At 44.6% G+C, this 72,089-nt stretch overlaps 1 protein-coding gene across 1 annotated transcript; it reads left to right on the top strand.

The window, feature by feature from the left end:
* Positions 1–13,915: 13,915 nt before the first annotated feature.
* LOC145797902 (uncharacterized) lies at positions 13,916–34,325 on the top strand. The gene is made up of 3 exons (XM_082885340.1): positions 13,916–14,537; positions 17,668–17,766; positions 34,198–34,325. Exons 1-3 carry the CDS (start codon positions 13,916–13,918, stop codon positions 34,323–34,325), a joined length of 849 nt encoding a protein of 282 aa, XP_082741466.1.
* The last annotated feature ends 37,764 nt before the right edge of the window (positions 34,326–72,089 follow it).

The raw sequence follows: 72,089 nt of genomic DNA, 5'->3' as shown, positions 1-72,089 counted from the left end.
AAGTTGCACAAATCAATGTCAATGAATGCACACAAATAACACATAAGGACTTGATGAACCTCTACCTTATCATACATGATCAAAGATATCAGTGACCTAAGGAATGAGGTATGTTTCATCACTTTGAGTATGAAACATCCCTCGTTCCTCGTGTTTGGATTGACGTCCAACCCAAACAAAATGCAACACACAACATGCTAGCAACATGAACATGGCAAGGGCTATGTAAAGCAATACTCAATGGGCCAAACCAAACCTCAAACAAGCCTCATGCATGCTAAGACGATGGCCAAAAACATGCTGAAAATGAAGTCCAAAAAGCAAATACAAACATGTATACACAATGGTTCACAAACAAGGCATGAAGACAACAACTCTCAAACACATTGAAGGAGTGGAAAATGTGAGAGTGTGGCAATGAAATAGGCTCTGAAATCATTTATGGAATGATGTGAAATCATGCAGATAACACAAGTATAGCATGCTAATAGCCTCAAAACTTAAGACTAGCAAAGGGATTTGCACCATGGCCATATCAAGCAAGCCCCAAAGGGCCAAGATGACTCAAAACAGTCCCAAGGCAGGTCAAGACAAGACTAGAAATATGCTTAAACATAGCCAACACAAGCTAGAATTAGAGGCATGAAGCATGGAGCATACAAGGCCAATGAGGAGGATTACACTACACCTACCAAAACCAAGCATGAGATGACTTCACCAACTAAAATCAGAGTTGTAACTTGGCCAAAGAAGACCCAAAACACATTGACATGGCAGCCTAAAAGCTTAGGCAAGATGGCATGCATATTGGCTCATGTTTAAGGCATAAAGCACCAACCCTCCAAAGCATCAAAAGAGTGAAAAATGTGAGTGTATGGCAATGCTATATGCTCTGAAATATCATGTTAAATAATGCCAAATCATGCACATGGCCCAAGCAATGCATACTAGTGGACTAAAAACACAAGGCTAGTGAACAAGAATGCACTATGGCTATACAAAGCAAGGCATGCATGCCCAAAATAACTTAAAATAGAGCTAAGGAATGTCAAAATATGAGCAAAAGCTTGCTGAAGTGGAGCCAAAAGCACGTTAAAATCATGGTCCAAAGCATGATGCATGTTAAGGTTATAGGAAGGATTGCATTACAAGTACATGAAGCATGCAACAAGTGATCAAACCAACCCAAAATAGAGGTATAACATGCTGAAATAAGGTCTAAGACATGCTAAGATGGAGCCAAAACATGCTAGAAAGACATGCTACTTTAATGAGCTTCAAGTAGGATTACACTACACATACAAGAAGCATGCAAGGGGTGACCAAGACAACCAAAAACAAAGTCATGGTAGGTCTAAAAGGTCACAAAAAAGTGCTCAAACAAAGCTTCAAGAAGATAGAGCTTCATGCTTTTTTGATGAGCCATCAACACAAGCACACAAGACACAAGGAGAGGGGATGACCCCTTCCTATTTGGGACCTCAACACACAATTTCCACCACTGAAATTCCTCTGGAATTCAGTGGTGAAGAGGCTAAACATAGGCTAAAACAAAGGCCTAAAGTGATGCCTCAGAAGCCTAGCAAATAAGGCATGCAAGGAAGTAGACCACCCCCAAAGCCAAAGAGGCCTTAAACAAACATGTTAAACACTTCAAAACAAGACTTTTTACAGTTGAAAGTTAAGCCAAAAGAAGGATGCAAATAGGGCCAAATAGGCTATGAAAACAAAGCTTTAAAGAGGTAAGAGACTCACCCTTGAAGAACCTCTTTAGCACAATAACTTCAGAGGCAAAAACCAAGCTTAAACCACCCAAATGCAACATCCAAAAACCTCAGCTCAGTAGTGAAGGTGTTTCACTAGGTGCTTTAGTGCAAAAGTGTGAAGAAAATACATTTTTGAGCACAAACAAGTGCAAATATAGAGAGAGAGGGAGAAATATAGAGAGAGAGATATATATATGTTTTTGTATCTCCAGTTTTAGAACCTCTGGAAAGGGAGAGGGGCCTTCCTCTTACAGAAATCCAAGTCTCAAGCTTGTTGAACAAGCTGGAGGCTTGGTTCAATCCCTCCATACACGTGTACGGAGGATGAGTTATGTGCTCACCAGCTGTCACAGCTAGCGAAGAAATATCTGCAAAAGCAAATAAAAAGGCCTCGGCCAACAAACATGGTCGACAGGCCAAAAAGGGTGCCGACCAGCCAAAAATGGTGCCGACCGGCCACCACTGATGGCCGATGGAAAGAAGGAAAGGCCGATAGGCATGAGGCCTGGCCAATGGGTTGTAAGGCTAGCCAACAAGCCATCCTCTTTCCTCAGAAACAAAACCAAAAGCTCATGGTCCACAACCAAGCACAAAGCAGACAAGTTAAGAGGTTCTAAGGCAAGGCGCGCAGCCGAGACCTTCAGGAAGTCAAAACGAACACGAGCATGGATGATCATCGAGTGTTCAAACGATGACGTCCAAGTCTTGAGGACGGTAAAAAATGGGGTGTCGACAGTTGCCTCTCTTTGACAGAACTTGGAAGTCAAGAAGTGACGAGAATGAATGTCAAAGCCCAGAGATGACCCATTTTTGACAAGGCCAAAGACTTAGACAAACATACAAGATAACAATGAGACGCGCCCGCAGGCAGGGGCAAGATGCAAATGACATGCACAATGTAGAACATAACTTATGATTATGCAAAGGGGGCTATAATGAAGCATTCATGCAAAATAAATACAACATTTTAAGCAAGCGAATAAGAAACAACAGTCTCACGCATTCCAACAGAAAGGATGTAAGAAAATTATAGATCTCACTACGTCTCACGCGGAGAAAGCCAAAAGTGGTTACCAAGAATACTCGGAGTCTCAAACAAAACATTTCTCAGCGTATCACATGCGGGAGAGAGGAAAGCAGCATCTCTCAGCGTATCACATGCGAGAGAGGAAAGGTACGCCTCTCAGCGTATCACACGCGAGAGAGGAAAAGGCAACATCTCTCAACGTATCACACACAAGAGAGGAAAGGTACACCTCTCAGCGTATCACACGCGAGAGAGGAAAGGTAAACATCTCTCAGCGTAACACACGCGAGAGAGAAAAAGGCAACATCTCTCAGCGTATCACATGCAAGACAGGAAAGGTACACCTCTCAGCGTATCACACGCGAGAGAGGAAAGGTAAACATCTCTCGGCGTGTCACACGCAAGAGAGAAAAAGGCAACATCTCTCAGCGTATCACATGCGAGAGAGGAAAGGTACGCTTCTCAGCGTATCACACGTGAGAGAGGAAAGGTACACCTCTCAACATATCACACGCGAGAGAGGAAAGGTACGCCTCTCAATGTATCACACGCGAGAGAGGAAAGGTAAACATCTCTCGGCGTATCACACGCAAGAGAGAAAAAGGCAACATCTCTCAGCGTATCACACGCAAGAGAGGAAAGGTACACCTCTCAGCGTATCATACGCAAGAGAGGAAAAGGCAACATCTCTCAGCGTATCACACGCAAGAGAGGAAAGGTACGCCTCTTAGCGTATCATACGCTAGAGAGGAAAGGTACGCCTCTCAGCGTATCACACGCAAGAGAGGAAAAGGCAACAGTGCAAACACTGAGGAGTTGTATAAACATCGGAGCGCATCCCAATGCTTCTAACAAGAGTATAACATAAACACCGAGCATACCCGGGTGTTTCTAACCAACAAGGTAGTATAAGTGTCGGACACACGTTCCAAACACTTCTAACTAAAGGAGTGGTATAAACGTCGGGCGTACCCGAATGTTTCTAATCGAGACAAGACAAACTCAAAGCATAGGAAAGGTCTTATCTAGAACTCCTCTGAATGAAACGTACATCCAATATCGCCTGGTTACACCAACTTCAAAAGAACCGTACATACAATATCGTGCCTGCGAAGGAAAGAAGCTTCACAGGTACAATGCAATAAGAATGCATGTTCTATGCAAAATCAACAGCATGTCCTATGCTAACTTCCAAACGCACATTCCATGCGAATAGAAAAGGGTGGATATTCTATTCAATTGTGAGAAATACAAATTCTATGCAAACATAACGAATGCATTTTCCATGCCACATCAAGAGGCGTACTTTATGCCAAAATGAGCGATGCATATTCTATGCGAAACAACAAAATGCATGTTCAACACGGCATACATACTCTAGGCAATATAATCATGAATACATATTCAATACAAAAATGCACATGCTGTGTAAGCGCGATGATGCATATTCCATGAGATAATGCAACCTCAAAACGAGTTGATGCGCATTCAATGCGAGAGTAAAAAGTGTATAACAAATGCCAACCTTGCAATCGTGACAAGGACATTGGAACGTAGCATTCTCAAAAGCAATTTTCAAATCTTGCAATAAAAAAAAGGATACGAAAAGGAAAGATTTGTGCATACTGAGTGCCACGTACTGGAGAACACGGTTCGAGGTCACCTCGGGGGCTGCTCAAGCTTCAAAAGTGTATTTTCTTGCACTTTCTTGAGAGATGAGGGAACAAAACAACAAAACAACCCCAGACAAGGGCACTGGAGGTGCATCGGCCACAAGAGGGATCCATCGGCCATCAAACAAGCTTATCGGCCAACAATTTGGCCGGTCGGCCAACAATTTGGCTGGTCTGCCAAAAGTGGCAGATTCGGGGCAGTTTTGTCCATTTGCCTCTGGTCTTTAAGTATAGGGTTCCAAACCCTATACTTTCATTTCTCCCTTGCCGAAAAAAATTCTCTCTCTCTCTCTAGATCATTTTCCTCCTTAGATCCGTGCTCCAGATGCGTTTTTGATCATCCCACAAACCTTTGATTCGCGAAACCCTCGTAGTTTTCAACATTTTGAACCAATTGGTAAGTGACTTTGGTGCTTCTTTCTTGATTTCCTTCACTTGGGGTTTGTTTCCCCCGAGTTAGCCTTAGTTTTCGTGCCTTCTTTCGCACTTCAACCTTTTCTTCTGTTTTTCACCCCTCGGAGTTGACTTTTGGTTGACTTTTGGCATTCTTGCCCATTTTCCATACCTGCGAGCATTTTCTCACTCTTCTTGAGATGGCGAAATGACATTCCACAGGGTGGGGCTCCTCCAGGGATGGAGATGGATCCCGAGTTCGAGCCCTTGCCACTCAGTGTTCGGCCTTTCGACCAGGTGACGTACCAGCCCGAGGTACATGTATTGCCTCTCGATAGTATTCGTCAGTTCAGGAGCTTTGCACGAGGTGCTCCAGAGGGCCTCCTGCTACGCGAGCTGGAGTCGCGCTTATCCTTTGTGGCCGCTGAGGTATACTGTTCCCCTCTACTTTCTGCAATATAGGTCATAGATCATGGATAGCCAATACTTCTTTTTATCTGATCATCCCAAGCACACTTGTACATTACATGCCTAGTTCACCCTACCTGTGTCGACCCGAACATATGCACACACTGCATTTCTATCAATTCTGAACACATGCATACACTGTATTACTGACATTGCTTTGCATCTATTTGTCTTTGAACACAGGGAGATTCCTATGGCTTCAGTGGGTATGGGAACACCACTACACGCGACTGGTATATGGGCTACTCGATGCTGTTTGCTACATTGTCGACGAGGCCGGTTTTGGCATATTCTGCATGGGACTCTCACGCCTTATTGCGAGTTGGCCTCTTCTAGGCGCCTTAGTGGAGAGGTGGTGGGACGTCACCGATTCCTTCCACCTTTCTACAGCAGGGGAGATGACGATGACTCCCTTTGACTTCTCCATGCTCATCGGCATCAGAGTAGGGGGTGATCCGATCCCTTTCAACACTGACATGGACGAGTGGGATGCTGCCCAGATCTTTTTGCTCGGCATTCGCCCACTTCTCTCCCAACCAGGGTTTGTGAGATATTCATGGTTCGAGGACCAGCTCAGGGAGCAGATACCAACGACCTGAGAGGAGGTCGAGCGCTACGCCTGGGGGTTCTTCATGTTCTTGCTGGGCACTACTCTCTTCACTGACCGGGCGAACACCGTTGGCCTCTACCTCTTGAGCGCAGTGGTAGACGTGACTCACATCCGGCGCTGTGATTGGGGCGACGCAGGCCTAGCCACACTGTATCGATATATGAGTTCCTCATCTCACCGGAGCGGGCCCTTGCTAGGAGGCTACTGACGAGCCTGGGAGGTACATCTTTCCCTTCTACTTTACAGTTCTGCTTTACTTTATCTGTACACTGCACACACTGCATAACATGCAATCTACTTTACACTGGCTGTACACTGTACACTCTGCATAATACACTGCACACCATTTTCTGATTTCTGCTTTATCCGCATACTGCTTTACTGATAAACATACTCACTATTGCCCTTTCACATTCTGTAGTTGTGGGTATATGCTTACTTCCCTAGGCTTGCTCCAGAGCCAAAGGTAGAGAGGCCCCCCATGGTTCCATATTCACATCGGTATGATGAGAGATGTGAGCGGAGGCCGCGAGAGTCTTTCTTGTTTTTCCGCAGATATTTTGACACTGTAGCCGCAGCAGAGGTACTTCAAACCTTGCAGTTCATTTGAGCTTTACTTCATATTGCACTTTCGATAGCAGATAACAACCTATATATCCTGTCATTTGCAGATCACCTGGCAGCCCTGGGCGGTGTTGCCTGACACAGTTAGAGACCAGTACATGGGTGCTCGGGAGGCTGCCCGATTCCGGGTTTTGCTTGAGGGTCCGGTCTGCCGAGCGTGGTACTTGGGAGAGCGCTTCTTGTGGCAGAGTCTCTGTGAAGCCCCCGAAATATGTATTCACTTTAAAACCCCTAATGTTAAATTATTTTTTTAAAGCCCCTCGGTTACTTGAATTAATTCGAATCTTGTCGGTTAGCATTACTATTTTTATTTTTATCGAAACAGGAATTTCCCTAACCGAATTAGGATCCCTAACCTAAATTAATTCTACATAAGTGACATGTATTTAACTCCAAGCCCTCACCCTTTAATTAAATTCAAAACTTGTCCCAAAAACTAGTACTTGTACCTTGTACCTTGAAGTACCATTAATCTTGTAATATATATATACACCTTGAGGGATGTGCCCTAGGGCCAAAATTAACAAAAAATTGACCCTTCACCCTTCCCTATGGCCGCCCTTTCTAGGAGGAAGAGGGGAAACAATTTTCAATGTATATCATCATGAAATTCTAGAAAGAAACACAACCTAGTACCCTAGACCTAGGAATGCTAATTCCTAAACTAGTTCCATTTTAACTAAGTATTGCCAAATCCTTGAGTAAGCCTCCCAAATCATCCCAATTTCCTTTAAAACTTCAAACAAATCCTAACCTTTCCACCCATTTCCAACTAATGGGCTTTTAGGACTTTTTACACCAAAATTGCCTATAAATACCAACCTAACCTAAGCTTGGCAAGCACAAACACCACACCCACACACACATTCGGTTAGAGAGAGAGGGAGGAGAGCGAGAAAGAGAAGTCTGGAGAAGAAGGAGGAAGAAGAAGAGGGCCTTCTTGTGCAAAGAAGCAAGTAAGCCACAAACACAACCCTCTCTTTCAATTCCTTTTTCTAATGCATGTTTCTAAAGGTTCTAAATAATGTTTTCAGATCTGTTACTACTAAGTTCTTATGTTAAAAATACTAAGGGTTGAGTATTGATTCTATCTCTCTTGTATTTCCCCCATTTTTGCACAAAACCATCTTCTTTTTGTACCAATCTCTCAACTTTTCAAGGGCACTCCTTCAAATAAATTTTCTGAGTTAAACATATGATAGTTAGCATATTTATTCACAAAAGAAATGAAACTTTCCCTTGGTGGAACCCCTTTCTTATAAATCTTCTTGTTTTGGGTAAAGTACCCTAAAATCTGTTTTTGCAGCCCACTTCCAGAAATTCTAGAAAAATGTAAACAATTATTCTGGACCACTATTTTATGTCAAAAACTTCCTTAAGGTGTTTTCTTTCAACCAAAATTGGTTTCATCGAAAAACATTAAGCGGTTTGCAAGAAAATCAATTTTTCGTAACGGTCGACGGATCTGGACAGAACCTGGACAGCGTTGGAATATTTTCTAAATAACATAAATTCTGAAAAAGCAACCCCATTTCCGAAAAATGTTCTAGAAACTAGATCAAATTCCCTACGAACCATAGTAAGGCCAAGTCCAGTAAAGGATCTAAAATAGACCTTTCATTTTAATCTTTATGCGACGCTAAATTTGGAAATTTTATTATGTGTGGATGTTTTATACCCATGAGTTCATGAGATTTCTTATTAGCTTATGATCATATCTTGGCATGATATTATATGTGTTGTGGCTATATTATTTACCTTTCTCATCTTAAGAATGCATGCTTATATGGATATTGTTGTCTTATAAGTTGGACTAACCTTGTTGTAAAATATTTAACTCAACGGGAAACCTAATTGGGAGGGTATTGGATTTTCGGACACTTGAGAAATAAAAAGATGAGAAATGTGATATATGGATTGTTGGGATGCGTTCCCTATTTGAAAGTTAAAGTCTTGCGCAAGTGGTTTTTGGAACCCTTGAACAGAGCGGTTGTATTCGGACCCTAGGCGATTTGGTGTAAGGTGGGATTCGGGCAAGGCCCTATTTTACCGTCTCTTTTGAGGCCCTGCGGTTGGCGCTACATGGTACATAACCGTTGGTATGCGTCCGAGGTTAGGTCTGCAAGAAAGCAGCAAAAGAGGGGGCATACTGAATATTCTGCGTCCGATTCTTGTGCTTGGGAGGACGAAATCTCTTTGGGGGATTTCTAGTTTGCTAACATCTAACTTAACCCTTCATTTATTTATTGAGGTATCATGCTTTATTACTTGATGTTATAGTTGTGATTGTGTATTGGATTGGAAAAAAGAGGTAGGGTGTGTGTGTTTACTGGGCATTCAAAGCTCACGGCGTATCATGCCTGGTGACGAAGCGGAACTCATAGCTGGGGACGACGAGCCTGAAACTTTTGAAGACTTTTGGCTATCTTAGAAAAAAAATTAGAAGTTTCTTTTTGGATGTTTTGTGAAGACCTGTTTGAAGACTTAAGCTTTCTTCTGGAATTTAGTGTAATTGGAACCATCTTTTGAGTTATATATATATATATATATATTGTGATTGTCATGTATTTATATTCTATGTTTGAACCTTATCGTTACTTATGAGACCTTGTGTCAATACCTTTTAAGATCTATCAAAAGGGTAGTGCGCTGCCTAAGAAAGCTGGACTTAGAAAGGAGACTAATTTGACTCCCCCGATGATCTGGGATCTTACTTGGTTATTGACCATAGGACTCATTAGTGACTCTCCCTTGACTACAACCAATAGTGTAGAATCGGGGCGTCACAACTTGGTATCAGAGCCTAGGTTCAACCCTTAACCCTCGCAACCCTATACGCGACTCTAGAAGCCCTTACCCCTTATCTTATTTTATTCTATAACACTATTATAAGAAGATTGACTAATAAAAATCTTTTCCACCTTAGGATGTCATCGGGAGGCTACGTCAGTACCGACTCGTGGGGTGTTTTCCGTATGCAAGGAAGGAGGGCCATGTTTGTCAGCCCCTACTTTAGCCGCCGACGCTGTGAAATCACCACCAAGGAAATGATTAAAACCGAGATACGTAAGGTGGAGACGGAGTACTCCCACTATACGAGGGCGCAGAAGAGGTCTTTGGTGTGGCGCCGCCTACAATTTCTGAGCCGGGCAGCAAAGAAGGCGATCCGAATGGAGCAAGATGAACAGAGGATGGACTCCTTGATACACCGAGCTTTGACCACCATAGCACCGACTCAGGCTGAAAGCCATGAATCTTGTTATCACGGGCCAGGCGACAATCAACCGATGGATATGGAGCAGCCACCAGAGCAGCAAGGAGCGAACCCAGCCTACCCTATAGAGATATCATCTGAGCACAATCCCCCCTCACCAATATACACCCCCCGCTCTCTGGGACAAGCCACCGACTTCGCTGATGAAGACCCAGAAGAAGACTTGGATTGGTCAGAAAACGAGAACTAAATTGAGGGATAGTAAGACTAGACTTTTGTAAGACCCGCCGATGGGAATCCCTAGAATAAGATAGCCTGAACTTTGTAATGCATAGATGCTCTTTGAATGTAACTCCGACATAGGAGCCCTTTTGTAATGATGCCTATTATAATATATGAATGATGTGTTGATCTATGTTATTGACTGTTACTTGCTTTAGTGCACCCTAAGGAAACTGAACCTTTATTTCAAATCTAAGTAGTAATATTTTCTAAGACGGAAACCAACTCATCACATGCCATGAACAGAATGGTGGACACGTGAGCTAATGGCTATACCGAAACCAGCAACAATATGCGAAACCATCCCAGAAATCAACACGGACCCATCCCCGGAGAAGCTAACATCCCCAATAACCTAGGTCATCAAATTTTGGAGGAACTAGGGCAAATAAGGAACAATCGGCAGAATGAGAGGACTCGACTCTTTTCTGAGTTTCGGAAGCAAAGGCCCCCAAAGTTCACAGGCGTACCAGACCCGAAGGTAGCTGAAAATTGGCTCCGGCAGATAGAGAAAATGCTAGACACCATGGGCATAACCGAAGCCGCTGATAGAATAGCTTTGGCAGTATTCGAGCTGGATGATGAGGCTGACCATTGGTGGGAGCTAATCAAGAATACTCGTGACGTAGCGAGCCTATCATGGAACCAGTTCAGGGAACTATTCCTAAATAAATATTTCCCAAGCACTATCCACCAAGAACGAGTCAAGGAATTCCAAAACCTGGAATAAGGAAATATGACCGTGACCCAGTATGCTGCAAAGTTCGAAGAGCTAGCCCGTTATGCAACCAGATACGTAGCAAATGATGAAGAGAAAGCAAGGATGTTCGAGTGGGGACTGGACCTTACAATCAGGAAAGAGTCCTTTCGCAACGACTCCCCTCATATGCCGAGGTGCTGGAAACGGCATTAGAATCTGAAAGGGGAGTGAACGACGCCAGGAAGGCTTGGAACAAGAGAAAAGGGAGTCTGACGTCTATTGGACCTTAGAGGAACCAGAGAGAAAGCGTGACCTCAAAGCCTTACTCCAGGCCACAACCACAACAGCAATGACAGCAACCGCAGCAACAGATCCAGAGAGGAGGCTACCAACAAAGGCCTGTGGGACAAATCTAGTGCTTCCATTGCCAACAATTAGGGCACAAAAAGAGCGAATGCCCCAACTCCCTCCATCGGGATACCGGTGCATCACATTCTTTCATATCCTCTGCTTGTGCTAAGTCATTAGAACTTGTATGTGAACCCTTAGCAACTACCTTAAGTGTAATGTCACCTATGGGAGGGTGCGTTCGGGTAGGATCAGTGTGCAAGGACTGCAAGATAGGGATGTCGGACCTACGCTTAAGTTGCGACCTTCGTGTCATGGAAATGTCGGACTTCGATATCATCTTGGGCATGGACTTGTTGTCCGCCCACAGAGCGGTGATTGACTGTCGTCAGAAGAAAGTGGTAGCTCATATGCAAGATGGAACACGACAAGACTCCATGGCTTCAAAAAAACATCGAATGTAGTGGCCCAATCAACTTGCGGGTAGGATAGCAAGCCTGATTTTAAATGAGGAAGGCCAAGGGGAAATAAAACTCCCGCGCGTAGTAAGCGTTTATGCAGATGTATTTCCAATGGAATTACCAGGATTGCCGCTAACCCGGGAAGCAGACTTTAACATTGAGCTACAACCTGGAACTACCCCAATATCCATGGCTCCGTATCACATAGCACCAGAAGAACTACGAGAATTGAAGACACAACTACAGGAATTGCTCGAGAAAGGATTCATTAGGCCAAGTACTTCGCCATGGGGAGCACTCGTGTTGTTTGCTAAAAAGAAGGATGGATCGTTGAGGCTATGCATCGATTATCGTCAACTCAATCGAGTCACGATTAAGAACTGATACCCACTCCCGAGGATTGATGACCTTTTTGACCAACATAGACGCTCAAGGTGCTATTCAAAGATCGATCTTAGGTCAGGTTACCATAAACTACGAGTCAAGGAGGAGGAGATACCAAAGACTGCCTTTCGTACTAGATATGGCCCCTATGAGTTTGTAGTAATGCCCTTCGGACTAACCAATGCACTGGCAGCATTCATGAGCCAAATGAATAAGATTTTTAGACCATACCTTGACCAGTTTGTAGTAGCGTTCATTGATGACATCTTGGTATATTCAAGGTCTGAAGAAGAGCATGAGCAACATTTCAGGACTGTCCTTCAAGTTCTTAGGAATAATCGGCTAGATGCCAAGGCGAGTAAATGTGAGTTCTGGTTAAATGAAGTAAAGTTCTTAGGGCATGTGGTATCAGAGAATGGGATTGCGGTGGATCTAACCAAGGTGGAGGCAGTATTAGATTGGAGGCAACCAAAGACCGTGTCAGAAATTCGTAGCATCTTAGGATTGGCCGGTTATTACCGGAGATTCATCCAAGATTTCTCCAAACTAGCTAAACCAATGACTCGTTTGACGCAAACGGGAGTAAAGTACGAGTGGGATGAAGCTTGCAAAAAATCCTTCCAAGAGCTAAAGAAGAGGTTAACTAGTGCGCCAATTTTGACGATCCCAGAATGAGAAGAAGGGTACACTGTGTATTGCGATGCGTCTAAAGAAGGATTAGGTTGCGTACTCATGCAAAATGGAAAGGTAGTCGCGTATGGATCCAGGCAGTTAAAACCTCATGAGCGTAACTACCCCACGCAAGACTTGGAGTTAGCAGCCGTAGTTTTTGCCCTAAAGCAGTGGCGACATTACCTGTACGGGGAACAATTTGAGATTTTCACAGATCACAAGAGCTGAAGTATCTATTCACACAGAAGGACCTTAACTTGAGACAGAGACGATGGATGGAGTATCTTGAGGATTTCCAGTTCACTCTCTCTTATCACCCCGGTAAGGCCAATGTAGTAGCAGATGCTCTAAGTCGCAAGAGTAGAGAGATGATGGCTAAGATCTCCGTTAAGGAATGGGATATGGTTAAGACACTCAATGAGTTCAGGATCCAAGTAGAATCTTAAGATACAAGAGCATATCTTAGTGCGCAAAAGGTGATGCCTAAGTTGATGAATGAGGTCATGGAGGCCCAAAAGCACGATCAAGAGGTAGCCTACATCAAGGGACGTCTGGAATCAGGAGAGCCCATGCCCGATTGGGTAATCCACCCCGATGGGAGTTTAAGATACCAAGGTAGATTATTTATACCAAGTGACGAGTTACTTAGAGAAATGGTACTGAAGGAATGTCATCATTCTGCATTTGCGGTACATCCAGGAGGGACTAAAATGTACCAAGATTTGAAGAGGCTGTACTGGTGGAATGGAATAAAGAAGGAAGTGGCTAAATTTGTAGCCAAAGACCTGCCAACAAGTGAAGGCGGAACATCAGAAATCAGGGGGAATGTCGCAACCTCTACCGATAGCCGAATGGAAGTGGGAGTACATGACAATGGACTTTGTGATAGGGTTGCCTAAGTCACCTAGAGGGCGTGATGCTATATGGGTAATAGTGGACCGCCTCACCAAGTCAGCGCATTTCTTACCCTATAAGTTGACCGACACTTTAGAGTCTATGTGCAGACTCTACATTGGGGAGATCGTTCGACTACATGGAATTCCGGTATCTATTGTGTCAGATCGTGATCCACGATTCACCTCTCGATTTTGGGGAAGCCTGTAGGAAGCTCTTGATACTGAGTTATGTTTTAGCACCGCCTTTCACCCGCAGACAGATGGACAATCTGAGCGCACTATCTAGACACTCGAAGATATGCTAAGAGCTTGTGCAATGGATTTTCAAGGAAGTTGGGAACGACACCTACCCCTAATTGAATTTGCCTACAACAACAGCTTTCAAGCTAGCATCGGTATGGCGCCTTTTGAAGCATTATATGGACGACCTTGCAGATTGCCGATTTGTTGGACGAAAGTGGGTGATGCAAATTTGATAGGACCCGAACTTGTTCTAGAAACTACTGAGAATGTCAAATTGATCCGACAACGGTTAAAGGCTGCCCTAGACCGTCAAAAGAGTTATGCAGACAAGAGGAGAAAGCCATTGATGTTTGAAGTAGGCAGCCACGTGTTCCTAAAGGTGCAACCTAGGCAAGGAGTTGTACGTTTTGGGACAAAGGGGAAGCCGTCGCCACGATATATTGGACCTTTTGAGGTATTGGAAAGAGTGGGCGAAGTAGCATATAGATTAGCTCTACCCCCGCAGTTAGCAGGGATACATAACGTCTTCCATGTATCTATGTTGAGAAAATACATCGCTGACCCGACACATGTCCTCAAATGGGAAGCGATCAGTCCTGACAAAGATGTTACGTTTAAAGAAGGGCCGGTAGCAATACAAGATTGTCGAGAAAAGAACCTTAGAGCCATGATGGTTCACATGGTAAAAGTGCTATGGCGTCATCGGGGAGCTGAGGAATCTACTTGGGAACGCCAGGATTGGGTGAAGGCAAACTACCCCGAGCTTTTCAAAGGCAGTATGTAGTTGAATTTCGAGGACGAAATTGTTTTAAAGGGGATAGGTTGTGAAGCCCCCGAAATATGTATTCACTTTAAAAACCCTAATGTTAAATTATTTTCTTAAAGCCCCTCGGTTACTTGAATTAATTCAAATCTTGTCGGTTAGTATTACTATTTTTATTTTTATCGAAACTGGAATTTCTCTAACCGGATTAGGATCCCTAACCTAATTTAATTCTACATAAGTGACATGTATTTAACTCCAAGCCCTCACCCTTTAATTACATTCAAAACTTGCCCCAAAACTAGTACTTGTACCTTGTACCTTGAAGTACCATCAATCTTGTAATATATATATATATATATATATCCCTTGAGGGAAGTGCCCTAGGGCCAAAATTAATAAAAAAATTGACCCTTCAGCCTTCCCTATGGCCAGCCTTTCTAGGAGGAAGAGAGGAAACAATTTTCAATGTATATCATCATGAAATTGTAGAAAGAAACACAACCTAGTACCCTAGACGTAGGAATGCTAATTCCTAAACTAGTTCCATTTTAACTAAGTATTTTCAAATCCTTGAGTAAGCCTCCCAAATCATCCCTATTTCCTTTAAAACTTCAAACAAATCCTAACCTTTCCACCCATTTCCAACTAATGGGCTTTTAGGACTTTTTACACCAAAATTGCCTATAAATACCAACCTCCCCTAAGCTTGACAAGCACAAACACCACACCCACACACACATTCGGTTAGAGAGAGGGAGGAGAGCAAGAAAGAGAAGTCTAGAGAAGAAGAAGGAGGAAGAAGAGGGCCTTCTTGTGCAAAGAAGCAAGTAAGCCACAAACACAACCTTCTCTTTCATTTCCTTTTTCTAATGCATGTTTCTAAAGGTTCGAAATAATGTTTTCAGATCTGTTATTACTAAGTTCTTATGTTAAAAATACTAGGGGTTGAGTATTGATTCTATCTCTCTTGTATTTCCCCCATTTTGGCACAAAACCATCTTCTTTTTGTACCAATCTCTCAACTTTTCAAGGGCACTCCTTCAAACAAATTTTCTGAGTTAAACATGTGATAGTTAGCATATTTCTTCACAAAAGAAATGAAACTTTCCCTTGGTGGAACCCCTTTCTCATAAATCTTCTTGTTTTGGGCAAAGTACCCTAAAATCTGTTTTTGCAGTCCACTTCCAGAAATTCTAGAAAAATGTAAACAATTATTCTGGACCCCTATTTTATGTCAAAACCTTCCTTAAGGTGTTTTCTTTCAACCAAATTTGGTTTCATCGAAAAACATTAAGCGGTTTGCAAGAAAATCAATTTTTCGTAACGGTCGAAGGATCTGGACAGCGCTGGAATATTTTCTAAATAACATAAATTCTGAAAAAGCAACCCCATTTCAGAAAAATGTTCTAGAAACTAGATCAAATTCCCTACGAACCATAGGAAGGCCAAGTCCAGTAAAGGATCTAAAATAGACCTTTCATTTTAATCTTTATGCGATGCTAAATCTAGAAATTTTATTATGTGTGGATGTTTTATACCCATGAGTTCATGAGATTGCTTATTAGCTTATGATCATATCTTGGCATGATATTATATGTGTTGTGGCTATATTATTTACCTTTTTCATCTTAAGAATGCATGCTTATATGGATATTGTTGTCTTATAAGTTGGACTAACCTTGTTGTAAAATATTTAACTCAACGGGAAACCTAATTGGGAGGGTATTGGGTTTTCGGAGACTTGAGAAATAAAAAGATGAGAAATGTGATATATGGACTGTTGGGATGTGTTCCCTATTTGAAAGTTAAAGTCTTGCGCAAGTGGTTTTCGGAACCCTTGAACGGAGCGGTTGTATTCGGACCATAGGTGGTTTGGTGTAAGGAGGGATTCGGGCAAGGCCCTATTTTACCGTCTCTTTTGAGGCCCTGCGGTTGGCGCTACATGATACATAACCGTTGGTAGGCATCCGAGGTTAGGTCTGCAACAAAGCAGCAAAAGAGGGGGCATACCGAATAATCTGCGTCCGATTCTTGTGGTCGGAAGGACGAAATCTCTTTGGGGGATTTCTAGTTTGCTAACATCTAACTTAACCCTTCATTTATTTATTGAGGTATCATGCTTTATTACTTGATGTTATAGTTGTGATTGTGTATTGGACTGAGAAAAAGAGGTAGGGTGTGTGTGTGTTTACTGGGCATTCAAAGCTCACGACGTATCATGCCAGGTGACGAAGCAGAACTCATAGCTGGGGACGACGAGCTGGAAACTTTTGAAGACTTTTGGCTATCCTAGAAAAAAAATTAGAAGTTTCTTTTTGGATGTTTTGTGAAGACTTGTTTGAAAACTTAAGCTTTCTTCTGGAATGTAGTGTAATTGGAACCATCTTTTGAGTTATATATATATATATATATATTGTGATTGTCATGTATTTATATTCTATGTTTGAACTTTATCGTTACTTATGAGACCTTGTGTCAATACCTTTTAAGATCTGTCAAAAGGGTAGTGCGCTGCCTAAGAAAACTGGACTTAGAAGGGAGGCTAATTTGACTCCTCCGGCAATTTGGGATCTTACTTGGTTATTGACCATAGGACTCATTAGTGACTCTCCCTTGACTACATTCAATAGTGTAGAATCGGGGCGTCACAGTCTCGGTTTGCCTGAGCAGATTGTCCCGATGCTACCTCCCTCACACATGAGGTATACAGCGACGTACACCCCACAGGAGATGACTGATTACACGATCGGTTGGGACGCTACCTTCTTTTGGCTCGAGGGTGACTACACCGTCTTCATCGAGACATATCTCATGCTGCCTCTGGCCAGTGTTCACTGAGGTGAGAGAGAGAGCTGCAGCTCCAGTGGGAGGAGTGGGAGCACCGAGGGCGACCCAAACCCATGGCATGAGCGGCTCCCGGAGGGGACAGAGGGCATAGTGGCCAGACCTGCCCACTACCATGACATGCCGAGGAGGGGCTAAAGAGACTTATCAGATACCCATCGCTCCTCTCCCGGCTAATCATGAGCTCGTCGGAGTTCGAGGCTCGACCTCGGTATATGTTATACTTTGCATTTTGTTCATTCATTTCATTTCCATTGATATCCCGCAAATTACTAATTACCTCAACACTTTTGCAGGCTTCGATAGAGTACACTGGGCAGGCTCTGGAGCTGTCGGCTTCGGTGATGGGGATGCTATAGAGGAGCATGGACCTGCTCAGCATTTATGGTATTCTGGTAAGTTCTTTCAACCTCCTTTCTAAAACCCTCTATAATCTGCTCCATACTGCATTTGGCACACCGTACTCATATACCACTCATGGCACCGATACACTGCATCTCATATACTGGCCACGGCCCTCACGCTGCAATCATTCACCGCTTACAACGTTCATATACTGCTCACAACATTCATACACTGTAATCATACACTGCATTTGATACCATACTCAGCTTCACATAGCATAACTGATGCATTTGCCAAATTGTTCTTTTTAGGCCCCATTCCAGATACCAGCCACAGCAGGCGGTTTAGTGGGACCTTCAGTGCCTGCCCGAGCAGCAGGAGGAGCGGGACGAGGGACTTCAGCGCGCAGCCGTAGCAGATTCGGGCGTGCTCATACCGGGAGTAGTTCACGGGCGCCTGCCCCAGATGATGACAAGTCTGATGAGGAGGCAGTGAGTCCACAGTCAAAGTCTTCTTAGGACGGAGATGAGACTGGAGAGGGCTCGGGTTCAGACTTTGGCGGCAGAGCTGACAGCGGTGGTTCCTGGCCTTCGTCGAGGAAGAGGGAGAGGAGGGGTTCCCACTCTTGAGGCGACTGGCGCCGATTTCAGATGTTTTGTTTTTTGCTTTATTTCTCTTTTTGCTTGTAGTTTTTGCACATTGTACTACCTCAGGTAGGTTTATTTTCTTTAAAGCTTTGTACTTTTGCAAAACAAAATCATGATGGAATGAAAACAGCTTTTGGTTGAAAAAGTGTTACGTTTTACATTCTATGCATCGCATCGCATCGCATTACATCACACAGCATGCAAATGAGATTGAACTCTGTTTGAAAACTAAACACTCGAATTGCATTGCCTTGATCAGGTAGTGAACCAACTGACGACTAAAAGGACAAAACAACTCGATAAGCAAAACAAGGACTGGACATGCTAATCAAATGTAAATACAACCTGATAAGTAAGACATGAACTTAACAATCAACGTAAAATACAACTCGATAAACAAAAATACAACAACTCGATAAACAAATCGAAGTAACACAGGCACGACTTCGCAAAATCGTCACAAAAAGGCATTTGAGGTGGAACAAGACATAGTGGGTGTTTGGGAAGTTGCTATTTTAGTAGGCTATTTTAGTTTTTTGCTATTTTAGTAGGCTAAAATTTTTGTGTTTGGGAAGATGATTGGATTTTTTTTTAGTTCGATGTGATGTTTGTGAGAGAAAATGTGAAATGATTATGGGTTTGATGTGATATTTTGTCTTATTAGCTATTTTAGCCTATTTTGTCTTTTTGTGGATTTTAGCCTAAAAGAGGCTAAAATCTTTGTTCCCAAACACCCCCATAAGTTCTCAATTTCTCCAAGACATGGACAACTACTAAGTTCTCAACAAAGGAGGGACCATCAGCCATAGTAGAAGGCCATCGGCCACAAGAAATGGCCATCGGCCACCAACACTAGCCGATCGGCTACTAAAGATGGTCGGTCAGCCATAAATGTAGAAAGTGCCTAGATTGTTGACACCTGTCCTCCACTCAACACCTTATCTTCTTCAAAAGCCCCAGCTTCGTAGTTTCTCCATTTCAACACTGTTTTTGCACCAAATTGAGGCATTTCTTGTCCAAAATCTCACGAATTGGATTGCTAACTTGGATGGCTCGGAAAAGCTAAATTTTTGGGGCTTCGGAATAAATGCACTATTCATGTTGAGCAGCACCCCGTTGTGTTTTCCGTTCCTTCATGCCGCGGCTAGGTGTTGGAATCTGATTATGCACGTTTTTAGCTTTGGCGGACAAGAGATACGTCCCACTTTCGAAGACTTCCAAGCTTTGATGGAGTTCGAACGTGAGGAAGAGATCTTGCCCCAACTCCGTTTCGGCTATATCCAAGCCTTAGGACGGATGTGCGGGTTCACTTTGTATGACGCTCGGTCATTGATTTGCGACGGGGAGCTGGACATCCCGAGCTTGATTCGTCAATTTTCTGATGCCGGTGACCGCGGTGACCATCACTGGCAGGGTTTTCGATGACATGCGCTTTGCTTGTGCATGTTGTCTCATTTCTTGCTTGCCCCAGGCTTCGGAGGCTCTAGCATCCATTTGATTGAGGTTGCCCAAGGTTTAAAAGAGGGCAAAACCTGTATTGCCATGGCGCTAGCTGAGACATTGATAGGTTTGGATACCTTTCATCGTCGAGAGACAACTAGATTCGCGGGGAGTCCACTACTGCTGCAGGTAATGTTTCCCGCCCTATCTCACTTATATTTCTCACGTCACTCGGCCCTCAGGCTCGGTTTTTCTCTCAAAACCCTTTTCTTACTTTTCTCTGCACGTACACCTCTTTATTCTTTAATCTCTCATTTTCATCCCTCCCCAGATATGGTTGATGGATAAGTTGAAGGTTGTGGACTCATGCCCGGCATATTCAGCTCGCAGCTATTTCTTCTGGCGACGTTTAGTCGATGCCCTTGATGAGGGATGGTGGTGCAAATAGATGTTCAGTTTGTGTACTGTCAACATTGCTTGGCGCTGCCCCTGGCTTAATTTATTGGCGATGAGTTACAGCATGTCCCGGGAACCGGGCATTCACCTGATTGGCCTGACATATTGTGTCTTTTACTTCCCATTCCAATTCCGGCGCCAATTTGGACATGATCAGACTTATGCGGAAGAAGGGATAGAGTACCTTGCTGCATTTCTAGCCCGACGCGCACAGCTAGCTCGGTATGCCACAGCATGGAGGACGAGAGAGCTTCTGGCCCCCACTCCCACTTTCAATTGCACCCTCTCTGATGAGTGCATAGCTTGGCTTGATGAAGAGGCGCAAGTTGGGCCTACTTTGGCATCAGAGGCTTCCATAAGCTCTTGGGGGGAGGGGGACGCAGGAACACGTGACTATGCCCCGAGTTTATCTGCTTTAATCAGTACTTTCAAGTTTTCTTTATGAATGTAATAAAAAGAAACTTCAATTTGTATTCAAGAGTAGGAGAACTCTGTACTGAAATCAAAGTAATTGAAGGTTGTGGGTACTGAAAATTTTCCATTTCGTCCAAATATGGTCTAAGTTGTAAAAAGATTAATTTGAGCAAAATCAACTTATATTAAAACTTTTCAAAAACATTTTTGATATGGATCACAACTGGACTCACCCGAGATCTATCACTGAGATGTACAACCCCGGATCCCAGCAACTAGAAAGTTGCCCCTAGTCTGAATAGCACTGCACTGGAGATCTCAACCGAGCTCTTGAATGTAGAATAGACAAAGATGACCAACATGATCACACGGACAAAGTTGATCGGGGAAGTGTTTATAGCTGGACTTTAGAATGAAGTTGCCTACGTATCCCGAAGATGGGAATCAAGCCTTACGTAGTTCGGTTCTGGTTCACTCGTGTATTAACACTCTCCTTTTGCGCTCTAACTTTTGCCAAGGCTGCCCTTTATGGGTTTTCAACCTTGCGAGCTCAGTTTTTATTATTTCAAATTTTTCATGCTCTAACTTTTGCCTAGGTCGCCTTTTGGGTTTTCGGCCTAGCGAGCTACTCAGGGATAGTATTTTTTCAACTTGTCCATGTTGATCAGTTGGGAAAACTCTAGGCCATCTAGGTCCATCAGAACGACAGCTCCACCCGACCAGATAGACTTAATGATGTAAGGGCTAGTCCAATTGGGTCTGAACTTGCCCATAGGGTCGTGGATGGGAGCTCGGTTGTCTTTGAGCACTAGATCCCATTCCTTCAAATTCCTACACTTAACCCTCTTGTTGAAAGCCCTGGTAATTATGCGTTGATAAACCTAGACATGATACAGTGCTTTCAGCCTTCTTTCATCAAAGGGCATGAGTTCTTCAAACCTGCTTTGCTGCCAATCTGCCTCAGCTACCCGTAATGATGGAACCTCAACTTTGATAGACAGAATAGCCTCCATCCCATAAACCGAACAATACGGAGTTGTCCCAGTAGAAGTTCGAATTGAAGTCCGGTAGCCCCAAAGAGCAAATGATAGCTTATCTGGCCAGTCCCTGTAGGTTTCCATCATCTTCTGCAGAATGTGCTTGATGTTCTTATTGGCGGCCTCAACAGCTCCGTTGGTTTGTGGCCGATATGTAGATGACTTATGAAAAGCCACATTGTACTTCTCCAACAAGTTGATCACCTCCTTTTTGAAGTGGGAACCATTATCCGAAATAATCTCATTCGGGACCCCGTAGCGACATATGATGTTGTTCCTGATGAACTTAGCGACATGCGATGCCTTCAACACCATGTAAGATTGGGCCTCAACCCACTTTGTGAAGTAGTCTATCGCTACCAAAATGTACTCATGCCCATTGAACCCCATTGGGGTGACAGCCCAATCACATCAATCCCCCAGACTGAAAACGGCCATGGCAAAGTCATGTTGTACAGCTTCGACGGCGGAATGTTCATGCGATTTGCATGTATCTGACACTTATGGCATCGCCGGACAAAGCCAATACAATCCTCCTCCATGGTGGACCAGTAATAACCCTATCTAAGGATCTTCCGGGCTAGCATCACCCCACTCATGTGCGCTCTGCACTCTCCTCCATGGATGGCCTCCATCAGGTGCTTGGATTCTTCAGCATCAACACACAATTTGTGCATCCCGAGATGACCCCTCTTGTACAGTTTACCCACGTAGATGATGAACTGAGCAGCCATTCTTCGAATTGCCCTCTTATCTTTGGCATTTGCCCCTGGTGGATACGCTTCCTTTTCCAAGAAGTTCCAGATGTCGTAATACCAAGGGTTTTGATCTTGCACCTCATCTATGGCAACAATCAGCTCATAGGCTAACACGAATTTCTGTTCAATGATGATCAGACACAGTCAGACTCCGAAAGGGATGTCTATCATAGAAGATAGAGTTGCTAATGAATCAACGAACCTGTTGTTTTCTCTTAACAGATGGGTAAAATTCAGTTTCTCAAACCGAGGAATCAGAACATCCAAGGTCTGGTGATAGATTCTCATATTTTCTTCTTTAACTTTCCAATCTCCTTTAGCTTGAGATATAACAAGGTTTGAGTCCCCAATGACATCCAACGGTTTTGCCCCTAGTTCCAGGGCAGCTTCTAGTCCAGCAGTACATGCCTCATATTCTGCCTCATTGTTCGATACTTTGAACCGGAGTTTGAATGCTAAGGGTATGCGGGAATTGTCGAGTGCTATCAACAACACCCCTATCCCATTCCCGTATTGGTTTGACGCTCCGTCAAAGTACATCGTTCAAGTCTCTTCTTCGACATGCAGAATGGCCTCGTCTGGGAATAGATACTCAACTGCTTCATCCCTTTCGACTGGGTGATCGACTAAGAACTCCGCTACCACTCTCCCTTTCACTGACTTGCGCGTCATGTACTTCAGATCAAATTCGGAAAGTAGAAACAACCAATGAGCTAGCCTACCCATAAGTGCCAGTTTCTCGAAGAGATATTTGATGGGATCTAATCTCGAAACCAGTATTACAAAGTGAGTTAACAAGTAGTGCCTCAGCTTCCTGGTAGCCCATACCAAGGCCAGACAAGCCTTCTCCAGCGGAGTGTAGCGGGTCTCGTAATCCAACATTTTCTTGCTCATATAGTAGATAGCCTTCTCCATTTTGTCCTCAGACTCCTGCGCAAGCATGCAGTCCATTGTAGTTTTAGTCACTGAAAGATACAGAATCAATGGTTTCCCCGGCTCAGGCGGTGACAACACCAGTGGGTTCTGTAAATATTGTTTGATCTGCTCGAAAGCAACTTGGCATCGGTCGTCCCATTGGAATTTCTTTCCTTTCTTCAGGAGACCAAAGAGTGGTTCACAAGTCAAAGTTAATTTTGCAATAAACCGTCTTATGAATTGCACTTTACCCAGAAAGCCTCGCACCTCCTTTCAGTCCTCGGTGGTGGCATTTCTAAGATGGCCTTGATTTTGAAAGGATCGACTTCGGTACCTCTCTGTATGATCAAGAACCCCAGCATTTTCCCTGCTGTAACACCGAATGTACATTTCTGAGGATTCAGCCGCAACCGATACTCTCTGATCCTTTGGAAGAATTTCTACAAGGCAGTGTAGTGGCCCTCTCTTTCCTTGGACTTGACAATCATGTCGTCCACATGCACTTCAACCTCTTTATGGATCATATCGTGCAAAATTGTGGTTGCAGCCCGTTGATACGTAGCTCCAGCATTCTTCAACCCAAACGGCATCACCCTGTAACAATAGGTTCCCCACGGGGTGGTGAAAGCAGTCTTCTCCCTGTCTTTAGGTGCCATCAAAATCTGATTGTAGCCTGAAAACCCATCCATGAATGAGAGTAGCGCATGCCCAGCAGTGAAGTCCACTAATTCGTCGATATGTGGCAGAGGAAAGTCGTCCTTCGGACTGGCTTTGTTCAAATCCCTGAAGTCCACACATACCCGAATTCTGCCATCCTTCTTAGGCACCGGAACTATATTGGCCAACCAAGTAGAGTATTCAGATACCAGCAGGAACCCTGTGTCAATTTGCTTGGTGACCTCTTCTTTGATCTTCAAAGCCCAGTCCGGGCGGATCCTTCGGAGCTTCTGCTTAACAGGTCGGGCCTCTGGGTCAAGAGGGATCCGGTGCTGTACAATCTCAGGATCGATTCCAGGCATGTCTTCGTAGGACCATGCGAAAACATCTTTGAAATCTTTTAATAAAGTGACTAAGCGCTCGCGCTCCTCCGAAGACAACGTGGACCCGATCTAGACCAGCCGCGGGTCATTCTCAGTACCAAGATTAATTGTGGTGATTTCATCAACCAAGGGTTTAACAAACCTCTCCTGCTCTTGATCAATCAAATATTGCAAAACCAGAGGAATTTCTTCCTCGTCGTTTTCATCAAAGTTTTGAATGTCTTGATTAATGCAATAATTAAAGGCACAGAAAAGTACTCGGAAGCCACAGCCGTACCATTCTCATTAATAACATCCAGTCTGCCTGATTCCTCTGTTACAATAGACTCAAAGGAAAAAGAAAAAGACGACCTGGGTAGGATAGTGGCATCCGGGTTATCACCCCTGAGAATACCGAACTTAGACTCAAACGAGCTGGAACCTAATTCCGACTCCACAGACTCGGTGGAATTAGATTCCGGCTCACTACCTGACCCGGTGCTGCTCAATAAAAAGCCCTCCTTGTATTGCCAGACGAGGGAGGGTGCGATGGATGCGTCCAGAATGTTTAAAGATGGGCCCACCGCCGCTTCATTCCCGATCATGGACACTGAGAAGTTATCTCTCAAGCACTTCTGTATGATCTGAGGATCTGAGAGTAGACAAGCTAGTGCTATCCCCATCTCGATTTTTGTGCTCTCGGAAGCCTCTTCCTTGCACTGCTCAGCCTCAACTGGTGGGTCTGTTTGCTCGTCAGCAACATCATCCCCGGACAATTGCAAGTCAAAGAAAATTTCAAATCCCGACAAGCGCCGCCTCTCTACATTTAGCCATGGCTCTAGGAAGCCGCACGGGAAGTCATCCCCCTCCCGGACAAAGCGTACATTCAGGGTACCCTAGATAGGTCGGTGCATCAACTCATAAGGCTTCCCCGCCTGCTTTGCCCTGGCTCTTCCAGCCATCTCTCTTCCTTTCCTCACCCAATCCTCTTTGGTAGGCAGATAACCTAAACCAAAGGTATGCGGGTTGTGCGGCACTTCGGCCGATACTACAACACCTATCTGGCCACTTCGCCCTAAGCCCATCCCAGGCATATGATGTAGCTTGTTCATAAGGTAAACAGACTATGCACTGACGTATAGCCCCTCATCAACAGCTAGTATATTTTGTACAACCCGGGCCTCAGCTAGGGTGAATCCGGACAAAAACACATCCTCCGCGCCATGTTCAATCTCCAGAACTGGTATAGAAACTTCTGGCGGTGGATGGATCAAAGAATTCCCAAAAACGATTGCCACCCCCTTCCCGTGGGGGTATTTCAGCATCTGGTGCAGGGTGGAAGAGACAGCCTTCACCTAGTGTAGCCACGGCCGCCCCAGGAGTAGATTGAAGGTTGTGGGAATGTCCAAGACATTAAACTCAATGTCCCATTGCCCCGGACCAACCTGAGTCTGAATCAGTACAGTCCCCATCACCTCTCGGCTGGTATTATCATAGGCCTGTATCACCTGGGCCGTAGGCACAAAATCCACAGGCTTCAACCCAATAGCATATGCTGTTCTCGACGGACACACATTGATAGCAGATCTTGTGTTAACAAGGACCACTGGTACTGTAGACGTGCCCAAACATCCTAGGCTCCGCGCGTGAATGGGCGTAAAATCCATTTTGTTTATTGGGCTTACTACAGTTCGGACTCAATGTCACGATTCTGAATCTAATCTCGCAAAGTGCAATGCAAGATCGATAAATCACCAAAGAGTCCAAATCCGGCAAATCATTTTGGAAAACTAATTTTATAAAGAAGTGCCAAACATGGACTGCTTTGCCAGATATAGAGTCGCCACCTGAATGTTTTATTTTGGGAAATTTAGGAAACCCTGACTCGTGCCTAAGGCCACGTGTCCGTCATCACCAAAGTTGTCTCGGCTCGGGAACTTGGGTACGAGAGGGGAAGGTCATGCAATGAGCACCCCCGCTCACCCGATCAAAGATCGACCTGTACTAAGCATGATATTTTGTTTTTGAAAACACATGTGCTCCTATTCCGGTTATTAACCTAGAGTTACTATGTGATGCGCACAGCATACAAGTATAAACTAGATCGCCTAAGTTGGAACAAAACATATCATGTTTGTTTGAAAATGGTTTGAAGGTGCTACTCGCAAGTAGGCTAAGACGTGGATTTGCCACCCTCGAGTGGGCTTAGAAAAACATGATTTTGCCACTATCAAGTGGGTTTAAAACTCACATTTCGATGAATTGTTCTAATTCAAATAATCCAACCTTCACCCACAGGCATTCAGGCAGTTATTTCACATAAGCAAATAGCCTCATGGCAAACATGCTTTCATGGCAACACTCACACTCATGCAAGATGCTAAAGCATAAATACTCACGGTGTACTCCCAGCCAAAGAAAGAGAACTAGTTAGAAATCATGCATGATCCTAACTATGTTGAGGTGCCTAATGCAACACATGCAAAATGCAACTAGAAATAGGCTCGGCTATTCTAAAATGTCATGTGAAATGCAACTTGATAATCATGTATTCAAATCGGTATTTAAATACAATGCAGTTAGTATGATGTGCCGAGCCTGGTGCATGCAAGACAGATGAATGAATGCAAACATGCGAAGCATAAGTATGCTAATTGAAACATGCCCTAAGACTAACCATCAAAAGCAGGTAAGTAAAAAGGAGAAAGAAATGGGGGTTGGAAGAGATGCACACACGCATGCACACTTATTACAAAGTTCGCCCTCTCGACGGAGGGTCTGAATAAATAATACATGCCAACTAATTAACTAACTATCAAGCTAATTAATTATTACACAACCAAATTGAATAACTAGCAGTCTACTTACTAATTATTACATCACTTAACTAATTGACAAATTAATTAATTAACTACAAATTCATGCTAACTGATAAGAAAAACAATAAACAATGTTGCTCCAGCTCTGTTCAAAGAAGCAGAAGGTGCATGCTCAGCTCTCGTCCCGAAAGCTCTCAGGATGCTCTTTAGAGGCTCTGTCTGCAGGGTGTCCTTGAGAACTAGCTGCTGGATCTTACTAAAACCATGCTGAGGAATGCACTAGTGGCCTGCTGGCCATAGGGAGCTTCTACCAACCCCCCTGCCGACCAAGAGTAGGCACTGCCGGCTAAGAATGAAGGTCTGTCGGCCAACAAAGAGAGGCTGCTGGCCACTGGTGTGCTGTGATACCAAGCTATAGCAGAGCACAAAACAGAGGAAATAGAGACTCTCCCAAGGATATGTACGCACTATGCCACCCCATATCACCTCGGAACATCAAGGGGGAGGCATAATCGGATCCAAGACCATCAATCACGCATCTCGATGCATGATGGCCAAAGATTCAACTTGTGCAATTCAATGTAAAATGAATGCACAAAAACACATAAATGCCTTAACCTCTATCATGGATGATCAAGAGGGTCGGCGACCGAGAATTGAGGCACGTTTCATCACTTCAAGTATGAAACGTCCCTCATTCCTCGTGTTTGGCTTAACACCCAAACCAAACACAATGCAATGCAAGGTGTGCCAAACACAATGCTAATGCAATATGAGCATGCAAGTATGCAATGTAACTCAAGCATGCGACAACAATACAATGGAGCAAACATGCAACAGCATGCTATATGTCAAGCATGCAACAACATGCCACAACATACAATGTACCAAGCAATGCAACAATTATGCAAATGTCATGCAACTCAAGCATGCGAGCATGATGCAATGTAACAACATTTGAGCAACATGGTAAATGGACTTAAACTAAAAATGGACAGACCTCAGTCATGCCCATATCAGTGGCCAAGATGATGAAATGATGGCATGAAATGCAAAGCAAAGCATGCACATGTAATGGCCTAAGAATCAAGGCATAGGGACACAACTCTCAAACATAAGCAAGGAGTGACAATCATGATAATGTGGCAATGAGGTAAGCTCTGAAATCTCATGTAAATTGATGCCAAATCAACTAAACAATGCAAGCATAGCATGCTAGGATGTTCAAAGCTTAAGACTAGCCAAGGAGCTTGTACTAAGGCCACATGAATCAAACCCCAAAGGGCCAAGGACAACCAAAAAAGTCCTAGATCATGCCAAAATGAATCTAAAACATGCATGGGCCAAAGCCAAAACAAGTCAACATGAAAGGCATAAAGCACGGTGCAAGTAAGGCTGACAAGGGGATTGCACTACACCTATTACAACCAAACATGGCATGACTTAACCAATAAAAATCAGAGTTACGACATGTCAAAACAAGCCCAAAAACCCACTGAGGTGGCATCCTAAAGACCTAAGCATAGAGGCATACACAATGGTCCATTCTTGAAGCACAAAACAACAACTCTTCAAAGCATCGAAAGAGTGACAAATGCAAGTGTATGACCACATTTCATGGACTGAAATAACATTTCAAATGATGCCAAATCGTGAAAATGGTCCAAGTAATGCATGTTAATGACCTGGACACTCAAAGCTAACAAGCTAGATTGAACCATGGCTATACAAAATAGTGCATGCATGACCAAGACAACATGAAACATAGCTTAAGCATGGTGAGACAAGGCTAAAAGCTTCTTTGGGTCGAGCCAAAATCATGCTAAAAACATTGCTTAAAGCACAAAGCATGTTAAGGCGATAGAGAGGATTGCACTATAAGTGCATGGTGCATGCAAGAGACCATTAAACCAACCTTAGACAGAGGTATAGCATGGCAAAATAACACCAAATACTTGCTGAAATGAGACCAAAACATGCTAAGCAAACATGCTACTTTGATGAGGCATAAATGGGATTACACTACACATACAAGAAGCATGCATAAGGTGACCAAACAAGCCATGGACAAAGCTAATGTAGGTCCTAAACATCATAAAAAAGTGCCTGAACTAAGCCTCAAAAGTATAGAGATGCATGCTCATTTGATAGGCCAATAACTCAAGCCAACAAAACAAAAAGAGAGGGGGTCACCCCCCTCTGATTTGAGGCCTCAAAACCACATGCCTACCACTGAAAATCCACTGGATTTTAGTGGCTAAAAGGCCAAACAAAGACTAACTCAAAGGCCTTAAGGCATGGCTCAAAACAAGGCCAAACAAGGCACACAAGAGGATAGGACACCCTTAACACCAAAGAGGCCTTAAACAATCATCAAAAGAACTTAAATACAGAACTTTTTCAGTTGAAAGAAAGGCCTAAAACAATATGCAAGGATGGCCAAAATGATATCCAAACAAATGTTAAAAGGGGGAATATACTCACCCTTGAAGCTCAACTTCGAAACCAACAATCTCTGAGGCCAAAAACCGACTTTCAGAGCACAAATAACACTCCCAAGAACCTCAACTCAGAGATGGTGGTGTATCACTAAGTGTTCCTTTGTAAAAGTGAAGAGAAAACACACTTTGGGACACTATTCAATACAATAGAGAGAGAGTGTGAGAAATACAGAGAGAGTGAGATATATATCTTCTCTAAAAATGCTCCAACCTCTGTAAGGGAGGAAGAGCCTCTCCTTATATAGAGGAAAGCCAAGCAAAGCTTGTTAAACAAGCTTGAAAAGGGCCTCATCCCTCCATACACGTGTATGGAGGAGGGATGAGTGAAAACTAGCTGGCTCAAAAGATCTGGAGTGAAATTTGTTGAGACAAAGTGTCCTGCCGGCCATTAGTTGTGGCCGACAAGCTTTATCAATGGCAGGCAGGGACAAAAACAAGGCCAGCAGTGGCAGAGGGTGGCCGGCAGTGCACCAAGAGAAACATGCTAGAAGGACCAACACATGGTCCAAAAATGGGACAAAAAGGATACAGGGTTTGGAAAGCTCAAACCTGTGACTTCCGCCGCGAAAGTCGAGTACCCGATGAGCAATCGAACTTGTGGCTGGATGTACCTGCAAGCACAACCAATTCTTCAGGACGGTCAAAAATGGAGTGTCTACAGGTACCCACTTCTCTCTACACTCGACAGAGATATAGAGCGGTTTGTTATGATTTGAGCCCTCAGGCGGCAGTTCCTTGTCAGTGAAGGTCAAGGTCAGGAAAAGTCCTCCAGGAAATACCAACCCTACCAAGTGCTTGGGTATGGTATCAATTGAAAGTTTCGCCTTGTCAGTGGCAGAAAGGACGGCCTATCTGTGAACTTTTGAGGCCATAAGCAGTCCCCAGATGGAGATGTTTGCTTGGATTTTCTTAAGTTGTTTCAGTACAGCCTCCTCCTCGAGCAGCTTTTCTTTCTGCCTCTCCACTTCTTTGTCCTTTCCGGATGCCTCTGGTTGATCCAAATGTGGGGGCTTGAAGTACTGCCCACTTCTGGTCATGTGGTCAACCTCCTCCACATACCAGGTATCATTCGGTTGGTTCTATCCACAATTTTCGTTGGTGTGGGCAAGACGTAAGTCGTCGTCTTCCCACCACATCCCGTCGGCGACTAACAGATAGCTGTCCGGTCCCGTTGTAACTATTCCTGTGCTCACAACATATTCTGTCCCCGCAGGGGCTTTGGCCTTCCTAGCCCTCTCAAGATCTTCAATCTTTTCTTGCTAAAGTCGCTTCAATGCAACCTGCTGTTCAGTATCTTCTGTACTCAAACTGCTCGAATCCCGAGCAAAATTCTTAACACTGGTGCTCTCCAACGATGCTTTCTGATTCTTGACCGTTCCAGCCACTGCTGTTGTTTTGGCTTCTGGTTGCCCCTGTTCTGGCTGAGGCACCCCAACAACATCTAGCTCGTCGCTAAGCCACCCAATATTTTCTACTGATCCATCTAAGTCGAACTAGTTGAAGTTTACATCCCCTGAGTCCTGCTCGGTGAAGAACTGCAGATCTACAATGCCCTCTTCCAGCTTTGTTAGGTCATCTAACCCCTGACTAGGTCCATCCCCCTGAACCATACTGATCTCTGCTCCAATTAGCAACTCTACCCTTGGCTTAACCTGATCCGTTGATATGATATAACCACTCGGGTTGTACGCAAAGCTCCCAGACTTCTTGTAACAACCCTCATTTTTGACTTAGCCATGCTTGCATACATTCCTGTAAGATTTTGTCTCATGATATTGCAAATCTTGTTTATCTTGTTTTGTCTTGCTTTGTTCAAAGTGTTGCTTGCATGATTTTGTCCCTTGCTGGTGTGTAGCCGAGGTCATCTTAAGCTTAGTTCACCTCTGAACCTTTGTACTTAGAACTGTTTTGGAACCACTTGGTCGACCCCCATCTTCACCCCAGGCATGTTTGCCGAGATGTTTTGCACTTAGTGATCCTTGTCCTTGGGCAGGTATGGCCTAGACCGAGGTGTGGCACACCCAGGCCAAGGCGTGGCACAGCTTAGTCAAGTGTCGTCCTCCCTAGCCGATGTCTTTGTTACCCTATTGCCGAAGATTTGACTTTAGCCGATGTCATTACTTGCCGATGTGTCTTGCCTTAGCTTGCTGCATACGCTTTGTCATAAGACTTGTCTTATCAATCAGTCACCTTTTGAGTTGAACCAACCCCGAAGCGCCACGTGTCCGAGCTGAAGGATAAGTCAGCCGGCAGGCCAGTGAACATATCATTCTTTTGTATCATTTGTTGCAAGTTTTGTTCTTGAAGAGAGAGAAGCTCTAGAAGAGGGAGAAGGAGTTTTAGAGTGAGAGAGTAGATTTTCGAGTTGACCTTTGGAGTTGAGCCGTTAGATTCGAGCTTTGGGGTAAGAATCTGAATCTACTCTGGTTGTTGTTATTGATCATCTAGCTGGATTGCATGATCGAATTTGTTTTGCATGTCATGCATCGATTTGAAGTTGGTTTCGGAAGAGAAAGATAGTATTCATGTGTTCTTGAAGAAAAGTCACATTTTGATCCGAAAGTTTGGAACAAGAACCATGTTTTGTGTTTGTTCTTGCGTGACCTTCTTGTATGGGTACCCAGGTCCATGTTTTGAACTCATGGCATGAAACCTCAGATTTTTGTAACAAGTTATGATCTTGCATTCATCTTCCTCATGATCATGTTCATCATGTTCTTCAAAGGGAAACCCAGGTTTTCCTCACTTTGCTTTTGAATGAGGCCATCGGGACCACACCTCGGCAAGGAGGTGTAGGACCTCGGCAAAGACCTGGTTGGTACCCAGTGTGTTTTCATGAGACGGAAGCAGTGTTTAAACTCCCAGCATGTTTTGCTTTGTTATTGACTTGGATCTGGTGAGAATGCCGGGATCATTTGCATACATATAAAGCTTGTTTTGAGAATGTGATTGCCATGTGATTGTAGGTCCTTGATCTTTGCTTTGAGCCTACACCCGAGGAGATCTATGTGAGTGGTATTTTTAATAAAGCTATGTTATACTGTTTTGATAAATCTTGCTGCGCTTTGTTCTGACAAAAGTATTTGTTAAGCATAAATGAATAGCTCTGTTTTGATGTATCAAGTATAAGCCTTGTTTTGATGTCATTCTTGAAAAGTCCCTTGTGCTGGAGGACTCTAAACTTTCGCAGTACCAAGTATAAAAGTCCCTTGTGCTGGAGGACTCTAAACTTTCGCAGCACTAAGTATAAAAGGATACGGTCCTTTCTTGGAAAGACTACTGTGTTAAAGCGGGCTACGGGCCTAAGTAACACAAGACCATCGTGTTAAAAAGAGCTACGGGCTTAAGTAACACAAGTCCCTTGTGCTGGAGGACTATAAACTTTTGCAGTACCTTCGACTAATCGATTACGGATCGTACAGTCTTTGTTTTGCTACTGACGGTTTACCGCGTGGATTTGTTGTTCAGAAAGCTTGATTTGTGTTTTGCCGATGCCAGTAAGCATCCCTTGAGACTTGTAAGACTTGACAGATGAATACGGTTCATCTCTTGTTTTGATAAAGTTTTGATGTGTTTTGCTCTGAAAGGACCTCGGCTAATATCCGTATGGTTTTTGGCATGTTTTGTTTTGAAAGACTTCGGCTATATTCATGCAAAACCTTTATTACTAGTACCATTCACTGAGTATCCAAGCTCACCCTCTCTATATATATATGTAGGTGATGAGCAGGATGGCGGCGACGCCTAGATGTGTTTTGTAAAGCTTGTTTTGGATGCTTGTCATGTCGGCTTGACTTGTTCTATGTCGGAAAAATTTGTGTTTACGTCGGCGAATCTTGAACATTATGCTTCTTTGACTTGTAATCATTGTATTTGCACATGTCGGCTCTAGAAGCCTTTTGATCAAGATTTTGATATGTATTTCGTTTATTATCAACCGAATGAGAAACTGTGTCATGTACGTCATTACATTTGATCTATGCACAGCTCTTATGGACCACTTGTATTTTGATTTATCGCTTCCGCATCTGTGAGCCCCGTATACTATACTCTGATTGTGTTAAACTCTTGAAAGTTGGCCTTCGGTAATCTTGGATTACTGGCCATCACGGCACCAAACTACTAGGGGCGGTTTGGGGTCGTGACACTTCTCAGGCTCTGAATCAGCATTCCCATCTGCCTCCAAAGTCGACCCAATTCTATCTTCGATGGTCACCACCACCTGTTCAGGTTGGGTTTAGGAAGTGCTCAACATGCACAAGTCTGTGCTGTCCAGGATGAACACCACAGGCTTGGGTAGGTGGGAGGGTGTGATGTATATACTTGGGTCATATGGAATGGCCGAGGCGTGGATCAGGTTGATGTATTTGGGTGGTGGAGCTTGGTTATGTGGTGGGAGCGGGTTGGTGGTGACATTCGGCTTTTGTGGTGGTGCAATGACCTTTGTCAATAAGATTCTGGATCTCATGACACAGTCTATAGCACTGGTCAGTGTCGTGACCATGCTGTTGGTGAAAGGTACAATATTTGGCCGGGTTATGGATTGGTGGGAGGTTATTTGGTAATAGCCGCGGCTCCAGGGGCTTCAGATGCCTCTTATTGATTAAAACCCCTAGAGCTTTGGACAGGGGCATATATAGTGGAGTAAAGGTTCTTTGGCCTCGGGGTGGGTATTTGGTTGTTTGACGGTTTGAAGTGGAAGTTCCGCAAAGGGGTTGGCTATTTTTGAAGTGGTGGTAGTGACCATGCCCACATCGGAAGTTCTGGCAGCTGCAGCACTACTCGTGCATGCATTTGAACTGCGGGTAAACGCCCTCTTGGGTTGCTCTCTCTCATGGTCAATCAGACCCTGCTTCATGGCATCCTCAATCTGTACCCTAATCTCGTGTAAATCAGCAAAGGTAGGGATAGGTAAGACGATCATCTTTTGCATTAGCTTGGGTTGGAGGTTGCGCACAACCATCTGTATATGATCCTTGTCGACCGGCCTGGTGGTCATCATAGAAGCTTTGGGCCTCCAATGGGTTACAAAGTCAGAGAAGCTCTCTTTTGGCTCCTGCCTGGTTGTCTTGAGATCACGAGTTGTGATCTCGATCTGCGTGTTGTAAGAGTATTGAGCTATAAAGGCCTCAGCCATCTCCTTCTAGCTTCTCTTGACAGAGTCCTCCAACTTCACGTACCAAATGGCCGCAACACCCGATAGGGTTCGGCCGACGAGTGATAGTTTCTGGAGTCTCATTAAGCCCATCGGGCACAAAATGTCCAAGAATAGCCTCCGATGAACCATGGGGTCGCCCGAACCGTCAAAACGGTCTATGTGGGGCATCTTAAACCGGTCTGGCAAAGTCACCGCCGAATCGGTATATCCATCCTCTATGTCGGGAATGGAATTCACACCTTGAGCCCTCTTTAATAGCTTTTCAAGCTTACTGACCTTCAGAGCGGTCGGGTCCATCTCAGATTCAAACGGTGTATCTGTTAAAAAGGCCGGTGTCTTTAAAATCTTTGGTAGAACTGGTGGCGGGGCTTGCCCTGTTGGAGTGTTCGTATCTTCTTGGATGTTTGCAGTATCCCCAAGTGTTGGAACTCTTGGTGGGGGTGGAGATGGATGCGAAGCAGATGCTCCAGCTTGTTGCGGTTGCGGTTGCTGTTGTTGCTAAAGTCTAGCAATCAACTCTGTTTGCTGGGATACAACCTTAGCTTGACGCGTGGCAAACTCTACCTGGCGGGCAGCATCCCGCTGCATGGCTTGCATAGTCTATTGGAGCTGACGCATCATCTCCTCCATAATTGCCATAAGGTGCTGATCTAACTGAACAACAGGTATATCTCTCTCTGCAGCAGAAACAAAAACTTCAACTCGACTACTCACTCGCGGGGCGGATAAGGACCACTGATCTGGTAACCGCTGTGCTGATGAATTGCGCCTTACTAACCTCCGTCTAGTAACCGGGGATAATGAAAGGAACACTGGTTGTCCGTCTATCAGACCCTCGGATCGATGAAGTCTTCGACCTCTAATCCAAAGTGCTTGGGGAATATCTGCCTGGTCGGAAGTAATGATGCTAAACTACCTTGCAAAAAGATAAATAAAGCAAAATAAGGAAACAAACAACCAGAAAAACAAACAGCATAACGGCTTAAATAAAGACAACACACAGTTGGCATTTGTAAGCTGAACACACTGTTCTCAACACTGATCATTGTCCCCAAATCACTGCCCCAAATCTGATACCCTTAGGTAAAGCTGATTCCCCCAAAATACTGATGCCCGCAGGCCTGATACCCAGACTTGTAAACTGATATGTGCATTCCCTATAGAGACACACTCTAAAAGCACATAGCAAGCAAGTGAGAGCCAAAGCACCCCTATGGAGGGTTAGGGTTTCCCTGTCCTATCTTGTCAGGAGCTAGGGTTTCACTACACACACAGCGGTTTCAAACAACCTATAATCGGGTAAGCAACCTGTCCTAGTTTGGGATGATCACTATGGATTCCGATATGCACTAGGTCCAATGGTCAAAAGGGGTGCCTCGGTAAAAACTGAGGTTTTTGTTCCCATCGTGGCAGAGCCCGTAACCGGTTAGCCTTATGGCACGCTTTTCCAAGCAAGCCTCCGATAAACCGTTTAGGAATAGTAGACGGCAAACACGATGCCCTAGGCGCACCAATGCAAATGTAATGCAAAGAAACACATAAGTGTAAACAAAACAACATATCATGAGTTCGAGTCAAGTTCTCTGAATCACCAGCGGAGTCGCCAGAAACTGTGAACCACTCGAAACTCCGCTCCGCGCGCGAGGGCATGAATCGTGGTTCTAGCTACTACAATTCGGACTCCTGTCACGGTTTTGAATCTAATCTCACAAAGTGCAATGTAAGACTGATAAATCACCAAAGAGTCCAAATCCGGCAAATCGTTTTGGAAAATCGATTTTGATCAAGAAGTGCCAAACATGGATTGCTTTTCCAGATTTCAGAGTCGCCACCTAAATATTTTGTTTTGGGAAATTTAGGAAACCCTGACTCGTGCCTAAGGCCACGTGTCCGTCATCACCAAAGTTGCCTCGGCTCGGGAACTTGGGTACGAGGGTGCGGAAGGTCATGAAATGAGCACCCCCGCTTGCCCGATCAAAGGATTGTCCTCTACTAACAAGATATGTTGTTTTTGAAAACACTTGTGTTCTTATTCTGGTTTATTAGCTAGCTTACTATATGATGCGCACAACATACAAGTATAGACTCAATCGCAAGAATTGGAACAAAATATCTCATGTTTGTTTCTCGAAAATGGTTTGGAAGTGCTACTCGCAAGTAGGCTAAGACGCGGATTTGCCACCCTCAGGTGGGCTTAGAAAAACATATGATTTTGCCACTCCGGAACGTGGGCTTAAAACGCATATTTTGATGAATTGTTCCAATTCAAGTAATGATGCCTTCATCCACAGGCATTCAAGTAATTATAGCAGTTAAGCACATAGTATCATGGCAAGCATGCTAAACGTGGCAACACTTACACACATGCAAGTATGCTACAACATAAACACTCACAGTGTACTCCAAGCCAAAACAGAAGCTAGTTAGTAATCAAGCATGATCCTAGCTATGTCAACAATGCCTGATGCAACACATGCAAAAATGCGGCTAAGATAGGCTCGGGTATTCTAAGATGTCATGTTGAATGCAACTAGATAACATGTATTCATATTGGTATTGAAATACAATGCAGTTAGTATGATGCGCCGAGCCTGGTGCACGTAAGACAGAAGAATGATGCACGCATGCGAAGCGTAAGGTATGCTAATCGAAATATGCCCTAAACTAACCATCGAAAGCTGGTAAATAAAAGGGAGAAAGACGTGGGGTTGGAAGACATGCATCACACACATGCACACTTATTACAAAATTGTGCCCTCTCGCCGGAGGGTCCGAATAATAAGCTAAGCTACACTAAGCTAAGCTAGTTATTACAAGCCGAAGCTAATTAACTAATTAATCAAGTTACAAAACCAACTAAGTATGAAAAGCATCTAAATTAGGCTGCCATAGCTCCGCCTTGAACAATGAATGATGCATGCTCGGTCGCGTCCTCCCGAAAATCCACTGCCGTGCCTCATGATGCCTCTGTTTGCACACTTCTGTACCTCTGAAAATTGTGTCAACTTCCAAAATGCTTTTGATCCACCTTAGGAATATGCTGAGCGGTGGTTGGCCAAGAGGAATGGCCATCGGGCAAAGATAATGGCCATCGACCAATTTTGATGGCCGATCGGCAGACTTTGTGGTCGGTCGGCAGCTCTAATGGCCGGTCGGCCACTACTTCCTGCAATTTCTCCTTTTTTGCTGCAACGGAGCACAAACAGAGGCATGGCAGTGTATTTACAAGGAATGTGTGCACAACCACCCTCCCTGTCATTTTTTGAGCTCAAGGAAGTGTAGTGCTTGACTCTCAAGCCACTAATCACGCATCTCGATGCATGATGGCCAAAGAGTTAAGTTACACAAATCAATGTCAATGAATGCACACAAATAACACATAAGGACTCGATGAGCCTCTACCTTATCATACATGATCAAAGATATCAGTAACCTAAGGAATGAGGCACGTTTCATCACTTTGAGTATGAAACATCCCTCGTTCCTCGTGTTTGGATTGACGTCCAACCCAAACAAAATACAACACACAACATGCTAGCAACATGAACATGGCAAGGGCTATGTAATGCAATACTCAATAGACCAAACCAAACCCCAAACAAGCCTCATGCATGCCAAGACAATGGCCAAAAACATGTTGAAAATGAAGTCCAAAAAGTAAATACAAACATGCATACACATTGGTTCACAAACAAGGCATGAAGACAACAACTCTCAAACACATTGAAGGAGTGGAAAATGTGAGAGTGCGGCAATGAAATAGGCTCTGAAATCATCTAAGGAATGATGCTAAATCATGCACATAACACAAGCATAGCATGCTAATAGGCTCAAAACTTAAGACTAGCAAAGGGATTTGCACCATGGCCATATCAAGCAAGCCCCAAAGGGCCAAGATGACTCAAAACAATCCCAAGGTAGGTCAAGACAAGACTAGAAACATGCTTAAACATAGCCAACACAAGTTAGAATTAGAGGCATGAAACATGGAGCATACAAGGCCAATGAGGAGGATTACACTACACCTACCAAAACCAAGCATGAGATGACTTCACCAACTAAAATCAGAGTTGTAACATGGCAAAATAAGACCCAAAACACAATGACATGGCAGCCCAAAAGCTTAGGCAAGATGGCATGCATATTGGCTCATGTTTAAGGCATTAAGCACCAACCCTCCAAAGCATCAAACGAGTGACACATATGAGTGTATGGCAATGCTATATGCTCTAAAATATCATGTTAAATGATGCCAAATCATGCACACGGCCCAAGCAATGCATACTAGTGGACTCAAAACACAAGGCTAGTGAACAAGAATGCATTATGGCTGTACAAAGCAAGTTATGCATGACTAAAATAACTTAAAACAAAGCTTAAGGCATGTCAAAATATGAGCAAAAGTTTGCTGGAGTGGAGCCAAAAGCATGTTAAAATCATGGTCCAAAGCATGATGCATGTTAAGGCTATAGGAAGGATTGCATTACAAGTACATGCAGCATGCAACAAGTGATCAAACCAACCCAAAACTGAGGTATAACATGCTGAAATAAGGTCTAAGACATGCTAAGATGGAGCCAAAACATGCTAGAAAGGCATGCTACTTTGATGAGCTTCACGTAGGATTACACTACACATACAAGAAGCATGCAAGGGGTGACCAAGACAACCAAAAATAGAGTCATAGCAGGTCTAAAAGGTCACAAAAAAGTGCTCAAACAAAGCTTCAAGAAGATAGAGCTTCATGCTCTTTTGATGGGCCATCAACACAAGCACACAAGATACAAAGAGAGGGGATGACCCCCTCCTATTTGGGACCTCAAAACACAATTTCCACCACTAAAATTCATTTGGAATTCAGTGGTGAAGAGGCCAAACATAGGCTAAAACAATGGCCTAAAGTGATGGCTCAAAAGCCTAGCAAATAAAGCATGCAAGGAAGTAGACCACCCCCCAAAGCCAAAGAGGCCTTAAACAAACATGTTAAACACTTCAAAACAAGACTTTTTACAGTTGAAATTTAAGCCAAAAGAAGGATGCAAATAGGGCCTAATAAGCTATGAAGACAAAGCTTTAAAGAGGTAAGAGACTCACCCTTGAAGAACCTCTTTAGTACAACAACTTCAGAGGCAAAAATCAAACTTAAACCTCCCAAATGCAACCTCCAAGAACCTCAGCTCAGTAGTGAAGGTGTTTCACTAGGTGCTTTAGTGAAAAAGTGTGAAGAAAAGACACTTTTGAGCACAAACAAGTGCAAATATAGAGAGAGTGAGAGAAATATAGTAAGAGAGAGATATATGTTTTTGTATCTCCAATTTCAGAATCTCTGGAAAGGGAGAGGGGCCTCCCCTCTTATAGAAATCCAAGTCTCAAGCTTGTTGAACAAGCTAGAGGCTTGGTTCAATCCCTTCATACACGTGTATGGAGGATGAGGTCTGTGCTCACCAACTGTCACAGCTGGCAAAGAAATATCTGTAAAAGCAAATAAAAAGGTCTCGGCCAACAAACATGGCCAACTGGCCAAAAAGGGTGCCGACCGGCCACCACTGATGGCCAATGGAAAGAAGGAAAGGCCGATAGGCATGAGGCCTGGCCTATGGGTTATAGGGCTGGCCAACAAGCCATCCTCTTCCCTCAGAAACAAAACCACAAGCTCTTGGTCCACAACCAACCACAAAACTGACAAGTTAAGAGGTTCTAAGGCAAGGCGCGCAACCGAGACCTTCAGGAACTCAAAAGGAACATAAGCATAGATGATTATCGAGTGTTCAAACGATGATGTCCAAGTCTTGAGGATGGTCAAAAATGGGGTGTCCACAGGGTACCACCCAGAATAGTGTTTCTCGCCACTAAGGCCCGGTCGGCCATTCATAGCCACGACCGGCCTTCACTGAGGCACGGCTAGGCATGCATGCCCTCCCTTGTTTTTTGGTTCAAACTCAGCTCAGGGTGGCAAAAGGTCCAAAAATGAGACTCAGAGATTCAAACAAGGTAAATGTTGATGATTCAAGGTTATTTCGAGAGCCTGACTGAATCCAAATCGCTGTGAATTCAAAGCACATGATTTAACTTTCATCATCAAGTGTATCGAACCAAGAGCCTAAGTCTTGCGCGCAGTCAAAATAGGGTGTCTACAGTTGCCCCTCTTTGACAGAGCTCGAGCAGTCATGAAATGACGTGAGTGAATGTCAAAGTCTAGAGACGACTCATTTGACGAGGCCGCAAGACTTGGACAAGAAAGCAAGACATAAATTAGATTGGTTGCGCTCGCAAGCTGCCTACGTATCACTTTGCAAGGAATCAAACCAGCATAGTTCAGGGGCAAAATGAAAACACAAGATGCAAGAGCATAACTTATGATCATGCAATGAGGCCATACAATGAAACACTTGAATGCAAATACGATGCAAAGAAAATGCCACATTTAAACAAACCGAAACAAGGTACTGTAATTCCAACCACAAAAAGAAGTAAGTAAACAAACACGCCTCGCATGGAAAACACAAGCTGAACTAAATTTCATGTAGAAAGGATGTAAGAAAATTATGCAAGCCTAACTACGCGTCACGCAGGAAAGGCGAAGGGCGATGTAACCATCGAGGTCACCCGTGATCTCAACTGAGATCCTAACGTGTTGCATGTGAAAGGAGTAAAGGTGGTGTGAACATCGGGCACACCCGATGTTTCTAACCGAAGGCATAAGCCTAACGCATCACACGTGAGAGGAGGAAAGATGGTGTGAACATCAGGCGCACCCGATGTTTTTAACTAATTTATAATCCTAACGTGTCACACGCGGGAGGAGGAAAGATGATGTGAACATCGGGCGCACCCAAATATTTTTAACCGATTTGCAATCCTAACGCGTCACACGTGAGAGAAGGAAAGATGGTGTGAACATCGGGCACATCCGAATGTTTTTAACTGATTTGCAATCCTAATGCATCACATGCGAAATGAGGAAAGACGGTGTGAACATTAGGCGCACCCGAATATTTTTAACCGATTTGCAATCGTAACGCATCACACGCGAGAGGAGGAAAGATGGTGTGAACATCGGGTGCACCCGAATGTTTTTAACCGATTTACAATCCTAACGCATCACACGCTAGAGGAGGAAAGATGGTGTGAACATCGGTCACACCCGAATGTTTTTAACCGATTTACAATCCTAATGCGTCAGACGCGAGAGGAGGAAATATGGTGAACATCAAGCACACCCGATGTTTTTAACTGAAGGTACAATCCTAACGCATCACACGCAAGAGGAGAAAAGATTGGATGGATAAAGAACAAACAAATTGCCTAAGCGTGAATTATGGATTTTACACAGAGATACATAAAATCAAAACAATCAAAGCGATGTAGTAAAGTGAAAGCCAATTTGCCAATGTGTTGAAACAATGAACACAACGCACCACGTTTCAATGTGGCTGTAAGATGGATGATGATTTTCTGTGGCACGAATGATTTTATTTGGAACTCCTCTGAATGAACCATACATACAATATCGTCTGGTTACAACATAACAGAAAACAGAATAAACTATGATTCAGGCAAAACAAATTATAAGCTACTCGGAATAGTTTAAACAAATTAAAAGGTTTGAAACAAAACAACTCAACTCATGAGTTTAAATTTTAAGTTTAACAAACGAGACCAAGTAAATCAAATCAAGTAAACCAAATTATGTATCTACACAATAGAACGAAATAGAATAAAATGAACTTTTTCCTCCCTTGCTTTCCTTTGTTGTTGTTGTTTTTTTTTCCCCCTCTCTCTCTTTTGTTTGCTTTCTTTTCCTTTCACTATTTTTTTTTTCTTTTCTCTTCTTGTTTTTTCTCTTTTTTTTTTTTCATTGTTTGCTTCTTTTTTTCTCTTCTTTTTTTTTCTCAACTCTGTTTTTTTTCTATTGTTTTTTTAGATCAAGGCCCCAAAATATTAAATAGAAACCAGAGTAAAAAAAAAATGAAACTGAGTTACACCGAGAGCCGGTCGGGCCTCGGTGAAGCCCGACCAGGCATCAACATAGCCGGCCGGGCTTCGACAGCGGGGTGGGGGCAGATCAGAAAAACACACACCATAGCTTTATAAAACACAAACCCATCCCTATTTGACACACACCCAAACCCGAAAACCCTCACTCTCGCTCTCTAGGACTCCTCTCTCTCTAGTTTTCTCCTCTCCTCACAAAAACCCAACAAACCTCACAAAATTTTCTTAAAACAACTTGTTCTCCTCTACATTTTGAACTGATTGAAACTTGATTTGGTGAAGCTTTGAGTTTTCTCTTAATTTTTCTTAGATTCTCACACATTTTCCCTTTCCCACTTTGAGTTTTCTCTCCTCTCTCCTAGGGTTTCCACTACAAAATCACTCATCCACTCACTTTTTTTTTCCACTTTTTCATCTCCTCTCTATGGCTAGTGACGAAGTACCCATTCCTGACCCCGCTGCAGGTATTGATGCTACCCTTGGTGCCGATATGGAGGCGGAAGAGGCTATGACATTGCTTTCCCTTGCCGAGAGGCCCTTTGATGCGGCTACTTACCAGCCACGTACACACATGCCACCTGTAGACACCCCATTTTTGACCATCCTCAAGACTTGGACGTCACCGTTTGAACACTCGGTGATCATCCATGTTTGTGTTCGTTTGGAGTTCCCGGAGGTCTCGGCTACGCGCCTTGCCTCAGGATCTCCGAACTCGACCGTTTAGTGTCTGGTTTTGCACCAAACACTTGCATTTTGCCTTGGAAGGGCAGGGAATGCCTTGTGAGGCATCCCCACACACCACCGGCAGTAGCTAGAGGCCACCGGCTGGTTTTTGCTGCCACCGGCAATGTATATTGCCGGTCGGAACTATTTAGTGCCGGTCGGTACTCAATTTTGCCAAAATGGCATCTTTGGCCGGCCGACTACTGTGCATCTGCTTTTGCAGATATTTTAAGACAGCTGTCTTACCTTTTGCTCCCCTCCATACACATGTATGGAGGGATCTCCCTCTTATGAAGCTTGTCTTGTAAGCTTTACAAGACAAGAAGTTCTATAAAGAGAGGGGCTCTCTCTTATTGCAAGGGTTAGACACTTGAGGCACTTGAGATATTATTAGATAGCCATTTTTAGGGTTTTGAGTTCTAGGGTTAGAAACTATATACTTTCTATCTCTATATCTCCCTCTTGTGTGTGTTAAATTGTGTTTTAGTTCATACTATTGCACACAAACACCTAGTGCTTCACCTTCACTTAGCTACTGAGGTTCTAAGAGGTTGGTTTTGAAGTTTTGGAGCTGATTTCAAGCCAAAGAGGGTTGTTGGAGCATCATTGTTAAAGGGGGCTTCAAGGGTAAGAATCTAGTCCCATTATTCCCCATTTTTATATTGATTTTCTACCTATCTTAGAGCTATTTTCGTGCTTATTGTATAACACAAAAAAGTTCTTTTTTTTATCCCTCTTGATTGTTCATTAAGAGTGTTTTGTGGTTTGAGGGTGTTTGACCCCTCTTAGGCCTTGAAAGGCCTCATTTTGAGCCATTTTGTGCAAGTTTCGAGACTTTGGGGTTTGGGCCTCTTCATCACTGAAATCTTGAGGGCGTTCAATGGTGAAGATGGTGCCTTGAAGTCTCCAAAAGGGGAGGGCCACCCCCTCTCCTTGTTGTCCTCGAAATGGACCATTTTTGGCCTCTTGAGGGAGCACCATGATAGAGTGTGTATTGATCATGTCTTGGCTGTTTTTCATGCTTAATATGTCATAACATACCTCTGTTTTTTGTTGGTTTTGGTACACCATGCATGCTTAGCATACCTACCATGTAATGCCTTGTTATTGCCTTAACATGCCTTAGGTTGTTAGCCTTTGCTCAAGCATGTTTTAGGCTTAGTCTTGTGAAGCTTTTGTGCATATTTTGCCATGTTTTAGGTCTGTCCATAGCTGTTTGGGTTGGATTTGGCATGCTTAGTATAGCTCCTTTGCATTCAAGCTTGTTGGCCTTAAGTATGTGAATGTATAGCATGACATTTTTGCATTGATTTGGTGATTTGGAACCATCCACCATGTCATTTCAGTCCCATTTGCATGCCTATATGTTTACCTTGGACGCATCTTTAATGCTTTGAAAGCTTGTGTAGTATGCTCCATGTTTTGGCCATTGCACATGCCTTTGAATTTGAGCCACTTAGATGCCATCTAGGGAGTCCCCTTTGCATGGTCTAGGTCTGCCTTGAACCTATTTTAAGTCCTCTTAGCCTTGTGAGGCTTGGTTGGCTTAGCCATGGTTCAAGTCCCTTTGACTTGCTTCAAGTACTTGGACCATTTGCATGCTAATGTTTAGCCTATCTTGTTGCTTGGTTTGACATCATCCTAACATGATTTTCAATGCTTACCTTGCATGCTATTTGTCCATGATTGCCTCATTCAAATGTGCTTAGAAATAGCCCTTTGATGCTTAAGCATTTGGGCCTTAACATGTGCATGTGTGTATGTGTATTTTGGTCCCTTCTTTTGGTCATTTTGGCCACCGTTTTAGGCCTATTTGGAGTTGCCTAAATCAAGTATAAGTCCATTTTTTTTTATCCATTTGCATTGCCTCATAGTTGCTTGTATGCTTGCATAAGTGTCTTGCCATGCCATGTTGCATTCTTAGCTTGTATGTCTAGGTTGCATTGCATCTTGCATACATGCCTTGTTCCTTGAATTGGTGATGGGAATTGGGCCTTCGTTTGTTTGTATGGTTTGCATTTCATTTGACATGAAAGTTGCATACTTGGTTCTTTGGACCATCATGCATGGAAATGCGTGATTGGTGGTCCGAGAATCGAGATACATGCCCTTTTGAGTCACAAACATGATAAGGGACATGATTGGTGCATATATGCCTTGAATTGTGCTGCCATGCTTTGCCTTGCCCTCTGTTGCTGTCATTTGCAGATTCTGCAGGAACACTCTGCCGACCGGCAGTGTCAAGTGCCGACCGGCAATACTTTCCCTGCCGATAGCTTCACCAATGGCCGGTGTCCACATCCCACTGCCGGTGGCAATTCCATTCAGCCGGTGGTGTTCCCCAATGCCCAAGGAAGCAGTCCTGAGGTTTTGGCAGCCTCCAGAGGAGTAAAGGAAAGAAAACAGAGGCGGCCTAGGCATGGTGGTGCAATTCCGAACAAGACCGAGCATGCATTGCATCGAGCTCTCCTCCCGAGGCGGTTTATCTGCTTTTCCTAGCTTAGTTAGTTTGTTAACTGATTAGGTAATTTGTAATATTTAATTAGCTTGCGTAGTTAATTAATTTGTAATTTTATTTGGTCCCTCCGAGCGAGGGCAAATCTGTAATAAGTGTGCGTGAGTGGTATGTATGTCTTCCAATCCCCACTTCTTTCTTCCCTTTTACTTATCTACTTATGATGGTAGACTAGGGCACGTTTAAATTAGCATACCTTATGCAATGCATGCGTGCATTCATGCATTTGTATTGCATACATTAGGCTCGGTACATCACGCTAACTGCATTTGTACTTCAATTCCAAATTGAATACGTGCATCAATTGACTGCATTTCACATGCCACGTTTAGGTTAGCCGAGCCTATCTAATTGCATCCTGTATGTGTTGCATTAGTCAACTTAACATGAACTAGGACATGCATGTTTGCTAACTAGTTTATTATTTTGGCACGGAGTACGATGTAAGTATTTATGCTTTAGCATCCCACATGCGTGTGAGTGTTGCCATGACAGTATGCTTGCTATGCGGCTAAATGCTTATGTGTTAAATTGTTTGAATGCCTGTGGGTGAAGGTCGGGTTGCTTGAGTTGGAAAAACTCGTTGAAATTCGTGTTTTAGCCTACTTGCGAGTAGCAAAATCCGAAACATTTTCCAAAACAAACGGATATGCAATGTTTATTTCCAAATTAAGCAATCTAGTCTATACTTGTTTGTTGCACGCATAACATAGTAATTCTAGGCTAATGACTGGAATAAGAACACATAACGGTTTCAAAATCAGATATCATGGTTAGTAGAGGCCGGTCTTCGGACCGGGCGAAAGGGGGTGCTCATAGCTGATCTTCCTCGATCGTACCCAAGTTCCCGAGCCGAGACAACTCCGGTGATGACGGACATGTGGCCTTCGGCACCGAGTCAGGGTTTCCTAAATTTCCCCATTAAAAAATATTTAGGTGGCGACTCTGTATCTGGTAAAGCAGTCCATGTTTGGCACTTCTTTTCAAAAAATCTGTTTCTCAAAACGATTTGCCAGATTTGGACTCTTTGGTTCAAGATTAAGAACCGTAAACAAAATCGAGTCCGAACTGTAGTAGCGAGGGCCCCCTTCGCGGGCACGTCTACAGTTTCTGGCGACCCTGCTGGGGACTTTAGAGAGCTTGACTCGAACTCGTGATATCCTATTTTGATTTCGCTTATGTGTTTCTTTGCATTGCATGTGCATTGGTGCGCCTAGGAACACAGTGTTTGCCATCTGCCATTCCTGAACGGTTTTCCGGAGGCTTGTCTTGTCAAGGCATGACCATATGGCTGACCGGTTATGCGCTCTGACAACATGGGAACACAAACCCCGGTTTTACCGGGGCACCCTTTTGACCATTCGACCTAGTACATATTCCGATCCATAGTGACCATTCCAAGTTAGGACAGGCTGCTTACCCGATGGTAGGTTGTTTGAAAACTGCTGCGTGCATAATGAAACCCTAGCTCCTGACAAAATAGGACAGGGAAACCCTACCCCAACATAGGGGTGTTTTGGCTCTCTTTACTTGCTATGTGCTTTTAGAATGCATTTCTACAGGGAAAGTACATACTAGTTTGCAAAGTTTGAGTATCGGGCCCGAGGGCACCAGTATCAGTGTTGTTGAGAATCAGTTATCTGCGGGTATCAGGTTCAGTTTTGGGAACAGTGATTCTGGGGAACAGTGATCAGCAGTAGAGTACAGTTGTTCCGCTACACCTGTGTTTGATCCATTTGGGCTGAAATGCTGCTTGTTGTCTCTTTCAAGGTTCGGACAGCTGGTACAGAGTAGCTAGTGCTCCCCCTTGCTAAGGCAGGACTTATGACGACGCAGAATTCAGAAGAGTTCATGGTTATGACAACCGCATTAGATCAAGGGATCACTCTGCAAAGTGAGACCAACATGGATATGCCACATCCACCCAGGTCGCCTGTTGTGCACCCGGTCTGGGCCCCCCAGTTGTATCAGGCTCGTGAGCCCACCACCTTTGAACTAATGGGGATGATAGGTGATCTCCAGAGGTCTGTGGCGGATCTCGCTTATGGAATGTCAGCTTCACCTCCAGCCGCACCATATGCCTGTAGTTTTGTACCCCAGGAGCCCCCGCTGTTGGGGCGAATTGTGATCGAACTCAGTCAACCGGAGACGACCTCCAGCTACGGCAATGACATACCAGCATCAACCCAAACCCTCGATCAGGCTGAGGCCAGAGGAAACGACAAAGCGAAGGTAGACGCCGATCCCATCGAACAACTGCTGTGGGCAGTCGAGGCTTTGAAAACCGGGGGGATGAACAAGCAACAGATAACCGCAGTTGTGGCAAAAACTGTGGAAGATGCTTTCCCCACTCCACCTGAGGGCAGTTCAAGTCAATCGGAAAATTGGGTTGGGCCCCGTCATGCCAGAACAGTTCCTCCTATTCCCGCCCCTGCACCCGGGAAAGATCAGAAAGCTAAGGTGGCGCCTGCCGACCCTTTTGCTCGTGCGGCTAGTAAGACCGCTCAGACTCCAAAGTACCTGCCCCGAGGGCGCAAGACCTTTCATGCTCTTTACATGCCTTTGTCTAAGGCACTTCAGATCCTTGCCGAGAGGGGGCACCTTAAACCCTTGGAGCCTCGGCCCCTCCCAAAGAATCTCCCTGCCACGCATGATGCTGCTTTGTACTGCGCGTACCACCAGCAGACAGGCCATGCAACCGACAATTGCTTCCGCCTCCGTTATGAGGTGCAAGATTTGATTGATAACAAGGTTATCCTCCCACCCACCTCAGCCAAGTCCATTACCACCCAGTTGTTGGATTTTGAGGGCTCAGATACTGCAAGTATGTAAAGTGAACCGCCTGCGGGCGGCATTCGGTATATTTTGGATGTAGCGTCTGGCACGCATTTTTGAGCATCGGTGAAACCGAGTTTTGTAAATTCTGGCTTAGAAATCGAGTCAGTCTTTTGTTTTGAGTCTGTCTCTTTGTTTTGAGTCAGCCTTTTTGCTTAAGGGTCTGTCTTGTTGTATCGAGTCAGTTCCCTTTTGTATAGAATACCAGGTGATTCTGGGGTTGTTGTCCCGAGCACCGTTTTGTTTTGTAAATATCTGTTTTTGTTTTTAGTCTGTTTCTGCCAAGGGGCCAGTTACACCAACAGATCTGAATGAAACAGCCGTGGCTATCTCATTTTCATGCTTGCTTCCAATGTGAGTTAATTGTGCCAGAGGACTTGAATGGACTGACAGTACATCTTGCCTGCTCTCCTGCGCACCAAACTCATTGCATTAGCCTAAGTTTTTCAAAAACCCCTTTTAACACTGCGGTGATAAAAACGAAGAGGAAGGAATTCCTCGGGTTTCGCAAAATTTTGATCATTTTGAGAGAAAGAGAAGCATGCTAAGCCTTTTTAATGAATGAAATCATGCTTGTCAGCGTGAGTACTGGGAAGGACCCTGGCTTGATCCTGATTGGTTCCACACTATCTTCGGCGCGAGCGATTCGTCGCTTTCTTAAAAACTTTCAAAAACAAATGTTTTACACGGCCCTGTGAAGACCTGTGTGGAATCGCTCTTGAGATTGTGCAGCCTAGGATCGCTCTCAGCCTCAAGATTCGACCTGTTTGTTTTGAAACACGGACTCATCCGGAACATTCAACGGTCAAACGTCATGCAAGGTCTGTATGGCCAGTTCTGAAGTAGCCCTCGAGCAAGAGGCACCAAAGCCGAATCAGAAGGAGTAGACCTCACCGGAAGAAGCTTGTGGAGCAACCGGGATGGATTCTCATGCAAATCATTGCAACAGCCGTTCTCCTAGACACAGAGATGCTTCAATTTCAAAAACCATTTGACATGGACTTGCTACACTTTTACCCTTTGAGAGGCTCGCTGGGTTGAAAACCCGGAAGGGCGGCCCAGGCAAAAGTTAGAGCAAGAGAAAAATACAAAAATACAAAAAAGAAAAGAAAAGAAAAGGAAAAAAAATACAAAGAAAAAAAAGAAAAAAGAAAAGAAATGAACAAAAGAAAATGAAATGAAGCTCGCAAAGTCGAAAACCCGCATCGGGCGCCTTGGCAAAAGTTAGAGCCTAAAAAGTGAAGGTTAAAATACCCGAGTGTACCTTAACCGAAACTACGTAAGGCCTGATTCCCATGTTTGGGATACGTAGGCAACTTCATTCTGAAGTCCAGCCCCCAACGCTTTCATAGCGTCTCGGTCCATGCAATGGTTTCGACTTCATCCCAAAGTCTAGTCGCCAACACCTTCCAAGGTGATTGTGTCCATATATCTGTTATAACTGTCTTCGTCTTCTCTGTGTCCGAGGGAGTTCGGTCGTGATCATCACCAATGAAGACTGTCTGCGGACTGCTGCGGCACCATCCAAACAAGGGGCAACTTTCCGTTGCCACGAGTCGTCGTGAGCCGCCATTCAAACTAGGGGCAACTTTCCGTTGCCATGCGGCGTTCTTCAAGCCAAGGGCAATTTTCCATCGCCTCCGATCCGAGGTTGCGCATCTCAAAGAGTAAGTTCCATGCTCGTTGAGCATTAGCCGTTTGCAAAAATAGTTTTTGAAAATTTTTACAGAGGTTGACTATTTTCTCAAAAACTAATCCATTTTCCAAAACTGGACCATTTTTGGACCTAAAAAGGAAAATTTTCAGTGCTTATAGCCTGACATGCATGGTTTTCAAATCAAAAATTGAACGAGTACGTTAATCCGACTCTCATCTTGATCAAAACGGTTTTTAGTGGAAAGCAAAAACAAAAAAGGGTCAAAATGATGAACTAGGGGCACAGTTGAGTCAGGCATTCTGTCTTTCCCCCGTCATCGACGTACTTGCCAGGAGGGCACTCCACCCACCAGAAGAAATAGCTGTGAGCTAACGGCATTGGGCGTGAACCCACACCTTCCTATTCATTCATTAATCACCTCGGGGAGGGACGGAAAATGAGAGAATAAAGAATAGAGAGGTGTAAGTTGAGAGAAAAAAGCGAGCCAGAGGGTTTTGAGAGAAAAACCGAGCGTGAGTGCCAGAGTGATGTAAGAATCACAAATGAGAAATGGGTGGGAAACAATACCCAGAGAAACTGGCTCCTCGTGATCTGAGGTCCCCCGTCGTCGTTAACGCGTCTGTGTGTCGTGTCTTTTGTTTTTATTTACCTCAGCCTCTGTTTTAGGTCTCTTCCGAGCGTGTCTCGTTGTGTTTTAGGTCGTGCACCTCTTTGTTTGAGCCCTCCCCGGTGTGTTCGGTTGTAGGCTCGATACTCCGGTTAAGAAAACCCCTTTTTCCAAAAGTTAATCGTTTATGCTCAGAATGTTGTGCCATTCTCTATATTCGATTGTGTTTCAACTCCAGCTGGTTTCATCTCCGTAGTCCGTCTTGTCAGATTGGGCTGTCTTGTTCGGAATTTACTGTGTGCAGAATAAGCCGAATGCTGTGTTATGGGCTATATGCAGATTAATCCCCAACAGAGTGAGGGCTGTGTGTCCAGAATCAGGCAGTGGGTTGCTTGGGTTATTTTGCTGTTGGCTGTTTAGTTATCTGATTATTATAGTACAAGAGTCCAATTTTCAAACAACTAATCAATTTCATTTATAGTGAGATGTAATATGGCGTGATGCAATGCAAAGTATGAAATGTAAAGATATACGGATGTAACACTTTTTAAGACAAAAAGTTTGTTCATTTCATAATCTTTTAAGTACACAAGTTTTGGAAACAAAAATCTGCCCACGGCAGTACAAGGTAATCTAACTACCAACAAAAGGAAAAGTACAAGAAAGAAGAAAAAGCAAAAATCTGTATCCGTGTCAAGCACTCCGGGGGCCATCAGTCTGTCCTGGTCCTCTTCCTGGACGAGGGTCCAGGAGCATCATCAACATCGTCGTCAGAGCCCGAGCTAGTGCCTCCTCTGGTCTCCTCCTCTGATGACTCTGACTCCACCTCTGCCTCCGCCTCTGACTCCACCTCTGCCTCCGCCTCTGACTCCTCGTCATCATCATCGTCCGGGACTGGAGCTCGCGAGCTACTCCCAACATGAGCGCACCCTGCCTTGGTGCGGGGGAATGCTCTACCCTCCTCATCTCTCCCTCGGGCAGGGACGGAAGGTCCAGCTGGAGCACCTCCTGCCATAGGAATCTGGAAGGAAGGCTGCGAAAGTACATAAAAGGCAAATGCATCAGTATACTGTGAACAGTTTAACACTGCGGAATGCAGTGTGTGAGTACAATGTACAGTTTAATAGTGCAGAATGCAGTGTATGAGTACAGTGTGTATGTGCCGTGAGCAGTTTATCAGTGCAGAATGCAGTACACAGTGTGAGAATGCCGTGAGCAGTTTATCAGTGTAGAGTACAGTGTAGAATGCAGTGTATGTAGTGTATCAGATGCTGTGAAATCAGTGTATCAGGTGATGTGCCGTGCATCAGATTATGTAAAGCAATATATGAATGGTTTGAGGCCAGTGTCAGAAGAACATACCGGGATGCTGTAGAGGGCTAGGAGGTCAAAGGTCCGCTGAAGCATCCCCATCATAGAGGCATTCATCGCCAATGACTGACGGGTGTACTCAGAAGAAGCCTGCAAAAGTATCAGATGCATTAATATTCTGTGGAATATCAAATAAACTGAAATGAATGACTGTACAAAAATGCAGTAATACATACCGGAGGTAAGTCGGGCACACCAATGAACTCATGATCAGCTGGCGGAGGGGCGAAGGGGATCTGATAGGTCACCCCACCCTGCCCTCGGAAAGTCAGTGCAGCAGGCAAGGCGGGCCAGCCAGCTCCCCGTCCTCCCTGAACTCTGCCCCTGCCACGGACTCGGGCCCTCCTCGAAGCTCCCGCTCCAACTCCTACTCATGTCCCAGCCGCTGGCGCCACGGGCCTGGCTCCCTCCGCTCGACGGCCGCCGCTCAGAGGTCGCATCAGGTACGTCTGCACGTACTCTCGGTAGTCGCCGATGCCTCTAAAGCGAGTCTCCTCCCAGCCGATAGTGAAATCGGCCATCTGCTCGGTGGTGAGCCTCTCGGTCTCCCTCATGTCCGCAGGAGGGTGAACCGGGACTATCTGCTCAGGTAGCTCCAGGGTCTGGCATAGGAAACGCTCACCCAGGTACCAAGCCCGACAGACCGGACCCTCCAGCAAGATCCGGAAACGCGAGGTCTCCTCCGCACCTGCAAACCGATCCCGCATCGCCGCCGGCAATGGAGCCCAAGGCTACCACGTGATCTGAAAGTGACATACAGTTTATTATCTACTGTTTTTGAAATATACAGTGGAAAGGCGAAGCTTAAATGAACTGTAAGTAAAACATACCTCGGCAGGGGTAATGGTATCGAAGTATCGGTGGAAAAAGCCAAATGTCTCTCGTGGCCGCCGGGAGCATCTCCCGTCAAAGCGGCGTGAAAAGGGGACGACCAGAGGAGTCTCTGTGACTGGCACAGGAGCGAGCCTAGGAAAGTAGGCGTAAACCCACAACTGCAAGGTAAATACCAGTGCATTTATCAGATAAAATAGAATACAGAATAAAGCAGAAATGGCAGAGCCGTGTGTTGTGCAGTGTATTGTGTACAGTGTACAGTGTGAGCAGTGTACAGTCAGTGTAAAGTAGAATGTATGTGTGTGCCGTGTGTACAGTATACAGCAAGTATAAAGCAGACTACAGTGTGTGCAGTGTACAGAGTACAGAAAGCAGAAAGCAGAAATGTAAAAAGCAGAGAAGAAATGTACCTCCCACGCCCGCCAGTAGCCTCCGAGCAACTGTCCGCTGCCGCGGGAAGCCGAGCTCATGTACCCATAGAGGGTGGCCAGAGCGGCGCCACCCCAATCATAATGCAGGATGTCTCGGACGTCCACCAGTGCGCTGAGAAGGCAGAGAGGCACGGTGTTCGCCCGGTCGGCGAAAATGGTCGTCCCGAATAAGAACACGAGGAAGCCGCGAGCGTACCTCTCCACGGCCTCCGGGCTCATCGAAGCTGCATCAACGAGAGTGGGCTGGACCCTGAACTATACCTAAAACCAGGAATACCGGACAAAGCCTGGACGAGCTAGAGGTGGCGCCTCACCCAACAGATGGACCTGAGCGGCAGTCCACTCATCCATGTCGATATCAAAGGGGATCGGATCACCCCCTACCCCAATGCCTGTGAGCATCGAGAAATCGTAAGGGGTCATCGTCATGTCCCCTGCTGTGGAGAAATGAAATGAATCGGTGGTATCCCACCACCTCTCCGCTAGAGCGGCGAGGAGAGGTCTGCATGTGGTAAGCCTGGAGAGTCCTCGGCAGAAGGCGCCGAAGCCCGCCTGGTCCACTATGCGACGGACCGCGTCAGGGAGCTCGTCGTACCACTCCCGAGCGCCAGTGTTCCCATACCCGCGGATGGTATGGGAATCCTCTTGTGAACAGAAAATAACAATTGCAAGGCAACATTCAAAATGCAGTTTTGAGAAGCATACGGATGTAGCATGTGTGCAAGTTTGACAGATTTAAGCAAATACCGGGTGCCGGTGTGCTTACAGTGAACTACAACATGTGATGCGTCAGCATGTTAGGGTGGTGCAGAGCAGATGTGGCATGTGTGCAAGTTTAACAGATTCAAGCAAATACCGGGTGCCGGTGTGCTTACCGTGAACTACAAAGTGTGATGAGTCAGCGTGTTTGGGTGGTTCAGAACAGATATAGCATGCGTGCAAGTTTGACAGGTTTGAACAGCTATCGGGTACCAGTGTGTATGCAGTGAAATACAGTGTGTTTGGGTGATTCAGGGTTAGTGCAGTGTGTGTGCATGTGCCAGTATCAAGCAGATATCAGTTGTATGTATGTTTACAATCAACTACGGTGTATAGCATATCACACTAAAGCAGTTAAAGAGCATAAATAAGCTACGACAGTTTTTGTGCCCTACATTGCAGAAAGTAAAGTAGAGAAAAGAGAGTTACCTCAGAAACGCCGAAGGACAGGTGGGAGGTAGGCTCGCGCAGCAATAGCTCAAGTGGCACGTGCCTCTCGAAGCTCCAAAACTGATGCAGGCCGTCGGGGGACAGAACATGGATCGCCGGCCGGTAGGTCGCCGGGTCGAACGGGCGCTCGCTCAAAGGAAGAAGCTCGACCCCGGGATCCATCTCGTGATCCGGGGGAGTCCCGCCGCGTGGAATGTCGTCCGCCATATCAAGAGTAATGAGAAAATAGCCGGAGGAAGTAAAACCGGGCTAGAATACGAAAAGTCAACCGAAAGGTCAACTCCCGAGAAGGTCGAAAATGGCCGGGAAGGTCGGAATGTGAAAAGGCACGAAAATCAAGAGGGAAGCAAGGGGAACAAACCCCGAAAGGTGGGAACGCCAAACGAGGCACCGAAACAAAGTTTTGTTCGGTTGAAAATGTCTGAAATGCGAAGAAAATCGCGAATCCGACGACGAAACGGGCGTAGAACGCGAAGAAACGGACGAAAGAGGAGAGAAAAACGCTCTAGAGAGAGAGTGTGTGAGTTTTCGGCGAAAGAGGAAATGAAAAATAGGGTTTGGAAGCCCTATTTTAAAACACCCGAAGTGAAAAGTCTAATCTGCCCCGACTCAGCAACTTTTTGCCGGTCGGCAATATTTTGTGCCGGCCGGCAGTATTTTGTGCCGACGGAGTTATTTTGCGGCTGGTGGACAGCCGGTGGCCTCCCCTCCCAGCCGGTGGTGTTCCAACAACCTTGTTTAGGCCATATGAGAAGTTTTTGGTCTTCATAGCTCAAGAAAGTGCAAGAAAGTGTATCTCCGACGCTCAACCGGCCTCCGTTTTGACCTCGGACCACGTCTTCGGTGCGTAGCACTCCAACTCATGCAATGTTGTATCCTTTGGTATCCTTTTTGCCTCTTACAGGACCCTAAAAGTTACCCTACATGCGTTGCACATGTTCATTGCACTATTTCGGTGCATTACATTGCGCTGTCATGCGCCTCGCAGTTGCATTGTTATGCACGTACTACATGCGTTGTAACACGCACCCCTTGCATTGTCATGCACATCTCTCATGCATTGTCATTGCATTTTTATTACAAGCATTGTCACGTATTCCAAGACATACGTCGCCTCGCGCATCGTTCGCGTTGTCGTGCATTCCCTTGCCATGCATTGTCATGCATTTCGAAGCACGTGCGTTGTTACACATTTAAATCCGTTTGCATTTTACATTCTGTGTGGCATGCGTGTCACACCTAGCATCATTTTACATTCCGTGTGGCATGCGTGTCACACTTCGCATCATTTTGCGTCTTGTAAGGCATGCGTGTCACATTTTCGTTGGCATATGTGTCGTCATTCGCATTAGCATGCGCACCTCATTTGCATGGAACATGCATTCAATCGCACTGTTTTGTGCAGTTTATCATTCGCGCTATTTTGTGCATCGCACTGTTTTGTGCATTTCAAATCAATTGCACTGTTTTGTGCATTTCAAATCAATCGCACTGTTTTGTGCATTTCAAATCAATTGCGCTGTTTTACGCATCGCACTGTTTTGTGCATTTCAAATCACTCGCGTTGTCTAACGCACCGCACTATCTTGTGCCATTCACGGTCTGGCGAGACCTTAAACATGCACGGTCTGGCGAGACCTTAAACACGCATGGTCTGGCGAGACCTTAAATACGCATGGTCTAGGAGACCTACAATCCTCTGAAGGTGCAAATCCTTCGGTGTTTGTCGTGCTCGAACGACTGTTAATAAGTTGCATCATACATGTATCTTAAGCCGCGTGTTGTCGCGCATTTCATGCAACATGCATTTTATGCATCATTTGCATTTCAAAAAACAAACAAAAAACAAACAAAAACATGCATTGTCATGCATACATCTTGCATCCCGGTCTAGGAGACCTTAAATCCTCTGAAGGTGCAATTCCTTTGGTGTTTGTCGTGCCCGAACGACTTTCGGTGGTCTGGTAAAGCCACCTACCTATGTTTGCGGTGAGTTCCTAGAAGACCAACTGGGACGGTGGAAACTAGAGTTCGAACGGCTTATGCCTAGAACGCAAAGGTTCGGGAGTTCCGAGACTAAAGTCTAGTTTAAATACCCAGGGGTGTATCCTCGGCTTAAAATCTGTATGGAAGCCCCATAGATTGAGGCAGCATGTCTACGCCTCAGTTCTGGATACTGAACCAACCTAGTATATCGCCCTGTTGGTAAGATAGGGAAAGCTACAATCATAGCCATTGCATCATAGTGCATTGTCATGCATTTCCATTGTAGCTTGCATGCATCCATTGCATTTTCCCCAGCAGATTGCATCATACTGCATTGTCATGCATGTTTGTAAATATCCATTCCATTGCATATTTGTAGTTATTGCATTGTAGTTTGCAAGCACTCATTGCATGACCTTCCATTTATGGCTTGCGCCTTTCCAGGTTGAGTTTGGTCTGGTATGTGCCCTTACTTTTCACGTTAAAGCACAGTTCTGCATGTGTGTGCGCCTATTCCACGCTGGTATGTTGGTTTGAGGGTTGCGGCACCTTTTCTGTGTCAGACATGGCTTGTACGTGTACATGCCTTTCCTAGGCAAGATTTGGTTTGGCCCGCGTGCCATATCCATTGCATTGTAGTTTGCATGCATTCATTGCATCGCCTTCCATCTATGGCTTGCGCCTTTCCAGGTTGAGCTTGGTCTGGTATGTGCCCATACTTTTCACGTTAAAACACAGTTCTGCAAGTGTACGCGCCTATTCCACGCTGGTATGTTGGTTTGAGGGTTGCGGCACCTTTTCTGTGTTACACATGACTCGTATGCGTACATGCCTTTCCTAGGCAAGATTTGGTTTGGCCCGCGTGCCATATCCATTGCATTGTAGATCGTATGCATTCATTGCATCACCTTCCATCTATGGCTTGCGCCTTTCCATGATTGAGCTTGGTCCGGTATGTGCCCATACTTCTCGTGTCGAAGCATAGTTCAGTAGACCGTTCTATGTTAAACATGGCCTGTATGCGTACATGCCATTCCTAGGCAAGATTTGGTTTGGCCCGCGTGCCATATCCATTACCATTTCCCCAGCATTTTCATCATATATTACATTGTAGTGTAATTTTTGCATCCAGCATTAGGATCGTAGTCCTTTCCCCAGCGGGACGTTTCCCCACTTATGTCATTCCACCCAATACTTGTTCTTGTGTCTGTCTACGATGCTCATAGTTTAGTTGACCATTCTATGGTAGGCAGACTTGTTACCTCCATCAATCTATTTGACATAGGTGTGGTTTCGAACCACTCGTGATTGGATCGTGATTCAATTGCTTTGCATATAGTTTGCATGTTTCAACTACATTGCATCTTCATTTGCATTGTTTATACATTGTTTTGTATATATTGCATATCATTTTGCATCCATTTTTGCATTGTCATGCATGTTGCTAACAATATTGTACCTGTTGAGTTTGTTTTCTTTGCAGGCACGATATTGTATGTACGGTTCATTTGAGGCTGGTGCAACCAGACGAGCCGCACAGGTATTGTATCCTCTGAGTGAGACGTATCGAGAATTACATAATTCTCTTACATCCTTTCTGCATTGTAGTGTAGTTTGGTGTATGCTAGCTTAAAATTGTCGCATGTATGCTTCATTACAGCTTTCTTTGCATGATCATAAGTTATGCTCGGCTTCGTGCATTGTCTTGCATTTGCCCCTGCCTTCGGGCGCATACCTTGTTTGTCTTGCATGCTTGTCTAAGTCTTCGGCCTTGTCAAAAATGGGTCGTCTTTGGGCTTTGGCATTCACTCCCGTCATTGTTATGACTTTCGAGTTCTATCAAAGAGGGGCAACTGTAGACACCCCATTTTTGACCGTCCTCAAGACTTGGACGTCACCGTTTGAACACTCGGTGATCATCCATGTTTGTGTTCGTTTGGAGTTCCCGGAGGTCTCGGCTACGCGCCTTGCCTCAGGATCTCCGAACTCGACCGTTTAGTGTCTGGTTTTGCACCAAACACTTGCATTTTGCCTTGGAAGGGCAGGGAATGCTTTGTGAGGCATCCCCACACACCACCGGCAGTAACTACAGGCCACCGGCTGGTTTTTGCTGCCACCGGCAATGTATATTGCCGGTCGGCACTATTTAGTGCCGGTCGGCACTCAATTTTGCCAAAATGGCATCTTTGGCCGACCGACTACTGTGCATCTGCTTTGCAGATATTTTAAGACAGCTGTCTTACCTTTTGCTCCCCTCCATACACGTGTATGGAGGGATCTCCCTCTTATGAAGCTTGTCTTGTAAGCTTTACAAGACAAGAAGTTCTATAAAGAGAGGGGCTCTCTCTTGTTGCAAGGGTTAGACACTTGAGGCACTTGAGATATTATTAGACAGCCATTTTTAAGGTTTTGAGTTCTAGGGTTAGAAACTATATACTTTCTATCTCTATATCTCCCTCTTGTGTGTGTTAAATTGTGTTTTAGTTCATACTATTGCACACAAACACCTAGTGCTTCACCTTCACTTAGCTACTGAGGTTCTAAGAGGTTGGTTTTGAAGTTTTGGAGCTGATTTCAAGCCAAAGAGGGTTGTTGGAGCATCATTGTTAAAGGGGGCTTCAAGGGTAAGAATCTAGTCCCATTATTCCCCATTTTTGCATTGATTTTCTACCTATCTTAGAGCTATTTTTGTGCTTCTTGTATAACACAAAAAAGTTCTGTTTTTTATCCCTCTTGATTGTTAATTAAGAGTGTTTTGTGGTTTGAGGGTGTTTGACCCCTCTTAGGCCTTCAAAGGCCCCATTTTGAGCCATTTCGTGCAAGTTTCGAGACTTTGGTGTTTGGGCCTCTTCATCACTGAAATCTTGAGGGATTTCAGTGGTGAAGATGGTGCCTTGAAGTCTCCAAAAGGGGAGGGCCACCCCCTCTCCTTGTTGTCCTTGAAATGGACCATTTTTGGCCTCTTGAGGGAGCACCATGATAGAGTGTGTATTGATCATGTCTTGGCTGTTTTTCATGCTTAATATGTCATAACATACCTCTGTTTTTTGTTGGTTTTGGTACACCATGCATGCTTAGCATACCTACCATGTAATGCCTTGTTATTGCCTTAACATGCCTTAGGTTGTTAGCCTTTGCTCAAGCATGTTTTAGGCTTAGTCTTGTGAAGCTTTTGTGCATATTTTGCCATGTTTTAGGTCTGTCCATAGTTGTTTGGGTCGGATTTGGCATGCTTAGTATAGCTCCTTTGCATTCAAGCTTGTTGGCCTTAAGTATGTGAATGTATAGCATGACATTTTTGCATTGATTTGGTGATTTGGAACCATCCACCATGTCATTTCAGTCCCATTTGCATGCCTATATGTTTACCTTGGACGCATCTTTAATGCTTTGAAAGCTTGTGTAGTATGCTCCATGTTTTGGCCATTGCACATGCCTTTGAATTTGAGCCACTTAGATGCCATCTAGGGAGTCCCCTTTGCATGGTCTAGGTCTGCCTTGAACCTATTTTAAGTCCTCTTAGCCTTGTGAGGCTTGGTTGGCTTAGCCATGGTTCAAGTCCCTTTGACTTGCTTCAAGTACTTGGACCATTTGCATGCTAATGTTTAGCCTATCTTGTTGCTTGGTTTGACATCATCCTAACATGATTTTCAATGCTTACCTTGCATGCTATTTGTCCATGATTGCCTCATTCAAATGTGCTTAGAAATAGCCCTTTGATGCTTAAGCATTTGGGCCTTAACATGTGCATGTGTGTATGTGTATTTTGGTCCCTTCTTTTGGTCATTTTGGCCACCGTTTTAGGCCTATTTGGAGTTGCCTAAATCAAGTATAAGTCCATTTTTTTTTATCCATTTACATTGCCTCATAGTTGCTTGTATGCTTGCATAAGTGTCTTGCCATGCCATGTTGCATTCTTAGCTTGTATGTCTAGGTTGCATTGCATCTTGCATACATGCCTTGTTCCTTGAATTGGTGATGGGAATTGGGCCTTGGTTTGTTTGTATGGTTTGCATTTCATTTGACATGAAAGTTGCATACTTGCTTCTTTGGACCATCATGCATGGAAATGCGTGATTGGTGGTCCGAGAATCGAGACACATGCCCTTTTGAGTCACAAACATGATAAGGGACATGATTGGTGCATATATGCCTTGAATTGTGCTACCATGCTTTGACTTGCCCTCTGTTGCTGTCATTTGCAGATTCTGCAGGAACACTCTGCCGACCGGCAGTGTCAAGTGCCGACCGGCAATACTTTCCCTGCCGATAGCTTCACCAATGGCCGGTGTCCACATCCCACTGCCGGTGGCAATTCCATTCAGCCGGTGGTGTTCCCCAATGCCCAAGGAAGCAGTCCTGAGGTTTTGGCAGCCTCCAGAGGAGTAAAGGAAAGAAAACAGAGGCGGCCTAGGCATGGTGGTGCAATTCCAAGCAAGACCGAGCATGCATTGCATCGAGCTCTCCTCCCGAGGCGGTTTATCTGCTTTTCCTAGCTTAGTTAGTTTGTTAACTGATTAGGTAATTTGTAATATTTAATTAGCTTGCGTAGTTAATTAATTTGTAATATTTATTTGGTCCCTCCGAGCGAGGGCAAATCTGTAATAAGTGTGCGTGAGTGGTATGTATGTCTTCCAATCCCCACTTCTTTCTTCCCTTTTACTTATCTGCTTATGATGGTAGACTAGGGCACGTTTAAATTAGCATACCTTATGCAATGCATGCGTGCATTCATGCATTTGTATTGCATACATTAGGCTCGGTACATCACGCTAACTGCATTTGTACTTCAATTCCAAATTGAATACGTGCATCAATTGACTGCATTTCACATGCCACGTTTAGGTTAGCCGAGCCTATCTAATTGCATCCTGTATGTGTTGCATTAGTCAACTTAACATGAACTAGGACATGCATGTTTGCTAACTAGTTTATTATTTTGGCACGGAGTATGATGTAAGTATTTATGCTTTAGCATCCCACATACGTGTGAGTGTTGCCATGACAGTATGCTTGCTATGCGGCTAAATGCTTACGTGTTAAATTGTTTGAATGCCTGTGGGTGAAGGTCGGGTTGCTTGAGTTGGAAAAACTCGTTGAAATCCGTGTTTTAGCCTACTTGCGAGTAGCAAAATCCGAAACATTTTCCAAAACAAACGGATATGCAATGTTTATTTCCAAATTAGGCAATCTAGTCTATACTTGTTTGTTGCGCGCATAACATAGTAATTCTAGGCTAATAACTGGAATAAGAACACGTAACGTTTTCAAAATCAGATACCACGGTTAGTAGAGGCCGGTCTTCGGACCGGGTGAAAGGGGGTGCTCATAGCTGACCTTCCCCGATCGTACCCAAGTTCCCGAGCCGAGACAACTCCGGTGATGACGGACATGTGGCCTTCGGCATCGAGTCAGGGTTTCCTAAATTTTCCCATTAAAAAATATTTAGGTGGTGACTCTGTATCTGGCAAAGCAGTCCATGTTTGGCACTTCTTTTCAAAAAATCTGTTTCTCAAAACGATTTGCCAGATTTGGACTCTTTGGTTCGAGATTAAGAACCGTAAACAAAATCGAGTCCGAACTGTAGTAGCGAGGGCCCCCTTCGCGGGCGCGTCTACACCACCCTCGAGCGGTATTTTGAGATTTGAGGGCTTTATCCCAGGGATAGATCAGGACACCCTACTGCGAGAGCCCACAGAGTACGTATCCGCTGACACCTCTACGGTACGTAACTTTTTCGCTTATTTTACTTTGCACACATGTTGAAACTGATGAGCAAACCACTCATCTCTGTTGTACATATACTGATAAAACTCCCAATTGATAGGTGATAGCCAGGAGGATAGGCGGCTATGGCTCCATATCTGGCCCCCGACGTTGGTATAAGCGGCTTCCCGTAGAGGTCCGTACTTTAGTTGATGCTGCTGGCTTTAGACCCTTCTACTCTGGGCTCATACAGATAAGGGTCGAGCCATGGCTCTATGGGGCCCTAGTAGAGAGATAGTGGGACACCACCGACTCATTCCACTTTTTCTCGACTAGGGAGATGACACTGACCCCATACAACTTCTTGATGCTGACTGGTTTGCGGGTTGGGGTCGGCGGCCCGGTCCCCTTTGATCCGGATATGACCTAGTGGAGGGCTGCACAGCTCTAGCTTCTCGGGGCGATCCCAGACACCACCAGCCACGGGATGGTACACTACAGCTGGTTCTTGGAGCACTTTTCTGGCAGTCAGCCAGTTACGGCAGATGAGGTTGCCCGGTACACTCGTGGCTTCCTCATATATCTTCTCAGTACTACCCTATTTACAAACAGGGAAAATATCGTGAGGTTACACCTTCTAGGGGCACTGGTATGCGGGCCAACTTTTGCTGCAATTGCACTGAACTGGACCAGCATTAAGACCCGGCCGGGCTTCACTAATGCACAGCCGACCATCAGTGTGATGTCGGTTAGTGCTGTCCAGTTGCCATGCACAGCTCCTTCTCAAACTCTATAAATAGTGTTCCCATGCTGTTTTCCTGGCAGACTCATAAGTCTTTGATATTTTGCTCTCAAGATGGAGATGTTACTTGTGAATAGGCTTCGAGACTGGATAGCCACTTTGGATGGCTCGGAAAAGATGAATTTCTGCGGTTTCGGCCTAAACGCCCTTTTTCCTTTGAGTTGCACTTCTCTTTGCTTTCCAGTCCTCCATGCCGCAGTTCGATATTGGAACCCGATCACACATGTGTTTCAATTTGGATCTCAAGAAATGTGTCCAACACTTGAAGAATTTCAAGCACTGATGGAATCCCAGCAAGACGAAGAAATCGTGCCTCGGCCCCGTTTTAGCCATGCCCAGGCTTTGGGACGGATGTGTGGATTATCATTGCATGAGACTCGGTCTTTTGCACATGATAGGCAGCTAGACATCCCCGGTTTAGTTCATCGGTTTTCCGCTATTGGAGATAGGAGCGACCTTCTCTGGCGCAGCCACCGATAACATGCTCTCTGTTTATGCCTACTTGCACAACCGCTAATTGCCCATAGTTTTGGCGAAGCCAACATCCAATTGATTGAAGTGACCCAAAGCTTGAAAGACGGCTAGAGCTGCATAGGTTTAGTAGTGGCCGAAACTTTGATGAGTTTTGATGCTTTTCGTCGGGGAGAGACTACTCGCTTTGCAAGGAGTCCACTACTTCTCTAGGTATTATTTTCCACCCTTCTAATTTATAATTCTAACATCACTCATCACTCATCACTCATTCTCTATTTTTCTCTCAAAACCCTTTTTTTACTTTTCCCTCAACGCACATTTCTCTATTCTGTAATCTCTCTTATTTTTCATTCCTTTCCAGGTATGGTTGATGAATAAATTGTAGGTAGTGGGACCTTACTCCAAATACTCAGTCAGGGCTTACTTTTTTTGCCAATGGCTAATAGATTTTCCTTTAGAGGGTTTATAGTGTGATTGGATGTGCAGCCGATCCATAGCTGATATATCTTAGCGCTGCCCCTAGTTTAATTTAGTTGAGATGAGCTATAGCATGTCCCGATAGTCAGGTGTAGAGTTAATTGCCCTTACACATGTGTGTTCTATTTTCCTTTCCGGTTCTGACGCCAGTTTGGGCATGATCAGATACGACCAGATGAGGGAGTGGAATATACAGCTTCATTTCCATTTCGTGCTTCACACTTGCTCCGGTATCTCACGGCCTGAAGGACGAGAGAGATTCTGGCCCCTGCCATTAGTTTCAGTTACATCCTGTCTGAGGAGTGTTTGGCTTGGCTTGAAAAGGAGGCAGAGGTTGGACCATATTTGGCATAGAGCCACCTGACTGAACTGTGCCTATAGTTTTACTACTTTGATATTTTCTTTTCTAGTTTAAGATGTAAAAAGCAGCTTTGATTTGAATCAAAGAGTTTGGAGAATGTACTTATGTTGAAATCAATAAAATTAAAGTTGCGAGTACTAAAAATTTTCCTTTCGGTCCCAAAATGGTCCAAGTTGTAAAAGGGTAAAATTACGAACAAAATCAACTTTTGTTAAACTTTCCAAAACCATTTTTGGAAGTGATCACCACTTGACACGCATAGAATCGGTCCTTAAGATGTACAATCCTGAATCAAAAGAAATCATAACTACCCCTGGCTACATATCATTACTGTTGTTCTGTAATCAGCTTTTCTGCCCGAAATACGGAGCACAACTGAACTAATAGATGATGAACAAGGATGACTTGATTAGGAAAACGGATAGGACAATTGAACTGGAGACAGTTACGGCCGAACTTCAGGATGAAGTTGCCTACGTATCCCAAAAACGAAAATCAGGCCTTACGTAGTTCGGTTCAGGTTCACTTAAGTATTAACTCTCTCATTTTACGCTCTAACTTTTTCCAAAGCCGCCCTTTCGGGTTTTCAACCTTGCGAGCTCAGTTTTTATTTTTTTCTAATTTTTCATGCTCTAAATTTTGCCTAGGTTGCCCTTTCGAGTTTTTGGCCTAGAGAGCCTCTCAGGGGTAATATTTCTTCAACTTGTCTATGTTGATTGGTTGCGAGAACTCCAGACCATCCAAGTCCATAAGAATAACAACCCCTCCTAACTAGATTGACTTGATGATGTAGGGCCCAATCCTGTTAGGTTTGAACTTGCCCCTAGGGTCATGAATGGGAGGTTGGTTGTCTTTCAGCACCATTTCCCCTTCCTTGAGATTCCGGGACTTAACCTTCTTGTTAAAAGCCCTAGCAATTCGACGTTGGTAGCGTTGGACATGATACAATGCTCTTAGTCTTCTTTCGTCAAAAGCATCAATTCCTCAAACCTACTTTGCTGCCAATCTGCCTCTGCTATCTGACACTCAGCCATAATTCGTAGCGTGGGCATTTCAATTTTGATCGGCAAAACAACCTCCATCTCGTACATAAGAGAATAGGGGGTCGCCCTTGTAGATGTTTGGATTGAGGTTCTGTAGCCCCAGAGTACAAATGGCAATTTATCTGGCCAGACTCTATAGGTTTCCACCATCTTCTGCAAAATTCTCTGGATATTCTTGTCAGCAGCTTAAATAGCCCCATTAGTCTGTGGCCTGTAGGTTGATAACTTATGGAAAGCCACGTTATATTTTTCGAGCAAATCTATCACCTCTTTCTTGAAGTGTGTTCCATTATCAGAGATAATTTCATTTGGCACCTCATACCGACATATGATGTTTTTGATGAACTTAGCCACATGTGATGCTTTCAGTACATAGTAAGACTAGGCTTCCACCCATTTTGTGAAGTAATCGATTGCTACTAGAATGAATTCATGCCCGTTTAACCCTTTTGGCAAAACTGCACCGATAACGTCTATCCCTCAAACAGAGAATGGCCATGGTGAAGTCATATTATGGAGATTCAATGGCGGAATGTCCATGCGATTGGCATGAATCTAGCATTTGTGATAGTGCCGAACAAAACCAATACGATCCTCTTCCATGGTTGACCAATAGTAACCTTGTCTAAGGATTTTTCGGGCGAGCATTACACCATTTATGTGGGCTCCACACTCTCCTCCATGAATGACCTCCATAAGGCGCTTTAATTCTTCTTCCTTGACGCATAGCTTATGCATTCCCAGATGACCTTTTTTGTACAGTTTGCCTCCGCAGATAATGAACTGAACGGCCAAATGCCGTAATCCTTTTTTGTCCTTAGCATTTGCTCCTGGCAGATATGCCTCCTTTTCTAGGAAATTCCAGATATCATAATACCAGGGGTTCTTGTCTAAAGCCTCATCTATCGCGGCAATGGCTTCATAGGCCGGCATGTACTTTTGCTCAATAATAATTGGACGCATCCTAACTCCTAATGGAATGTCTACCACGGAAGATAGAGTTGCTAGTTCATCAGCAAATCGGTTGTTCTCTCTTAGCAGATGGGTAAACATTAACTTCTCAAACCTCGGAATCAGCATGTCCAAGACCTGATGATAAACCTTCATTTTCTCTTCTTTAACCTGCCAATCTCTGTTGGTATAGCGATCCCGGTTTCCCCTTTTCTTTAACTGTTGTGCCCGGACTTAGGTTCCGTGGAGTTGGTTGTTGTATACGTCTTGTTTATATCCTTTACTCCTTGCATTCGAGTCTTGAGTTGTGTTGGGCGAGTTTGAAACAGGTTGGTTGAACTTAGAAACCAAGAATAGTTGCCCAGATTTTGGCCTTCACGCTCGAGCAGGAGATTTTGACGCTCGAGCGGGCCCTTCGTTGTTGTCTGTCCGCTCGAGCGGGGTTTTCGATGCTTGAGCATAGTTTTCCATCTTCCAGTATCCCCTCTGCAGAGTTGTACGCTCGAGCGGGAGTTTTGACGCTCGAGCGGGATGTTGTGTGTGACGCTCGAGCGGGAGGGTTGACGCTCGAGCGAAGACCGGGTTCTGTAAAAGTTCTGGAAGTGTGTATTCGCCGCTCGAGCAGGATTGTTGACGCTCGAGCGGGAGTCTGTGAGTGACGCTTGAGCGGGGCGATGGATGCTCGAGCGGAGCGACTGGGTTAAAGCTCCGTGTTTTGACTTTTCAAATCACATTTTTCATTTTTCTTCTCTCTCTTACTTTTCCAAAAACCCCATTGTTGAGCTTCTCACTCTAGGACTCTACCTTCTCTCTAGGTATTGATCTAGTAGGAGTGATTTGCTCACCTTTGGCCTTTACAAAAGAGTTGTTGATCGTCGAGGGCTACCTTTTGATCCGAAAAGTTTGTGGTTTGGAGCACTTCCGTTTTCTTCGTCTTCTCGGTTAGGAGTCATCTTTTGAGGTAGGGATAACCTACTCCTTACTATGGGTTTTGTCTTTAAATTTTAGTAGTTTGAGATTTTGGAGTTGGTTTGGTAATTTTGTGAAAGTTTGAGACTTTTGTGCAAATTTATAAAGTCAGGGTTTTAACTATATAAAAGCATAGATGCATGTTTGGCATGGAAAAGTGAAATTAATGTTAAAACATTAATGAAAATGGAGCCTAAGGGTTGTAATGTTAATTATGGAAAATGCCTTTATTACATTGGTTAATTAATTTGTAAAATTAATTGTGAGAAATGAGGAATCGAATTGGAAATGTTGAGATTGGAAATATATGGGATTAAAGGGTGTAGTTGGATTTTATGTCACTCACCTAGTTGGAAATGTTGATTTTATATCCATTTGTTGCATTTATTTTCTGTATAGAAATAACTGCTTTGGGCTATCGGTGGAGGATAGTCGTGATTGTTGTAGACAATGCATGATGATTAGGCAAACGGAAACTAATTACTGGAATGAGTCATTGAGTATGATGATTAAAAGAACACGTTAAATTTATGTGTTGTATGATGATGTGTATAATTATTGTTTATATCCATTGTGTTGTGTTGGAGTAGATAGGGGATGTACTCCACGGTTTAGGGAAAGATAGGGGATGGACCTCTAAACCAGATGTTGTTGGGAGGAGATAGGGGATGGACTCCGTAGATAGAGCTCATATGCTTATCTAGTGATGTATTGACAGAGCTCATATGCTTGTCATTGGAAGTGTGATAGTGCTCATATGCATATCTATGGAAGTGATGATATAGCTTGTATGCTTATCTGTTGTTGTTTGATATAGCTAGTATGCTTATCTGTTATGAAATGGGAAGTGTTTGATATGAGTTACTGTCTCATATGAGTTGTTTGGCCAGGTTCTGAGCCATGGTTGTAAATTGAGAATTGAAAGGAATTGGAAAATGGACTGTAGTATGGACTTGTATGTCATGAAACCGTAAAGTGTGATAGGGAAAGTATCTGTATTGGCCATCTATTAACTGCTAATCTTTAGTCATTGTTCATATTTGGTTTAGTGTATCTCTACTGGGTTGTGGCTCACCCTATATGGGAATATCATTTTCAGGTACAGGTAGCATGCCACCTCCAAGGACGTAGCTTGGGAGGCTAGAGGCAGGCGGATTTTGTTGTTTTATTTCTTTGTTGTATTACATGTATATTCAAGCCAAGGGCTTAATGTGTAAATGAGTTAGTACTCTTTTGTTGTAACCAAGTGTTAACTTGGAAAGCTGTAAGCCTTTAGGGCATTTGCTTTTGTCGTTAACATGTAATACTTTTGTAATAGAACTCTGATGAATAGAAGAATGTGGAGTTTTTATATACCAATGCATGTCTATATTGATGGGTTTAATGGTAAAATTTTGAGGGCGTTACAACTTGGTATCAGAGCATACCGGGTTCGAATACTTTGGGTACGTGGGAAGTGATTAGGATCACAATGGGTTTGTCTCGCTTGGTAGAGACTCAGATGTAGTGTCACATGCTATGTGTTTAAATTGATAACATGCTTACGTGTTTATGTGGGTATGGGATTTAATTTCTAGGATGTTGATTGGATCCTTGGGTTTCTGGGAGTCTTGTTGGAAAGGCACTTGATCAATGTCGTTTCTAACCAGAACTCTAGTAACGCCTCGGGACTATCATTATCCGGAAATGAAATTCGTAAGTGCTTATGTGTTTATGTGCTTACGTGGAGTGAATTACAGTTGTCCGTGCATTAGGACGTGAGTGTTTAGTTTTGGCACATTTGTGAATGTGCTAACGTTCTGTATTACCTTTATTTGGATGTCAGGACAAGGAAGAGGTGCTAGGCGTGGTAGGCCTGCGAGGCAGGAGGTTCCTTTACCGGATGATATTCCGGCAGTGTAGGAGGGTGTTGGTCAGGCCAATGTGGCCGAGCCAGCAGGTCAGCAGGCTATGAGTGCCTTGGCACGAGAGATAGCAGGGGCTTTGGGTATTCTCAGAGCAGGGAATCAGGCAGCTGAGGCAGGGCCCTCTTTCTTGAAGAGGGAGTTCTTCCGGTCTAACCCGGACGAGTTTGTTGGGGATCCAAAGGAGCCACTGAAGGCTGACGAGTGGTTGGAACAGATGAGTAAGACGTTCGAGATGCTTGGCATCGAGGACGGAGCACTGAAAGTGACCTTGGCATCCTTCCAACTGAAGGAAGATGCGAGTCAATGGTGGAAGTACGAGAAGGCTCGTGTGGGTGGTACATGGGAGGCGTTTGTGAATGCTTTCCAGGAGAGGTTCCTGTCTGCAGTTGCTAGGGAGAAGCTGAGGGATCAGTTTAGCCAGCTTAATCAGCAGGGTATGTTAGTGGCAGAGTTCGAGGACACTTTCACTAGTTTGTCCAGGTTTGCACCTGAGTTGGTGGCGTCCGAAGAACGCCGTTGCTATGAGTTTGAGCGGAAGTTGAGGCGGGGCCTCAAGCTGAGAGTTGGTGGGTCTTACATCCGAGGATATAGACACTTAGTGGATGCTGCAGCTCATATGGAGCTCATGATGCAGGAGGAGGATGAGGGGCAGAGAGGCTCCAAGAGAAGCCAAGATGGTCAGGGTGATGGCAGGAGACAGAGGGGTTATAACCCTCAGTAGTCTCAGGGTGGAGTTGCTAGGTCGACCTTTCCGGTACCGAGTGCAGGTTCGGGGAGAGGTAGTCAGGGAGGCCTGACTTGTTTTGCGTGTCGCCAGCTGGGTCACAAGTCTTCGGTTTGTCCGCAGAAGGGAGGGTGTCAGCGAGCTGCTTCTTCTTCAGCTAGACCTCAGGGCCAGAGTCAGGGCAGGGGCCAACCTTTGTCTTGCTATCAGTGTGGTCAGCCTGGGCACCTGAAGAGGTATTGCCCACAGTTGAGTGCTACTTCGGGAGCGTCTGGTTCTAGACAGACGCAGGGTTTTCAGCCAGCTCAGTCTGTGCAGGCCTCGAGGGCCAATCCGGGAGCTTCGTCATCCCAGTCTGTGCAGCAGTCTTTTGCTCCGAGGGGTGAGCAGGTAGATCAGGGGCCTACAAGGCGCGTGTATGCTGTTATCGCGCAGGATTTAGTACCGGCTCCATCAGTAGTGAGAGGTACTTTTCTGTTTTGTAACTCGGTTGCCAGTGTGTTAATTGACACGGGTGCATCTCATTCTTTTGTATCTGCTGCATTTGCATCTGTTTTGGAGTTGGAGTTAGCACAGTTAGCATCTCCTATTTGTGTAGTGTCACCTCTTGGGGGTGAACTGATCTTGAAACAGGGTGTTAGAGGTTGTGATATAGAGGTCGCCGACCATAGGCTTCCTTTTCCATTTGTGGTCATGCCCATGAAGGGCTTTGATGTTATTTTGGGTATGGACTGGCTATCATCATACCGGGCTGTTATTGTTTGCTACCGCCAGAGGGTCACAGTTTGTACCTTGAGCGGGGAGTGTTTCCATTTCTTGGGGGATCGGGTTGGTAGTGTGTTACCACCGATGTATGATCCGCGAGGGCGGAGTGAGCTTAGTGGTCTGCTTGCTAGCTTTGAGAGTGGTGAGTGTGACGAGACCCAGACTGTATTGCCGAGGGTGGTTTATGAGTATTCGGATGTCTTTCCCGAGGACCTTGTTAGTTTGCCACCTCACCGAGAGATAGAGTTCTCTATTGATTTAGTGCCCAGCACGGCGCCGATTTCTATGGCACCTTATCGTTTTGCCCCAGCCGAGTTAAGTGAGTTGAAAACTCAGCTTCAGGAGTTGTTAGATAAGGGTTTTGTTCGCCCTAGTGTTTCGCCGTGGGGAGCACCGGCCCTCTTTGCTAAAAAGAAAGATGGTGCCTTGAGATTGTGTATAGACTACCGAAAGTTGAATCGGGCTACGGTCAAGAATAAGTACCCTATGCCCCGTATAGATGATCTGTTTGACCAGTTGAAGGGTTCCCGTTGTTTCTCTAAGATAGACTTGAGATTGGGTTACCATCAGTTGAGGGTCAGGGAGGAGGACATTCCTAAGACGGCATTCCGTACGCAGTATGGCCATTATGAGTTTCTGGTGATGCCATTCGGGCTTACCAATGCACCGGCAGTCTTTATGGACTTGATGAACCGGATCTTCCGGGAATTCTTGGATCGATTTGTAGTCATTTTCGTGGACGACATTCTTGTTTATTCGCCTTCAGAGGAGGAGCACGAGGCACACTTGAGAGTGGTGCTTGAGTTGCTTAGGGCCCATAGGCTGTATGCCAAGTTTGGGAAGTGTGAGTTCTGGCTAGGAGAGGTG

Source organism: Camellia sinensis, chromosome 8, assembly GCF_055761805.1.
Source record: "Camellia sinensis isolate YWXY chromosome 8, ASM5576180v1, whole genome shotgun sequence".
Taxonomy (NCBI): domain Eukaryota; kingdom Viridiplantae; phylum Streptophyta; class Magnoliopsida; order Ericales; family Theaceae; genus Camellia; species Camellia sinensis.
Note: the sequence above shows the minus strand (reverse complement) of the source record. Positions and strands in the feature narration are given on the sequence as shown.

Excerpts from the sequence above, each read along its gene's own strand:
- LOC145797902 (XM_082885340.1), top strand. The coding sequence starts at position 13,916 with ATGGCGCCTTTTGAAGCATTATATGGACGACCTTGCAGATTGCCGATT. Across the intron at positions 14,538-17,667 it reads CCCCGAGCTTTTCAAAGGCA|GCTTCGATAGAGTACACTGG; the intron begins GTATGTAGTTGA and ends ACACTTTTGCAG. Across the intron at positions 17,767-34,197 it reads TCAGCATTTATGGTATTCTG|TCTATAGCACTGGTCAGTGT; the intron begins GTAAGTTCTTTC and ends CTCATGACACAG.